Below are 72,089 nucleotides of genomic sequence, written 5' to 3'. Positions count from 1 at the left end.
TCACCATCATAAGAGATCTATTTATACAGCATGAGTTAAGAATTAAAAAGTGTGTGTGTGCATGAGTGTAAGAAGACTGTTACAGAGACATAGAGGTCACTGAGAAGGTTTTCAGAGAACAGTCAAAGAACAAAGTAAACAGAAGGGTTTACTGAGTTACTATATGGGTTACCAAGGTATTCTATAAGAAAGGTAACTTATTCTGAGCACATAGAATCTGCTATAACATTCCAGATGTAAAGTGGCAGATATTTGTAATGATTTTATTGTAATATTTTGAAGTTGTAAGAGAAACCTTTAACAGGGTAAAAGACTCTAATCAAGTTTATAAATTGTAAAGCCTCTAACCAGGTGCAGCATTTAGATGAAGTGTTGTGAAATCCTTTAGCAAGGTAGATCTAACAGATCTTGTTACTCCTAACAGGGTAAGCTATTAGAAATAGCTAAACATGTAGCTCTAACCGAGCACTCTTTATTATTGCAGTAGTGAAGTTGTGGGTGCCATCCCCACCGTAGTTTTTCTCTATAACCAAGAGTTTTTGTGTAACCAAAATATATGTGTTATGGAGTGAATCATGTATGATTGTTATCTATTTGTTTTAGCTTTATATTATGTTACTGCACTATTCGGTTTATGCATAACAATAAAGTTATTATTGAAGAAAAGTTTTGGAGTACTAGTTCACCCCTCCCCTCTCAGTACATTAGCTTTCCATATTGGGCCTAATAGATTCTCATTGGTGTGTGGACCCTTTGAAACTGGATTTTACATTTATGTCGCCCTCATTTCCTGCACACATTTCTGGTGCCCACCATGGGTCTCGACCCCATAAATCATATCATTTTTAATGCAAGATCAAGATTACAAGCATGCAGGAATTCTGTTTTAGTGTGTCAAGACCTTTCATTAGCACATTCAGAGAAAACACTAGCGCTTTTGGTGCATTGTTTAGTGCATCAAACCCATTTCCAAGCGCATATAGACTTTTTGTTAGCGCATAACATTTTGTTTTTTATTCTGCATATTGGAACAACAACATAGCACATTCAGTAACTAGTGTAGTGCGTCAAGACCTTTCATTAGCACATAAGTAACTTTCTGTAGTGCATCTATGTCACAGTCTAGCACATGACTCTAACAGAGAAAAAGAAAAAAATTGTAACTAGAAGGAGAAAATATAGGCTTGTGTAAGCCCATTGTAGATTCTAGTTTTTCACTAACTTTCTTCTTGCGGGTAACCAGCCATTTTCTTGCAGGTTTGGAATAATTTAAAATTTTAATTTTAATTCTTTCTAACTTTTTAGTCAGATAAAATTATTCACTTTCTTTAAAATTGAACAAAATCTCACTTGTCTTTTGGGTTTAAAATTCACCACATCTTTCTTCGGGTTTTTAAAAAAGAACTTCATTGTTGGATAAAAAGAACAACAAAGCAAACTTTTCATTCTTGCAAGTTAAGCAAAACACTTCAAATTTGGGTTTAAAAAGAACAAGCAAATTTTCTTTTCAGTTTACAAAAGGTAAAAATAATTTCATCTTCCTTTGGTGCATAAAAAGAACTCATTTTTCATTTTGCAAAGGATAAAAAGAAACTCATCTTTATTTTATGCAAAAGCAAAGAAATTTTCACTTATCAACTCTACTTTTGTTGACCAATATCACAATTTCTTTTGTTGATCGGGATTTTCACTTTCTTAGATAGAAAATCATTTCTATGAAAAGTTAAAAAGAACACCATGCTTTTTGGAGCAAAATCTCCAAAGTAGAAGTTAGAAAATCATTGTTTTGAAGGATTAAAAAGAACACTTGTGTGCTTTGTCTTGAAAGTGGAAGGTATATACTCTCCCCTTAACTGGGTGACCAAAAATCCAAACCACTCTTATGCTTTTCATACTTCAATCAATTAAATCCTTTAGCAGGCTTGCCCTCCCGAGTTTCTCTTAGAGCGCCATTAATGGTCAGTGAGAGGGGAATGACCTAAGTGGAAAATAGCTTTATCGCCAAGTGTTCCAACCCACTATAATCAAATGTTTTGGATGACGAAAGTCCCCTTCAATGGTTTTTCTCAGTGATTAGACCTCCCCCAGTATCTTTAAGATACGTAAAGCCTTTGTTCTAAAGGTTGGGAAGCCTCCCGAGGGAGTTTATCACTAAAGATCAAACGGAAGCCTAATTACGAACCTTAGCATTAGAAACTTTGAGCCAAGTCAATATCCAAACATTTTCAACATCATAGTGCAAGGGTGGGGAAGAATCTTCCCCCAAGATCACTCACCATATATCTCCCAAGATAACTCCTCAATTATAAAGTAATTCACTTTGAGTTAATTTCTGGAAAAAGGCAAAAAAACACTCTAGGGGGTGACACAGCTATTTGAGCTGATGGAGTATCGAGACTAGTGGGCTATGATGTTGTTGATGACCTTTGAATAAAGAGTCTACATGATTTGTCCAGTGAAAACATCGGGGATGTGAACACATCCTCACAGAACATACACTATTTGTCTAGCATAGGCAAAATTTGTTATCTCTTTCATGTCATGTTTGCAATTTATTTTTTAGAAAATCATCCATCCAAAATACAAGTATGGAAAATCCAACAATAGCAGAACCAAAGAAATCAGGGCATCTTAGCACATAGGAGAAACTTCCTAGCATGTGTCAACCATTCTGTGGCACATTTCAATCAAAACATTGCGCTTTCAGCAATCATATTAGCGCATAACCAGTATCATACTGGCAAAACTTTTAGTAACACTTTTCGGCACTAGTATAGCGCATTAAAACATCAGCTTCGCATCCAAGACATATCATAGTTCTTTGAGCTCAAACAATAGCATGTAATCAGGACATATTAGCGTGTAGCTCATCCAACCAAGTCAGTTTCAAACATTTTAAGGTAGTGCATAGCAGAGGTAGCTTGGCGCATAGAGAACCTTTTGTGGTGCATATGGAACATTCATTAGTACATTGGGTCTCTTTCTTAGCGCATGATAAAAACCAAGAAAAATAGAGAGCAAATCGGGCCTTTCAGGAAAATTTCATCAACAATCTTGAGTACCCTTTTAGGTCTTTTGTCAAACTCAGCAATCAAAATATGAATCCTATCATCAGAGAAAATAATTCCAAAATCAACAAGGCATCTTTAGATAAAAATTTTTGAATCTTAAACTAGCTCGAGATAAGACTCCATCCAACAAAATCAGGCAGTATCATAACAATGATCAAGGTTCCACCATCTAACGGATTTCTATCAAAACAACATACCAAGTTTAAATCTTAAGTTGTCAAATCAAGTTTCCATATTAGGAAACTTTTATCCATATCATTTGACACACTTTTTCATGAAGGCGAATCTAACTAAACCTCTACTTGATAAAGTAAACTTGAGTTTTCAAACGAACTATCCAAATCCAACATCAACATCAAACCTTTGATCATTCGTGTATGACCACTCCTCATATTTTAAGAAGAACAAATATTCATCACAAAACTAAGTTGAAGAAGAGTCAACCTAGTTCTAAGGCACTTGCAAGATGGAATAAATTTCTCTATATCAATCGCCAACTATTTGCATCACATCACACATTCTTCCATCACATGCGATTGTATATCCAAGGAAAAACAAACGAGTTTGACAAGGAACCTTTGAGAAGTAGGGCTTACATTTAGAAAGTAGAATTCAACCAGTGCCTAAATCATGGAGGAAAGATCAACCCCACTTTATTCTCATAGTTTTGTATCACATATAATGAAGCTCAACCTGAACCACTAACACCACCTAGAACTTCCATAGAAGACAAAGAATTAATCACAGTGGAATTTACTAAATGCCTGTTGTCACTTGATCTCAGAGAAAAAAACAAAGAGAATCACAAATAGAATCAAGTATGGGTCGTAGATTATCAAACCCTTTTGATGAGTATGCTAATATGGGCAAAATAGAGATCATTGAAAAACTTCTCCAAGAGTGTTAAGAAAACCCATCATTCCAAAAACTCATGGAAAGACTTATTGAAGCAGACAAGGAAAAATATCTACTCATGCTAACTAGCAAAGGAATTAAATTTCTTGAAGATTTTGATACCAAAAACTTAAGGAATATGGACGAAAGAATTTGAAGAACAAGGTCTAGAAATTATGCCTATCAAGAACAACAAAGAGAAGAAGAAACACATGACTTTGAAAACATACACGAGAAAAACAATACCCATGAACACAACCATGCCCACTATCGGGATAATCTTAATGTGAGAGAGGAATCTCTCCCTCGAAGTAAAAATGCACCCATGGTCTCTTACACAACAAATCCAAATGATGCAAAGGCAAATGCAAGAAATGCAATAAGGAACCACAGTGCGATACTCCTTGGATGAGATCCATCCTTATCCTTTTGACAAGAGATTGAACATGGTACCTTTTCCCCCAAATTCAAATATACCAAAGTATGACATGTATGATGGTAAAAGTGATCCCCATGATAATGTTCGGGAATTTTGTACCATAAGCCTAGAGTTTTCTCACGATGACACTTGCTTAATGAGACTATTCCCAAGAAGTTTGGGAGGGAAAACAATGGAGTGGTTGTCTAAACTTACACCTCCTATTAGATCATTTGATGAGTTGGTAAACAAATTTATCATGAAATACTCCTATAACATTCAACACGCAATCACCATGTTGGATGTGTGCAACACCAAATAAAATAACAATGAAACATTCATGGTGTTTCTTCAGTAGTGGAGACACATGGTTTCGAGATATCCTCGAGATGTGCCTGAAAAAGAAAAGATGGAGATCTTTATCGATAATCTAAATAGTGAGATGAGTTATCAACTCAAGCTCCAATGCATACCATCTTTTGCCAAGTTGATAGAAAATGGAATCCAAGTGGAGGAAGCCTGCATCACGAAAGGAACATTGAAGTTCTTTAAGGAAGGAGTTAACTCGTCAAACACTAACTGTATTACCCTAAAAATGGCCATCTAAACCATGGGCCCCTAATCTCGACAACATCACCAAGGTCCTAGCCAAAGGCAATTAAATAAATCTTGAGCACACAATTAATTCCTAAAATCATCAAATGTCACATGGCAAATCAATCACTCAATATTAATTAAATATTTATTTAATTAATTAATCATTCCAAGTAAATCATTTTAAACTATTATCTTATTTATTTTAATTAAATATCCTAGCATATTTAATTAAATAAATCAAATTGCCATAAATCTTCAAAAAAGGAAACAAATCAAGAAAGAGGAATTAATTCAATTAAATAAATCAATTGAGCACAAATCTTCAAAAATGGAAATAAATCAAAAAAGGAATTAATTGACCAAGAAAGGAATTAATTGAGAAAAGAAATCAATTGGAAACAATCTTGGAAAAAATAAATTAAAAATTGATAAATAATCTCAAAGAAAGCAATTAAAATAATTAAATATTAAAATTGAATGAAATGGATAATAAATCAGTTTTTTCCTGATTTAATCTTAATTTTAGTTCAATTTCCTTTAAAACTGAGAAAAGCATCCAATCACATCAATTCACCTGGATTGTGCTTCCTCTTGGAAAATCTTGGCCGCTCATCATCATTTGATCTCAACCGTTGGTTTCTTTCTGAATTTTCTATAAATTCAAGCTCATCTCTCATTCAAAGAGAGGCTGGAGAATATATTATTATTAAACTATTTTTGCTCTAGGATTCATTGATATATTGAATATTAATTGTTTCATATTGATTAAATCATTTAGTTTAATATTGCAAAAATATTGTTAGATTAATATAGCATCCATCTAGCATTCATCATGTTCATATAGATAAAATCCTTCGTCTTGATGTTGTCTTGTCACTGGTATTGCTTATAATCTGAGAGCAATCTTATACTTGCATCTTTTAGAAGGTAATGGGTGATTTGTTATGGTTTATTATTCATTGATTATATCTGATTAACTATGCATGTAATGACTTGATTGAAGTGTTGTGTCTTGAAGATACAGATTCTTATTCCACTTTTCACACACACACTAACCCCTTTAACAATAAAAACAACAACAACACTTTAGACAAATCCAAAGTTTGAAAAAGGAATAAAAACATTGTTAATGATGGGGTAGTTGATGCTAATAATGTAAAGTCCAAACAACCAGTGTTGTCTTTATCAGGTAACCCACCATCTAACAAAAATCAAAAAGGTGTTAATCAAGGCTCTAACACTTATCCACAGAATACCAATCAAGGACCTTCGACTTCAAACAACAACAACACTAACAAAAATAACCAAGGCAACACCAATAACCAAGGCAAAAACACTAACCGAGGGAATAATGCAAACCAAAGAGGAAACACCAACACTTTCTCATATAGACACATCTACGCACTATTAGGGAAAACCTTAGAATCCGCATTTCGAGGACTTTTGATGAATAAGATCATAACATTGCTAGATGTGTGACAAAGGTTATAAATTCACCTTTGACTCAACCAGTTACCAAATAAAGAAAGATAGTACCAATAAATTTGTGGTAGAAGGAAAGAGAACTAATGGAAATGTTTATAATCTGAAGGAATGCTATGAGTCCCAATGTATGTTAGGACAAGTAGATGAAAGTTGGTTGTGGCACAGAAGATTGGGCCAAATAAATTTTGATAACTTAGTTGCAGTAAGAAAAAAGGGGTGTGTGAGGAATATTCCACCCATCATTAAGCCGGTAAACACATTTTGTGATGAATGTGTAAAAGGTAAGAAAACTAAAGTGAGTTTCAGGACAAAGGAGCACAACACCTCAAGGCCACTTGAAATTGTGCATACAAATTTGTATGGTCCAACTCGAACAAGAGAACTTGTCGATGAAAGATAATTTATGCTCTTCATTGATTACTACTAAAGAATGACATGGGTCACCTTTTTGCAAGATAAATCACAAGCATTTGAAAGATTCAACATCTTTCAGAAGATGGTGGAAAAGGAAAGTGGGTACAGATTAAAATGCCTAAGATCAGACAGGGGTGGAGAGTTCACATCAAATGAATGTGAAGATTATTGTGAAAAACATGGAATTAGAAGGCTATACTCTGCTCCTAGAACACCATAGCAAAATGGTGTGGTAGAAAGGAAGAACAGGACAGTCAAGGAGATGGCCAAAACCATGTTAAATGAGGCCAGTCTGTCAGACACATATTGGAAAGAAGTTTTTCATACTGCTGCATATACTTTGAATCAGGTTCAATTAAGAATAAATAGCAAAATGACACCTTATGAGTTATGGTATGACTGAAAGCCATCGGTCAAATACTTCAAAGTATTTGGAAGCAAGTGCTTTATCAAGCAAGATATGGATGGTCTAGGAAGTTTTGACTCCAGGAGTGATGAAGGAATCTTCCTTGGTTACTCATCTAATAGCAAGGCCTACAAATTCCTTGGTTACTCATCTAATAGCAAGGCCTACAAATGCTACAATAAAAGACTAAGAAGAGTTGTTAAGAGTGTGCTTGTAAAAATTGATGAAGACATGCACAAGGAGGTCAACCACAGATTAACCAATATGATGATTCTGATGATGAAGTTCAATCAGACACTGAACTAGAGTCAGTATCCAAGAAAGTCCCCAATTGGTATGTACAGCTAAACCACCTGGAAGAGCAAATTCTAGGAAATAAGAGTGATGGTCTGTAGACTAAAAGAAGACTTGCCTAGAATGAGGAACAAGTCAACCTATGCCTCATGACTGAAGTTGAACCCAAAACATTCAATAAGACCAACAAAAGACAAGAGTGGATGGATGCCATGGAAGAAGAACTGCAACAAATTGAAAAGAACAAGACTTGGGAATTAGTCCCTAGACCAGAAGACAAGAACATAATTGGCACAAAATGGGTATATAGGAATAAAATGAATGAAGAAGGTAAGATCGTTAGGCATAAAGCTATACTAGTGTGCAAAGGATACTCTCAGTTAGAGGGAATTGACTTTGAAAAAACATTTGCATCAGTAGCTATATTAGAAGCAATTAGAATGTTTCTAGCCTTCTCTGCCTACAAAGGTTATAAGGTGTACCAAATGGATGTAAAATCTGCCTTCCTAAATGCAAATTTGGAAGAAGAAGTGTATATGGAGCAACCGGAAGGGTTTCTGTTGCATGATGATGAGACATTTGTGTGAAGATTGAAGAAGGCCTTGTATGGTCTAAAGCAAGCTCCTCGAGCTTGGTATTCAAGATTAGATCAGTATCTAAAAGAATAGGGTTTCAAAAAGGAGAGTGCAGATAGCAATTTATACATAAAGAAAGATGGAAACCACATAATCATTGTAGTTGTCTATGTAGATGACATTATCTTTGGAGGCAACAAGGACACTCTCTGTAAAGAATTTGTTGATCAAATGCAGTCAGAATTTGAGATGTCAATGCTTAGTGAATTGACATACTTCCTTGGCTTGCAGATATTATAGCAAGATAAAGGAATCTTTATCTCACAAGTCAAATATACAAAGAATATATTGAAGAAATTTCAACTAGAAGATTGTAAATGGTAAGTACCCACATGGTGATCGGCAGCAGATTGAGCAAGAATGATGAATCACCGGTAGTGTATCAGGCTCTATACAGATCCATGATAGGTAGTCTATTGTATCTAACTGCTTCAAGACTGGATATAGTTCAAGTAGTATGCATGGTGGCCAGATTCCAAGCTGCACCAAAACAGTCACATATGAATGTTGTTAACAAAATTTTTAGTTACCTACAAGGAATGCTCAGCTATGGTTTGTGGTATCCTAAACAAGGAGATTTTATCTTGGAAGCACATACTGATACTGACTGGGTAGGGTGCACTGATGATCGAAAGAGCACAAGTGGTGGTGCTTTCTTTCTAGGTGATTAGTTGGTCTTATGGCATAGCAAGAAGTAGGACTCAGTCTCTCTATCTACTGCTGAAGCTGAGTACATTGTTGTTAATACATGATGCTCTCAGGTGCTTTGGATGAAGAAAACTCTCAAAGACATATAGGTGGACATCACTGATCCTATTCTCATTCGGTGTGACAATTCGAGTGCAATCAACATAGCAAAGAATCCAGGAATGCATTCCAGAATGAAGCACATTGCTATCAAGTATCACTTTCTCAGAGAGAAGGTTGAGGAACAAGAGGTAAGGATGGATTATGTTTCTACTAGTGAACAAGTAGTAGAAATTTTCACCAAACCATTACTGGTAAGAACTTTTGATTTCCTCCGACATAAGTTGGGAGTTGTCTCATCTGTCTAGGCAGGCTTTATGTGGCTCAGGGGGAGTTTGGTATGGATCAAAGGGGGAGCGCACAGTATCCTTTTTCATTGTGTCAAAGGGGGAGAAATGTACCGGCATGAAGTGAATCATGAGAAGTTGGCATCAATTCCAAAGGGGGAGATTATTGGCATTTTGGCACTAAGTTGTCATTGATGTCAACTAGCATGATGGATAATCACATAAGGGTGAGCATAAAGAATGAAGATCTACCAGTAAAGTACAAACCGGTCTGAAGGTTGGTTGTTTATTTATGATGAAGAGGTAGAATGTGAAAGTTGTGAGTCAAACCACTAAGGAGAAGATGTGCTACAGGAATAGTGTGCTCTACCAGTTAACAGAAGAAGAAACCTCGATCAACAAAGGGATGCATCAATATGTGTCTGTCGGACCGACTATGTGTTGGTGGGCCATGTCTTGATCATTGTGATGCCATGTGGAAAACGTGTTGTGGTTGGTGAAGCCTCATCGACAAGGTTGATAAAACAGATAATCACCATTAATGAAGGAGCCACAAATCATGGGATTGTATCTGATCAATTGCGGCTCAAGAAAGAAGGAATGATAGAGGAAAATTAGGGAGTAGTTGGCGCCTGAATCAATAGAAAGAAAAATCCAATTCAGGAAATCCTCTACAAAGGAAACAGCTTAAGTGTCTTTATGTATCGACGGATTTCTAGATAGGAGATCTTGTTTGAGATTGCTAATTTTAGCAGATCTGAATTACATAATGCTAACCATGTACAAATTCATCTCTGAAGGACAAGTGATCGATCCAAGACAGGTTGGATTGGATCAAATTTAAGATCTTTTCAGAAAGAGGAAACCCTAACCACTCTGAAGTTTGAATTGCATTCTGGCGGGAAATCATTGTATAAGAAATGAGAGCTCAAGATAGAAGGAGAGGATGCTAGAAAGAAGGTGAAGAGAGGAGAGATTAAGCAAGGGGAAGGATTACTAGTCATAGAAAGAGTTCTAAGAAAGTGGCAGTGTGTGTGAGCAAGCATACTGGTGAGAGGATTCTACCGACAGAACTATAGTCTTGCAGTTGAGCCTAACTGTCAAGGTGTGGCACAACAAGCAGCATTCAAGTGTGACACAATGTGTTGAGAGAATGTGTGAAAGAGGGAGAGTAAGGTAATAGAGGTGAAGAATCAAAGACAAAAATATCACCACCGGCAGTGTGAGATTCAGTGGAGGAGAAAATACTATCAACCAACAAAGAGTTATTTGATCAAAGAGTTGGAGAATTTATTTGCAACAAGAAGCCTTAATTGCATTCAAATTGTATTTCAATATACATCACCAAGTTAAATCTTGGTGCAGGGGTTGATGCTTCTTGGGTCGGTTCCCTAAAAGTGAAGGGGTTGGTGCTCCTTGAGTTGGTGTCCTAAATCTTTGTAAGTCGGTGTTTTACCTGTGAGGCTGGATTGGAGCAGTAGTCTCCAACAACTTTTCTCATCGAGGTTTTTCCCATATTGGTTTTTCCTCGTAAATCTGGTGTTGTGAGTTACTTTTGTTTGAATGATCTCTTTGGCCTTCCTTCTTGTATTACCAGTATGACTGTTTAGTGGTTAAGTGAATAAATGATATACTGAAGTGAGATTAGAAAAAGTAAAAGCTTAGGAACCACTGATTCACCACCCTCTCAGTGGTATTCTATGTTCAACAATTGGTATTAGAGCCTAGGTTCTCGGTTATCTTTAAACCTTGGGTAGTTTCTAGACTTTGAACATAATGGCAAGAATTGAGTCTGATTCCTCAAAAGCCCCCATGTTTGATGGATTCAACTATGCCTTCTAGAGCAGAAGAATGGAAACCTATATTTCCTCTCTTTTCTTTGATGTATGGATGTTGGTCAAGAATGGGTATGTTGTTCCTAATGGTCCTCCCATTGATCTGGATGAAAAAAGGGAGTATGAGAATAATGCAAAGGCAAAACATGCAATCTTGAGTGGAATGTCCAATAATGAATTTGTCAAAGTCATGCACTATGTTTCAACAAAGGAGACATGGGACAAATTGCAGAGGTTGTTTGAAGGAGATGCAAAAGTCAAAGAAGCCAAGCTACAAACACCAAGGGGCCAACTTGAAAGCATAAAATTGAAGGATGATGAAAAGATTGTAGACTATCTTCACAGATTTGATGAAACTATGAATACTATTAGAGGACTTGGAGAAGAGATTGCAAATGAGATTCTTGTCAAGAAGATACTTAGATCTCTCACTCCCAAATATGATACTAAGGTGTCATCCATAGAAGAAGCCAAGGTTCTGAAGATGTTTACAATGGATGAGCTATTTGTCTCACTGACAACCTATGAGATGAGAACAACTGGTGATACTTCCTCAAGGAAAGAATCGGCATTCAACATCACTAAAAAGGGCAAAGAAGTTGTTACTCATAAAGAATCCAATAAAGACTCTGATGCAGAAGTAGAAAACTTTGTCAAGAAGATCAAAAGAGGATATGGTCGGTACAAATGAAAGCTACCACTTAAATGCTTCAACTAGGGAAGATATGACACTTCTCTGGAAATTGTCCTCATAAAGAAACTAGTGGAGATGAGTCAAGAGAGTTTACAAGATCTGCTAGCAAAGACAGAGAAATGAATGACTACTAGTAGGGAAGGAGAGGCTATCAGAACCAAAACAATCTATATATCATTGAGGATGACATAACAGATGATGAAAATGCATCAGAAGATGATTACTATGAGAATGATAGAAAAGTCAATCTCTTCATGGTACTTGATAGACCAGCTGATGAAGATGAGGGAGAAGACAATATTGAAGCTCAAGTGGATCTAGAGAGTGAACATATCAGTGTTCTTGAAGAATTGAGTAAAACAAGAAGAGAACTCAAGGGGGTTAATGGTGCAGGAGCACCTAGGACTTAGGCTTATAGTCCTTTCACAATTTTGGCTTGTACTGACCTTAGCCAAGCTAGGTTACTAATAAGGACTCTAGGAGGGTCCAAGGAGTGTGTGTGATGTTTGTTTTGAGTCAAGTGTAGGCCTAGTTGAGTTGGTTTTCTTCCTAGGTTTGCACTTTGTGAGTAGGTGATAGTTTGAGTAGTTGAAATGACCTTCTTGATGGTCAAAAGTGGCATAACTTGGTGTGAGAATTAGAGAGGTTTAGAATGGTCTTATGAATGCTTAAAAATTATTGTGTAATTACTTGTAATAGGTTGTTTAGGTTGGCAAAGAAAAAAGTGGAAAGTTGTAAAAGTTGTCATGACAACTTTTGTCCTAAAGGAGCTTAGCTGTGGAGTTAGGGATGGAAAAATACCCTATAATTACTCCACATGTGGGGAAGACTATTTAAACCTCCTCTTGCATGGTTACCAAGTTTGGAAGTTTGATTTTGTAAGATTAACAATCTGAAACTACTCATTTTCAGACTTTTATCACTGTTTTGGTCTTATTTTGCATAAAATGTGAATGATAATGGATTGAATCCATTGATCTAGTTGTGGATTGAAGTTATTTATTGTTTTCCAATGTCCCTTATTTCATTTCATGCTTTGTAGCTAGGGTGTGTTAGTGTTTTCATTGTTTTGTTTCCAATCAGCCAGTTTTGGCTTATAAATAGCAATTTCATGTAAAATGGTTGCCCCATAAAATCCCTTTGTGCTACCATAACAGCCTATTGGGAAATGGAAGTAAACCCCTTGTATAGTGTATATATGTGGGGAGGATTTCTAGAAGAGAATATTGATATGGTTACCACCTTATTCTAGGCGAGTCCAAGAGCAATCCAGCTAGAGAAGACGGGGTGAAATTTGAGAGCATAGTGCAGAGGTGGACACAAAACCTTAGCCTAATCATTTGGAGAGTTTCAAAAGGTCCATAAAGAGTTGTAACTATGATGATAATCCTTAACAAGACCTTTAGATACCCATTCCTCAAATTTGAACTGTCATTGCCGGTTAAGAGGCCTAGAAACCCTTGCAAACCCTCATTTTTGTGTTAGGACATTGTACGGAAAGTTGGGAAACCAAAACCACCAAAATATCTTGGGGATAGGTGAATGCTTGAAGAAAAATAAAAATATTTGCAAATTCTTTTGGACCATTTTCCGCAAAACCCTTGAAAATCAGATTTTGGAGGCCTAATAGGGGCTCATTCCTTGTAGCCCTATTTCTAGGCAAAATGGTGAAATCGATAGGAAAGATAATGAATGCAAACCACAAATGGACCCAAATGGAATTCATTCCATGTTAAATTCCACCTCCATGACACTGCAATGACTCACAACAATATGGGGGTGAATCTAACAAGTTGTTAATGGTTGGGTTCCTAGTTTAAACACTTGTTGCAAACACCTTGAGATTAACAAGGAGAAAGCCCTAGAAGAGATTGAGAAGGACTTGGAGGTCTTGGAGCATAGCTAGACCTAGAGAGGTTGGTGGAATTGTGCAACACCAACTAGGTGAAGTGTGAGCAAGCTAGGTATACCCCTATCAAATTGGTATCAGAGCCTATAAGATTTGGGCTAGGTGAGTAGATGTCCTTAGTGGAATCTGTAGGAGACAACACCATGGTGACCAATGCAGAGTTGGAAAAGAAAGTGGATGATCAGGAGGAAGAGAATAGACTCCTTAAGGAAAAGTTGATTGAATTGGAAAGTAAGATTGGTGAGATTGAAACCAAGGCAAATTAAGTGTTGGTAAAGGTTGAAGGAGTAGAAGGGAAGGGTAAAGAGGTGTCAGATATAGACAAAGTACCTAAACTTGATCCTGTCTTAGAAAAAGAACCTTTCCTAAAGGCATTGAAGGCCTTAAGTGGTAAATCAATAGAATGATTTCCATTGTTTACTGGTAAGATGGAAGTAGAAGTGGTTCTAGAATGGATAGAGGGCATGGAGAACCATTTTGAGTGTGAATGCATAACTGAAGCCCAAAGAGTTAAAGTGGCCAAGTCTAGGAAGAGAAGAGTTGCTCTCACATGGTGGAAATTTGTGCAAGATGAGAGGAATAAAATGGGCAAAACACCCATCTCTTCTTGGAAAGGGATGTTAGTCAAAGTCAAAGAAGTCTATCTCCCTGATGACTATGAAGTGTAGATTCATAGGAAGAGACAAAACCTAAGACAAAAAGACCTTGATGTAAGTGGCTATACGGAGGACTTTCACAAACTTAGCCTTAGATCTCATGCGGTGGAAGAAGAAAGTCTCAAAGTTGCTAGGTACCTAAATGGACTACGATGGAACATCCAAGAGGAAATCAGTCTAATGAGCCCAAAGACAATTCATCAAAGCTATCAACTTGCCCTTAAAGTGGAAGAAAAACTAAAAAGAAAACATGACTCAAGTAGTAATAGGGGCAGGGGTAGAGGAAAAGAAAATAGGGGCCATAGGGGAGGCTTTCGAGGAAGAAGTTCAGAAAAAAGAACACAAGGTGAGTCCAAACTCACTGAGCAGCAAGAAAGTGGCACTGGTAAAGGAGGATTCAATAGAGGAAGGGGGTCAAATAGTGGTTTTAGAGGAAGGTCTAGTGGACAACGTAGAGGTTCCTCATATTTTGCATCAATGAAGTGTTACCATTGCAACCAACTTGGTCATCCAGCATATAGGTGTCCAAAGAAGGGATCATCATCACAGAGTACTAAAAGGAGAGTGAACTATCCTCAAGAAGAGACTTCAAGCAGCAAGAATTCAGAGGTTTCCTTAGAATCAGAGGCAGGTGACAACTTGATGATAAGAATAACTTTGATAAAATAACCTGTCAGAGAAGAGCCTAGCCAAAGGAGGTCATTATTTAGGATCAAATGCAAGATTATGGACAAATTTTGTAAAATGATCATTGATTAAGGGTCAATAGACAACATTGTGTCAAAAGAGGCAGTGAGTAAGCTTAAATTGCAAAGGATACCTCACAACAACCCATATAGAGTCACTTGGTTGAACAAAGGCCAACATGTCCTAGTCAGTGAGCAAGCATGGGTGGATTTCACCATTGGGAGGTATAAGGACAAAGTGTTATGTGATGTGCTACCCATGGATGCATTCCATCTTCTCCTAGGAAGACCATGGCAATTTGATAGACAAGCTATTCATGATAGAGCCAAGATTGCATACTCATTCAAGAAACATGGAGTCACATTCAAGATCCAATCTATCCTTGAGGAAGGTGAAAAGAGGACAGCAGGTCCTAATGTCCTTTTAGTGACTGAAAAATAGTTCTTGAAGACACTTGAGGAAAATGAAGGTATAGGGTTTGCATTAGTAATGAAGCCTAAAGAGGAAGACAAGAAAGAGCAGCCATATTTGCCAATAGAGGTTCAAGACCTATTGAAGAAGTTCAAAGGAATAGTGAGTGATGGATAGCCAGCCACCTTACCTCCTAAAAGAGCCATAACCCATCAAATAGACTTTATTCTAAGAGCATCCTTACCTAACAAGGCAGCTTACAAAATGACTCCCCAACAAAATGTTGAGATTGCCAAACAAATCCGAGAGCTCTTAGACCAAGGCCTAGTTAGGAAAAGCATTAGCCCTTGTGTTGTACCTACCATTTTAGCCCCAAAGAAAGGTGTTACTTGGAGATTGTGCACTAACTCTAGAGCTATAAATAGGATCACTATTAGATATAGTTTTCCAATTCCTAGAATAGAAGACCTAATGGATTGTTTAGGGGAAGCCAAATACTTTACCAAGATTGACCTTAAAAGTAGATACCACCAAATTAGGAATAAGGAGGGTGATGAATGGAAAATAGCATTCAAGACAATAGAGGGTCTTTATGTGTTGGTATTTTGGTATGGTTTTGTCATTGATGTCAACACCTACTAAGACATTAGCACTTTGGAGATCCAGCAGCATTCACCAGCAAGCAACTATTGCACAGTTACTGGTATATGGTTCACCGGTAGGATATAATGATCACCGGCACTTGGAATGATATGGAAGACACTTGGTAATGTCAAAGACATCATGTGGACACTTTGTTTTGAAGAATTAATCATTGGTATAATCATATTTGCATATTTGCTTTTACCAACAAATAGGTCCAAGGTTACCTAGGGTTACACCGGTAGGTTTATCTTTTCCAGATCAGCATGGCACGCTATGGAGATGATTTATTATTGTTGTAAATGCATTAAGCCGACATGTTTAATTTGTTATTGCATTGGATATTATATTGTTTGTAAAAAAAAATTGTTGTAATATCTTGTAGAGTCGACCTACTAAAATTGGTCTTAGGTTATGGTATAAATGTAAGATCTTATTTCTAAGATCGAATGTGGAATGTGAAAAAGAATTGTAAGAAGGTATATGCGAGATTAAGCAGAGTTATACATGAAGACATCATTTGAAGGTGAAGCTAGGTTTTTGTGGAAGCATATCAGCATTACACCGGTACTAAATCTAGCATATTTATTTTGTGCAGTACATTCTTATTGGATTTAACCATCCAACTGTAGTCAGTGTGACTCCCTTTTTGTGATTGAGTAGTGAGCTCTAGGCTGTTGGCCTTTCTGCATGTGCAGACCCCATTTATGTACACTTACTATCTGCAGTAGTATCATCTAATTGTGGGTAAGGTTTCCCACCATGGTTTTTCCCCTTACAGGGTTTCCACGTACAAATATTGGTGTTATGTGTTGTGGATGACTTTATGTTTATGTTTCATGCATTAATCTTTATCGATATAGCAATTAATTGTTAACACTATCTACCGGCATACTTAACTGGTTTACCAGTATTAAGCATTAAGTTGGTTAAGTTGTTTTTGGTTTGAATTTATTTGACAACTGATTCACCCCCCCCCCCCCTCTCAGTTGTCTCCGGGACCTAACAATTGGTATCAAAGCTTAGTCCTCTTTTGCAGAAGTTTAACAACTTGAGGAGATCCAATGACTACTAATTATTTCAAGAAGGACAGTCCTAAACTTGATGGAACCAACTATGGGATATGGAAGATCAGAATGGAGACACATCTAAATTGCATCGGTAAAGACATCTGGGAAGTTACAAAGAATGGTTATACTACTGTTGTAGCTGGTTAGACTACTCCAACTACCTTACCTAAAGATGAGGAGAATGACTGCAAAGCAAGAGAAGCACTTTTGAGTGCTTTATCAATTCAACAAATCATGGGATTATCAGATAGGTCTACTGCTAAAGCTATTTGCGATCATTTGGAAACACTGAATGAAGGAGATTCCACAGTCAAGATTGCAAAACTTGAAAGCTTCTGAATCAGGTATGAACATCTGAAAATGGAAGAAGATGAAAGGATTTTTGCTTTTATGGAAAGAGTAAATGAAATTGTTTTGGGTATTAAATGTTGTGGAGGAACCTTGAGTGAGGATGAAATTGTTTCAAAAATCTTAAGAGGATTGCCACCGACATATAAAATGAAGGTTACTGCTATAAATGAGTTGAGAACAATGCCTAATACATCAGTAACTAGGGATACATTGATTGGAAAACTTTCAGCTTTTGAAATTGAGGAATTTGGTCCTGTTGCTACTATAAAGACATATTTGGCCTTTAAAGCATCAACATCATCTGCTCCATCATTTGACAAATCAGATTGGAAAGCCTTTTATGCAAGAGAACTTGAAGAAACTAGGAAGGAGAATGAAGAACTTGAAGCACTATTTGCAAGGAAAATGCCTAAAGGTCCTGTTGGAAGTAAGTATGAAGGTAAAGCACCCTTTAAATGTTTTAACTGCAATAAGATTGGTCATATGGCTTCGAGATGCTTTGATAGACATGCTAGACTAACAGAAGAAGCTAGAAGAACATACAAGCCTAATCCTGAATATCAGAGATACAGATTTAAGAAGAACAAAGACAAATCTTGTTACATTGCTGATGAAGGTGTGACTGATGATTCTGATGAGGATCCAGCAGACAATGGATGGGTTTTTGTTGCTATAACAGAAGATCAACTGGCACCTACTGCTCAGACAGTAGAACAAGCCCTAGTAGCTAAAGTTGAAGTAAAGGATGAATGGATCATTGACTCAAGATGCTCACATCATATGATAGGAGACAAAGGTAAATTCTTGAACTTTCAAGAATACAATGGAGGTATAGTAAGATTCGGAGATGATGAACCATGTTCAATCAAAGGTAAGGGTACAATATCTCTTGATGGTAAGTATAACACTGACAATGTCTACTATGTTGAAGGATTAAAGCATAATCTTTTAAGTGTTGGTCAATTAGTTGAGAAAGGATTTCAGTTACAATTTAAAAATGGAAAATGTAAAATCATGAATAGAACTGGTTTAGAAATTGCAACTGGTAATCAGACTAGAGGTAATATCTTTCATTTGAATAATAGTGAAAATGCATGCTTGATTGCACATATATATGAAAGTTTGTTATGGCATAAGAGACTATGTCATCTAAACCTTGATTGCATGGTAAAGATCAGTACTTTTAAGGCAGTTAGAGATCTACCTAGAATTGTGAAACCTCAAAATACAATATGTAAGGAATGTCAAATTGGAAAACAAGTTAGAGCTAGTTTCAAAAGTATTCCAGAAAAATCCAATAATGCTCTTGATTTGATTCACACTGATTTATGTGGTCCAGCTAGAACTAAAAGCTTACAAGGTGATAGATATTTCATGCTAATTATTGATGATTATTCTAGAATGTGTTGGGTTACTTTTCTCAGAGAAAAATCAGAAGCACTTGGAAAGTTCAAACTGTTCAAAGCAATGGTTGAAAATGAAACTGGTAAGAAAATCAAATGTTTAAGATCAGATCAAGGAGGTGAATTCACATCTAAGGACATTAATACATTCTATGAAGTGAATGGAATCAGAAGACAGTTATCAGCACCTCGGACACCACAGCAAAATGGAGTTGTTGACAGAAAAAATAGAACTATATTGGATGCAGCAAGAAGTATGTTATCTGAAGCAAATTTACAACATGTATATTGGAGAGAAGTAGTTAGCACAGCGGTCTATACATTCAACAAAGTTCACATCAAAGGTGAAACTGTTAAGACCCCTCATGAACTATGGTTTGGTAATACTCCTACTCTTAAGTATTTCAAAAAAATTTGGAAGTAAATGTTATATTAGAAGAGATGAGTATATTTGCAAATTTGATCCTAGAAGTGATGAAGGAATATTTCTTGGTTATTCATCTAAGAGAAAGGCATATAGATGTTTTAATAAGAGATTATAGAAAATTGTTGAGAATACAAATGTAAAGATTGATGAACAATTCAGAGGAACTTCAAGGTATATAGACTCTGAACGAGCAACAGAAATTGTGACAAATGAACTTACACTAAATCCACCAGTATAGAATGTAGATCCAGTTACCCCGATACCATCAGAGGATTCCACGGTAATTGAAGAACAATAGCAAACAAAGACACCCTGGTATGTAAAATTGAATCATTCTGAAGATCAAATAATTGGAAGTAAATTTAAAGGAGTTATGACAAGAGGAAGATTGGCAAATGAAGAGGTATGTCTTATTTCTCAAATTGAACCATCATCTGTTAATGAGGCATGTGAAGATAAATTTTGGATTAAAGCTATGGAAGAAGAATTAGAACAAATTGAGAAAAATAATACTTGGACATTAGTTCCTCGGCCTAAAGATAAAAATGTAATTGGAACCAAATGGGTATTTAGAAACAAACTTAATGAAGATGGTAAGGTTATCAGAAATAAAGCAAGACTAGTGTGTAAGGGATATTCTCAGAAAGAAGGAGTTGATTACAATGAAACCTTTGCACTGCTAGCTAGAATTGAGGCAGTCAGATTATTCTTGGCTTTTGCAGCTCACAAGAACTACCAAGTTTATCAAATGGATATTAAATGTGCATTCTTGAATGGAGATCTTGAAGAGGAAGTCTATATTGAACAACCTGATGGATTTTCTTTGACAGATGACAATAATATGGTTTGCAGGTTAAGAAAAGCTCTGTATGGAATGAAACAAGCCCCAAGAGCTTGGTATGCAAGATTGGATAAGTATCTTTTAAAGATTGGCTTTACTTAAGGAAATGCAAACAGCAATTTATATTACAAAATAACTAATGATGATATCTTGATTATAGAAGTATTCGTTGATGATATAATCTTTGGAGGAGAAGATGGATTATGTAAAGAATTTTCTATTAAAATGCAGCAAGAATTTGAAATGTCTATGATTGGAGAAATAAAATTCTTTTTAGGATTGCAGATTTCATAGACTGACAAAGGTATATTTTTGAGTCAATCCAAGTACTTCAAAGAGTTACTAAAGAAATTTGGGATGGAGAACTCTAAACCAGTAAGCCCACCTATGACTACAAATGACAAATTATCTCAAAGAGATGAATCTACACCTATTAATCCAACTAGATACAAATCTATGATAGGAGGTTTACTGTATTTGACACAAACCAGACCTGATATTATGAATGCAGTATGTATTGTTTCTAGATTTCAAAGTAATCCTAGAGAAAATCATGAATCAGCAGTAAAAATGATTTTCTGGTACTTACAAGGCACTGCAAATCTTGGATTATGGTATCCTAGAGATGAAAATTTTGATCTATGTGCATACACAGATGCAAATTGGGCAGGAGATGTGAATTATAGAAAAAGTACCACTAGCGGAGCATTCTTTCTTGGTTGAGTAAGAAACAAAGTTGTACATATTTATCAACAACAGAATTAGAATATGTTGCAGCAACAACTAACTGTACACAGGTACTATGGCTTAAGCAAATGTTGAAAGACATAAAGGTAAAATGTAAGGAACCTATTACTATATATTGTGATAACACTGCAGCAATTGATATATCTAAGAATCTGGTATTACATTCTAAAACAAAACATGTTTCTATCAAATTGAATTTTCTAAGGGAAAAAGTTGAAGAAAAGGAGATAAAACTGGTTTATGTGAATACTAAAGAATAGCTTGTAGATATTTTCACAAAACCTTTGCCTAAGGAGACTTTTGAATATCTCAGAGATCAGCTTGGAATCATACCATCATCGGTAGAGACTTAGACAGTTGATGATTATCATCAACTGGTAGAATTAAAAGACTAATCTTTTACTCCGGTCTTTGATGAGGAAGCTACTTCTCAGGGGGAGTAGTTGGTATATTGAATTGATTGGTATTTTGTATATGAACTTGGTTTTATTATTATAAATTTGGCATTTGATGTCAAAGGGGGAGAAATATCTATGGAAAAACACATTATCTTTTAAGAGAACTTTGAATAACACATGTTGCTCTCAGGGGGAGAGATTGTTGTTTGAGAGAAACTATTACTCTCTGTATTCTGGTTATGATCTTTTTGGAGAGATTGTTGGTTTTTGGTTTTTGGCATTTATGTTTTGGCACTTTGATGTTTTTTCCATCTTGTGTTTCCATCAATGCCAAAGGGGGAGATTGTTGGTATTTTGGTATGGTTTTGTCATTGATGTCAACACCTACTAAAACATTAGCACTTTGGAGATCCAGCAGCATTCACCGGCAAGTAAGTAACTATTGCACAGTTACTGGTATATGGTTCACTGGTAGGATATAATGATCATCGGCACTTGGAATGATATGGAAGACACTTGGTAATGTCGAAGACATCATGTGGACACTTTGTTTTGAAGAATTAATCATTGGTATAATCATATTTGCATATTTTCTTTTTCCAGGGTTACCTAGGGTTACACTGGCAGGTTTATCTTTTCCAGATCAGCATGGCACGGTATGGAAATGATTTATTATTGTTGTAAATGCATTAAGCTAACATGTTTAATTAGTTATTGCATCGGATATTATATTATTTGTAAAATGTTTTTATTGTAATATCTTGTAGAGCTGACCTACTAAAATTGGTCTTAGGTTATGGTATAAATGTAAGATCTTATTTGTAAGATCAAATATGGAATGTGAAAAAGAATTGTGAGAAGGTATATGTGAGATTAAGCAGAGTTATACACGAAGACATCATTTGAAGGTGAAGCTAGGTTTTTGTGGAAGCATATCAACATTACACTAGTACTGAATCCAGCATATGAAGATGCTATTTTGTGTAGTACATTCTTATTGGATTTAACCATCCAACTGTAGTCAGTGTGACTCCCTTTTTGTGATTGAGTAGTGAGCTCTAGGCTGTTGGCCTTTCTACATGTGCAGACCCCATTTATGTACACTTACTATCTGCAGTAGTATCATCTGATTGTGGGTAAGGTTTCCCACCGTGGTTTTTCCCCTTACAGGGTTTCCACGTACAAATATTGGTGTTATGTGTTGTGGATGACTTTATGTTTATGTTTCATGCATTAATCTTTACCGGTATAGCAATTAACTATTAACACTGTCTACCGGCATACTTAACTAGTTTACCGGTATTAAGCATTAAGTTGGTTAAGTTGTTTTTGGTTTGAATTTATTTGACAACTGATTCACCCCCCCCCCCTCTCAATTGTCTCCGGGACCTAATGCCATTTGGCTTATCCAATGCTCCAATCACCTTCATGAGACACATGAATGAGGTGATGAAGGCCTTCATAGGTAAATTTGTGGTGGTATACTTAGATGTTATTCTCATTTTCAGTAAGAATAGGGCAGATTATATTAATCATTGGCAAAATGCGATACAAAGATTGTATGAAGAGAAGTTAACCATGAACTTGGACAAGTGTGAATTTGTTAAGAAGGATTTGGTTTACCTTGGGTTTGTGTTGTCTCAAAGAAACCTCAAGATGGATCCCAACAAGGTTGAAGCCATAGTAAATAGGCCTACTCCTAAGTTAGCAACAGAGGTGACAAGCTTCCATGGACTAGCTCAGTATTTCAGGAAGTTCATTAGGCAAATCAATGCTATATGTGCACCAATGTTGGACACCATTAGAGGTGGAATGAAGGAAAAGTTTTAGTGGAATGATCAAGAAAATATAGGATTTGAAACCTTGAAAGAGAAGATAGCTACTCAACCAGTGTTAGTGTTGCCTAGTTTTGAGAAGCTCTTCACAGTGGAATGTGATGCAAGCAATGTTGTAGTAGGTGTTGTCCTAAGCCAAAAAGAAAGACCATTAGCTTTCCATAGTGAGAAGCTAAGTGATGCAAAGAGGAAATACTCCTCATATGACTTCAAATTGTATGCTTTAGTGCAAGCTTTGAGGAAGTGGAGACACTATCTCCTTCCTAAGGAATTTGTGGTCTATATAGACAACCAAGCTTTGAGCTTTCTAAACTCACAAAACAAGATCAGTCACAAACACATGAAGTTGGTGGAGTATATGAAAGCCTACACATTCACAATCAAGCACAAAAAAGGTCAATTAAACTGGGTTGTTGATGCATTGAGCTGAAGACTTTTGACAGTCCAAGAAATTCAGTTAAGGAGCATACGTGTTGACAGTTTTAGAGACCTATACCCAGATGATGAAGACTTCTCAAATGCCTACAAGGTGTGTAACGAGTATCAAAATCATTTTCATAGTGTGCATTCAGATTTTACCTTGCAATATGGGTTATTATTTAGAGGAGGACAACTTTGTGTGCCTAGAGGGTCAATGAGAGAAAATCTCATACAAGAGAAGCATAATAGCAGCCTTAGTAGTCATTTTGGAGTCAACAAGACTCAAGAGTTGGTTCAGAGGTATAACTATTGGCCTAGGATAAATCAAGATATGAAAAAGTATGTGGAGACTTGTATTGTTTATCAAAAGGCCAAGGGTACTTCTTCAAATGTCGGTTTATACCAACCTCTTCCCATACCAAATAGACATTGGGAGTGCATTAGTATGGACTTTGTAGTAGGTTTACCAAGGACAAAGCAAGGATTTGACAGTATTTATGTCATTGTGGATAGATTTCGTAAGATGGCCCACTTTGTACCTTGCAAGACTACTCATGATGCATGTCATATAGCTCATTTGTTCTTTGAGGAAGTGATAAGGATACATGGTCTACCCATGAGCATTGTTTTAGATAGGGACTCAAAGTTCATGAGTCATTTTTGGAAGACACTTTGGTGAAATCTTGGCACCAACCTCTCTTTTGGATCATCCTACCATCCACAAACAGATGGGTAGACCGAAGTGGTAAATAGGAGCTTGGGAAAATTATTGAGGTGCCTTACCAAAGAGTATGGGCAGACATGGGATCAAGTGCTACCACAAGTTGAATATGCTTACAATGACACAGCAAATAGAACCACCGGCAAGAGTCCTTTTGAGGTGGTCTATGGTCTTCACCCAAGGGGTATATTGGAGCTAAGGGATTTAGGAAATGAAGCTACAAGGAGTGGATATGTAGAAGACTTTGCTCAATCAATGAAGGAGATACATGAATCAGTCAAGCAAGCATTGAAGGAGAACACAAGTAAGATCTAGCAAAAAGTTGATGAGAAAAGGAAGAACTTACAATTCCAAGTAGGAGATCTTGTCATGGTGCATCTAAAAAAAGAAAGGCTATAGCAAGGAGTACCTAATAAGTTGCAAATGAGAAGGTTGTGTCCATGTGCCATTCTAGCCATGTATGGAGAAAATACATACAAGGTGGACCTACCTAGTGACATGGGATTGTCACCGGTTTTCAACATAGCAGACTTAGTTGCTTACAAAGGACCAATTCAAGGTTCATATTACACTCACTCAGAGGTATCAGATGATGTAAATAACCTTCAAATACCAACAAGATCAAATCCAAAGGTTGAAAAGGTATTGAGTTCAAGGATCACTAAGAAGATAAGACACCAAATCTATTGGGAGCACCTAATCAAGTGGTGGGGTATGGATGATGCTGAAACTACATGGGTGCTTGAGACAGAGTTTAAGAAGTTAGGCATTGATTGGAATCTAATCCCCAAGGAGTTGACTTAGTTTTCTTTTGTTTGGGAGAATGGTGCAGGAGCACCTAGGACTTAGGCTTATAGTCCTTTCACAATTTTGGCCTGTACTAACCTTAGCCAAGTCAATTTCCTAATAAGGACTCTAGGAGGTTCCAAGGAGTGTGTGTGATGTTTTTTTTGAGTCAAGTGTAGGCCTAGTTGAGTTGGTTTTCTTCCTAGGTTTGCACTTTGTGAGTAGGTGATAGTTTGAGTAGTTGAAATAACCTTCTTGATGGTCAAAAGTTGCATAACTTGGTGTGATAATTAGAGAGGTTTAGAATGGTCTAAGTAATGCTTAAAAATTATTGTGTAATGACTTGTAATAGTTTGTTTAGGTTGGCAAAGCAAAAAGTGGAAAGTTGTAAAAGTTGTCATGACAACTTTTGTCCTAAAGGAGCTTAGCGGTGGAGTTAGGGATGGAACAATGCTCTAGAATTCCTCCACACATGGGGAAGACTATTTAAACCTCCTTTTTCATGGTTACCAAGGTTGGAAGTTTGATTTTGTAAGATTAACAATCTGAAACTACTCATTTTCAGACTGTTATCACTGTTTTGGTCTTATTTTGCATAAAATGTGAATGATAATGGATTGAATCCATTGATCCAATTGTGGATTAAATTTATTTGTTGTGTTCCAATGTCATTTGTTTCATTTCATTCTTTGTAGATAGGGTGTGTTAGTGTTTTTATTTTTTTGTTTCCAATCAGCCAATTTTGGCTTGTAAATAGCAATTTCATGTAAAATGGTTGCCCCATAAAATCCCTCTATGCTACCATAACAAACTATTTGGACATGGAAGGAAACCCCTTTTATAGTGTATATATGCAGGGAGGAGTTTTGGAAGAGAATATTGATATGGTTACCACCCTATTCTGGGCGAGTCCAGGAGCAACCCGACTAGAGAAGACAGGGTGAAATTTGAGAGCATATTGCAAAGGTGGACACAAAACCTTAGCCTAATCATTTGGAGAGTTTAAAAAGGTCCATATAGAGTTTCCACTATGAGGATAAGCCTTAACAATATCTTTAGATACCCATTCCTCAAATTTAAATAGTCACTGTCGGTTAAGAGGCCTAGAAAGCCTTGCAAACCCTCATTTTTGGGTTAGGGGATTGTACAGAAAGTTTGGAAACCAAAACCACCAAAATCTCTTGGAGATAGGTGAATTATTGAATAAAAAATAAAACTCTTTGCAAGGTCTTTTGGACCGTTTTCCTCAAAACCCTTGAAAACTGGATTTTGGAGGCCCAATAGGGGCTCATTCCTTGTAGCCCTATTTCTAGGCAAAATGGTGAAATCGGTAGGAAAGATAATGAGTGCAAACCAAAAATTGACCCAAATGGAATTCATTCCATGATAAATTCCACCTCCACTCCTCTTTAATGACTCAAAAAAGTATGGGGGTGAATCTGACAAGTTGTTGTCAAGATAGCACAATTGAGCATATGGAAGTCACTTGGTAATGGTTGGGTTCCTATTTAAACACTTGTTGAAAACACCTTTAGATTGGAAAGGAGAAAGCCCTAGAAGAGATTGAGAAGGACTTGGAGGTCTTGGAGTATAGCTAGTGTAAAGCGGAAAAATGATCGAACCCTAGTTGCTCTCCCCTCTTCCAACTCCAAGGAGAGAGAAGGGAGGTCGCTAGGGTTGATGGTTTTCACTTAGGGGAGACTTTACATTCAAAAGAGGGGTTGAAACCCACAAGATCCAATCCCACACAATGCAAGGCTACCCTCTTTTGTAAAGAATGTGCATAGAATGATCAAGCTAGGAATGCATAGAAAGTGAGAAAGATTCGCTTATAAACTGAGATAGGGATATAGGATGAAGCTGTGGACCTGGAATTAGCAGTAAAATGTTGATACAACACTGTCCTGCAAATTTGAGCAAAAGTTGATGGGACGATGGCGCCCGGCGTGCACACGGTCCTCCGAAAAATCCGCGAAACGAAGGGGGATCTGTTCGTCTTTGCACAAGGATTCCAGATCTTCAATTTCAGCCGCGTACCTGCAACCTACACACAGAAAAGAGAAGACGATTGGGGGGTTAGGGATTAGGGGTTTGCCCTTAGGTCAAACCCCAGTTTTGGAATTAACCAAGAAATGAGAAATGCTGTAAATGTAAATGTTTGTAATGTAAAACAAGTACTAGTACCTTGTTGTAAGGATGTTTGTATCCTTATGTGCGAAGGTATAGATGTTGTTGTATGTTGTATGTTGTAGTAGTATGTAGTAAGTGATCTCCTCTTCAATGGTTGAATCCTTGTATTGAATGCAACACCTAGCCTTGAATGGAGACTTGGAATGATCAATTGCTTGAAGGAATGTTTGAATGCTTGAATGCTTGAATGTTTGAGTATCGTTTCCACGCTTTTTTTTCATCCTTGTCAAATGAGAGAGAAAAATGTAGTTTATATACTTGCCAATTAGGGTTAATAGACTGATTTTTCCGACCTTAGGTCGACCAGGAAATGTTATTTTCCAAATTGCAAACAAAAAGACCCGAAGTCCCAAAGGAGATCGGGCCCAAAATAGGGCCAGGGACCAGGGCGCTGGGAACCATGGTCCTGGGGGACCAGGGCGCTGGGCACCATGGTCCTGGGGGACCAGGGCGCTAGGCACCCTGGTCCTGAAGGACCAGGGCGCTGGGCGCTCTGGTCCCACCTCCCGGGACAGCAGGGTGCAAAGGAGGATCAAGCCAGGGTGCAAGAAAATGCAGTTTTTGGTGTCGTGGACAAGTTTCGGGGTCTCCATTCAGGTTCCGTGTTGCGTCGCAATCGTGAAGACCGAAATGCAGTCGAAATTGCAATTGTCACAATTTTAGGACGCTACATTTAGCCCACTTTAGCGGGAGTATGTATGCTCATACTTCCGGTAAAGTACAAGGAAACAACATTGAAAGACTTTCACCACATCAAGGAGTCAAGATACACCAAGCCCCCAGTGGACTAAGGATCTTATGACTTCGATTGACAAAGTAAAAGGGAAGATCATGAGGGAGAACCATGACTGTCAGTAGTAAAGTTCCCTCACTATGAGCCATGCAAGAAAAATACCAAAAATTTTCAAGGCAAAGCTAAGTTTTGTCAAGAAATTTTCAAGTATCTTGAAGGGATAGACGGGGTGTATGCCCCCCCTACGTTAAAGCGATCGCACATGCCTCAACGGGGGTGATTGCTTTAAGGTAGTGATACACATAAGAAATGAGAAAGGAAAGGAGCACGTTATCACAAAGATTTAGCCCCCAAGTGTGAGATAAACCCAAGGATAATAGACATAAAACACAAAGCACGAGGTGACTTTGCTTTCCTCAGGGTCAGTATGCTATATGATAATTCATGTATATATCATATGTATGTATGCATAATTGTTCTTCATTCCCCAATCAAGGAAGGTCACCTAGAAGAAGCGAACACATGTGTCTTTTGAGTCAACATGAGAGAGACCAAAAGAGATCTCAATGCTTTGCATCGTCCTCAAGTAGACAACACTAAGGACAATGAATAGAAGAATGAGAATAACACATATAGAAGAAGTAACAAAAGAGAGGAGGAGAGAATCTGCTATGCTAATGAAACTAATCTAGCACGTCATCTACCCCCCGATCTTGCTGATCAATGTTTCGGGAAGGTAGGGAACACGCTAGAGGAGGAACATCCAACACAGCAGATGGAGCTATCACAAGATCCAAACAAGGGCTATGTTCATGTTCCAAGCCACGTTGTTCTTATCTAGGAGCTAGGATAAGTGCTTTAGAAAATTTGTTAGATAAATGGTTATCAATATCAACAAGTTCATATTCACTATCAGAAGCAAGAGGAGTAACAACATTTTCATCTATATCATTATCAAGATTTATAAAAATAGGATCTTTAACTCGCACAGGATCAAGATCATCATGCATCTTATGTTTAGGAGATTTTGCAGGAAATGGAATAATGCTTGTTGAAGGTGTTTTTGGAGATTGCAAAGTTTGAGAAGCAGCTGCTTGAGCTCTAAGATGACGCTTTCATCGGCGTTCACGTGCAGAATGATTTCATCTAGTCTTAGTAGGAAGTGGAGAAGATTGAGGAGGAGGAATGTTCTCATCCTTATCACTTCGGTGTTTAGGTTGTGGTCTCTTAGGTTGGATAATAGGAGAAGAGGAAGCTCTCTTCTCTCTATAAAAGGAAGGAGGAGGAACTGCTCCATATAAAGGAGGAATATTTGGTTTAGGAAGGAGACCAAGTCCATCATGACGAGGAGGTATAGGTCTACTTTTAGAAAGTTTATTCGGCATAGACATAGTCACATCCATAGGAACGGGTTGGGAATCTTCTTGAGGAAAGACATTAGTTTTATCTTTCAAAGGAAGAACTTCCTTCTCAAGAATGATAGGAATATCAAGTTTGGGTGTTCTAGGTTCACTTAGAGATAGGATCATATCTGTTTTCCACTTTTGATAAGATTTGAAAAGATGATCACTTCGCGAAGGAAGAGATTGGAATTGTTTAGGTCAAAAATAATCAATAGGAACGCTAGAAGTTCTTTCAGCTGGTTTAAAGAGACTATCATTGACAGTAACAACTTCACCATTATGGGGAAATTTCAAACACTTATGAATAGGAGAAGCAATAGCTTTCATGGAAGATAGCCAAGGATAGCCAAGCTTCACACGAAATTGTTTGGATGAAGGAATAATAGCAAAGTTCACATCAAGGGATTTGTTATGGACCTCAATAGGTAATGTAATAGAACCAATTGCAGGAGAAGAAAATGCATCAAATAATTTCACAATCACATCTGTTTTGTCATAGATCACTTGATTCAATTGCAAAGTAAAAAGAAATTCTTCAGTAATAACATTAACCATGCACGAAGGATCAATAAGCACTCCACGGCAAGGTGTATTCTTGACTTTTACAACTATGTATAAAGGACCATCAGGTGCCCTGATAGTTTCACTAGAATCAAATGTGATGGAAGGTTCTTTAGGGTTTTCTTGCTGCTCTACAAAGTTAATCACATTCGGAGTCATAGACACAAGACCATCAGATGAGAGAGAGGAATCATTAGTCTCAATCGCATTAGAGGTATGGGAAGGTAATGGATCAGTAAAAATCTAAAGATTTTGGTTAGGAGGAGCTACAGATGTGTTGCCTTTATCATTCACTCCAGAAAAAGAGATAGTATTATTATCAATCAAATCTTGAATTTTACCCTTTAAAGAAAAACATTTTTCAGTATCATGCCTAGGCTGACGATGAAATTGACAAAAAGATTTGTTATCAAAATAAGGTGAAGTAATCTTTGTAGGATCAATTTTCCTTATAGGAGGAAGAGTAAGCACATTCTGTTCCAATAACTTATTCATAATACTATGCAATAATTCATTCAAAGGAGTATACTTTCTTTCTTTCTTAAAAAACTTAGAAATAGGAGGCACACCTGATGCTGCATTCACATTGTTGTTGATGATGTTTTCATTGAATTTGATGGAATCTCTGTTCGGTTTAAACATCCCAAATGGTTGTTGACTGCTCTCACCCTTATCACTCAGAGCCATAGGATGTGATTGTTCCATTTGACTCACAGTCAGTTGATAATTGTGAAGAGTGGCACACAACTGTTGGAAAGAAGTAAACTCAGAAAACAGAAGTTTGTCTCGAATATCTTTTTGTAAATTAGAAATAAAGACTCTTTGAATATCATTGTCAGGCACTGGAAAAGAAATTTGAGCATACAAATGCTTATATCTACCAATGAAATCAGTCACTTTTTCTTTAACACCTTGTTTACAATGCATTAAATCAATCAAAGTAACTTTAGGACTTATATTGTTTTGAAATTGTTGAATGAAAGCATTTGCAAGTTGTTCGAAAGAAGTAATAGAATAAGAAGGCAACGAGCAATACCATTGTAGGGCTTTGTCTCTTAATGTTCTAGTAAATAGTTTTGCAAGCAACCTTTGGTCATAAGCAAAATCAGTACATATTGTTTGAAAAGTCTTAACATGTGTTAGAGGATCACCTTTACCATTATAAAGCTCCAAATGCGGGATTTCAACATGTTTAGGAGGGATAGCTCGAACAATGTCAAGAGAAAGTGGGCTCGCAACATCAAATGTGGGCACACTAAACTTAGATTGATTCATAGAGGCAATTTGTTGCTGTAAAGAAGAGACAGTTTGTGCAAGATTGTTAATGGTCGCTTCAGTCGAAGAATTCATATTAGATGTGTTAGATTGAGATGGAGGTGTTATGTTATTGAAAGAAGGTAAAGAGTAAGGTGGTGGGACACTATGATAGTTAGTCATAGGAGATGATTGGACAGGAGGAACACTACAAGGAGGAATGGAATGGTTAAATGAATTGCCCCCCTACGTCATGTTCATTTGTTTAGATGTAATAGGAACACTCATTGAAGGAATGAATGAAGAAGTCGGATTAAATGAAGGAAGAGGGTTAATTGAAGAGGAAGGATTGCCCCCATGACTAGTGATCATAGGAGGAATGTCTTGTACTGAATTAGCAATTATGTTTGATGTAAAGGTAGGTATGCTAGCAATAGAAGTTGTCAAAGGAATAGAATGATTGACTTGAGTAGGAGGTTGTGTATAACCTAAAGTTTCGGCACAACTCTTCATAGGCATCACATTTGAATCCACAATGTGTGCAATACCATGTAAAATATCAATTCCATTCTTATCACTTTGAAGCATATGTTTTAGACCCTCAATTAAAGGAAGAGCTTGACTATCGGGGTATTCTTGAGACATCCATTGTCGAAAATCATCAAATTGGTTATCCAATTTCACAAGTTATTCTACAGAAACCTCATGGAGAGCTTCTTCATCATTAGGAGGATTAGAGGAATTACCCATGTCCTCATTAAAAAGGCTATTCAAATTAGGTTCCATCTCCTCAGTAATTACACCTCGGAAAGACTTAATTCTACGGCTTCGTCTAACGGGAATAGTGTAAGTAGGGCTTATTGTTATAAAACTCATGCACTAGAGAGGGAGAGAAGATTTTGAATTTAGAGGTAGCAATTTTCAGTAAAATCAGCCAATCTTCTAGATTTAAGCTATTAAATGCAATCACGACAATCTCCCGAAATTTCAGAAAAAATGTCAGGGACCGTGGCGCTCGGAGTGCACACGGTCCTCGCAACTTTTTTCGAAATTTGCAGGGATGAAAGGTATGATGATTTTAGCGCTAATCTGAAAAAATTGAGTGATTTTACGATCTGTAGATAGGTCAAATTAAAGTTGCAATCTCAAAATTGAACCCTACCCAGATTGTCGAAAAATGCAAAATTTGAATTTTGAAAAAGAGAGGGAAACTGAAATTTTGAATTTTATGATTTTAGAGGGAATGTCAAAAGCAATGCAAGTTTTGAAAATTAAAAATTGACTCAATTTCACGCAAAATTCAATTTTGAAAGCAGAAATCAAAGTTGTTGTAATTAAGCACTTAATTTCAAAAGTCACAAATTGCAAGAATTTGAATAAAGCACTGAAATTTCGAATGAATGCAAACACACTTTTCAGATTTAGGATAGTAAGAACACAATTTTGACACAAAATTTCAATTTCAACAATTTTTGAATGATTAGAAGCCCTAAACCAAGCAATCACAAGACCAACTTTGACTGTAATTTTGAAAGTGTTAGATTTGATAAAATCAGCCAAAATTCTGGATTTTAGCAGGAAAATACAGTAAGATCTTGCTCCCGAAATTTCAGAAAAAATGTCGGGGACGATGGCGCTCGGAGTGCACACGGTCCTCGGAACTTTTTTCCAAATTTTCAGGGATGAAAGATATTGTGATTTTATTGCGGAATCCAAAGTTACAGCTGATTTGGAAATGTTTTGATCAGTGAAATTGTCAGACAAAAGTTGAATCAAGAGGGTTTCAAAAATTAGGGTTTTGACACTTAACCACTTAATTTTCAAAATTAAAGCACAGATATGAATTGATAATTTGTAATAGAAGGGTAGATCTGAAACAAGCATTAACAATTAAATATTTCACAAGTTCAATTACTAAAAAGAAATTTTAGGGTTTTTATGCAATCAACCTCTAAAATTTGCAAAAGATCAAACATGGAAATGTAATCAAGGAATCAAATTTTCAGATCTAACCATGAATAATCAGAAAGGATGTTCACGTCGGGTTCACCAAAATGTAAAGTGGAAAAATGATCGAACCCTAGTTGCTCTCCCCTCTTCCAACTCCAAGGAGAGAGAAGGGAGGTCGCTAGGGTTGATGGTTTTCACTTAGGGGAGACTTTACATTCAAAAGAGGGGTTGAAACCCACAAGATCCAATCCCACACAATGCAAGATTGGATTCTAAATGAGTTTCAAGGGTTAAGACAGCAAGGCTACCCTCTTTTGTAAAGAATGTGCATAGAATGATCAAGCTAGGAATGCATAGAAAGTGAGAAAGATTCGCTTATAAACTGAGATAGGGATATAGGATGAAGCTGCGGACCTAGAATTAGTAGTAAAATGTCGATACGGCACTGTCCTGCAAATTTGAGCAAAAGTTGATGGGACGATGGCGCCCGGCGTGCACACGGTCCTCCAAAAAATCCGCGAAACGAAGGGGGATCTGTTCGTCTCTGCACAAGGATTCCAGATCTTCAATTTCAGCCGCGTACCTGCAACCTACACACAGAAAAGTGAAGACTATTGGGGGGTTAGGGATTAGGGGTTTGCCCTTAGGTCAAACCCCGGTTTTGGAATTAACTAAGAAATGAGAAATGCTGTAAATGTTTGTAATGTAAAACAAGTACTAGTACCTTGTTGTAAGGATGTTTGTATCCTTATGTGCGAAGGTATAGATGTTGTTGTATGTTGTAGTAGTATGTAGTAAGTGATCTCCTCTTCAATGGTTGAATCCTTGTCTTGAATGCAACACCTAGCCTTGAATGGAGACTTGGAATGATCAATTGCTTGAAGGAATGTTTGAATGCTTGAATGCTTGAATGTTTGAGTATCGTTTCCATGCTTTTTTTTCATCCTCGTCAAATGAGAGAGAAAAATGTAGTTTATATACTTGCCAATTAGGGTTAATAGACTGATTTTCCCGACCTTAGGCCGACCAGGAAATGTTATTTTCCAAATTGCAAACAAAAAGACCCAAAGTCCCAAAGGAGACTGGGCCCAAAATAGGGCCAAGGACCAGGGCGCTGGGCGCTCTGGTCCCACCTCCCGGGACAGCAGGGTGCAAAGGAGGATCAGGCCAGGGTGCAAGAAAATGCAGTTTTTGGTGTCGTGGACAAGTTTTGAGGTCTCCATTCAGGTTCTGTGTTGCGTCGCCATCGTGAAGACCGAAATGTAGTCGAAATTGCAAGTGTCACAATTTTAGGACGCTACAGCTAGACCTAGAGAGGTTGGTGGAATTGTGCAACACCAACTAGGTGAAGTGTGAGCAAGCTAGGTATACCCCTATCAATTAAGTGTGTTGCAGTAGATGAAAAAGATCTCTTGAAGAAGTCTCAGGATGAGTCTGGTCAAATCATATCTGACCTAAAACTACAGCTAGAAGAAACTAAGAGGATTTGTGAAGCTATAGCCTCTGATCTGGCAAAGAAAAAAAAAGAGCATCAAGAGCTGCAAGCAGAAATAGTAAAGATAAGAAAGGAGCTTGAAGAGAGTAAGGAAGAAATAAAAATAAGGAGCAAGTATGAAGGCAGTACTGAGGCCTTGGACAAGATGTTGAGCAAACAAAAGCAATCCAAAGACATTGGTGTCTTAGGCTTTGAAGAAGGTCAAAGTTCAACTCACAAAGATAAGTCCCGCAAAGAAATAATGTTAACCTCTTCAATTAAAGGTGAAGAAAAGAAGATATTCACTATAGGCAAGGATATCAGCAAAAAGACATATGCAGATGTTGTTGGAAAGCACCTCTCAAATTGGTATACAGCAATGAACCAAAGGCCACACTTCTTGTACAAACTTGCAGACCCAAGGAGAAATGCAAGAATTGACCGTGAAGGATTCACAAGACTCAATAACATGAAGGGAAGACCCCCAGTGAGGTAGTTCCATTCAGGACCAAGACAACCTAACTGGTATATTTCAAATTTTCATGGTTATTATTACCAGTGTAACAAATTTGGGCACAGAATAGCTGATTGTAGATTAATCAATAAGCCATCTATGAGTTATGAAAATAATAATGCATTTAATTCACTCTGGGATATGAATGTTGTCTGCTATCAGTGCAATGGATATGGTCATAAGAGTTTTGATTGTAGGAGGAATAAACTAGTACCCTACAATAAATTTAAGGACGTCCCCTTAAATGAAAATGTAAAATGCTATAGCTGTCAAGAATTTGGACACATAGCAAAGTTATGCAAAAATAGAAAGACCAAGCAGATGAAGGGAAATCCAGATCAAGCGTTGCTAACTGAAACCTGAGCTCAATATAGAAGCCAACAAGAAGAAGGAAATCAAACCAGTTTGGGTTTAGAAAGAAAAGGAAAAGGCAGAATCAAGTTTCATAGTACAAACTACCTTGCATGCTGAAAGGAAAAATCTATGGGTGGTAGATAGTGGTTGTTCAAATCATATGATTGCTGACAAAAGGAAATTCATTAAACTTGAAGACTGGAATGGTGGATCAATAAGGTTTGGAGACAATTCCTCCATAAAAATAAAGGTAAAAGGATCGCTAAGCATTGATGAAAAAATGAAGGCACATGATGTATACTATGTGGAAGGCCTAAAGCATAATCTGCTGAGTGTGAGTCAGATGTGTGACAAAGGTTACAAATTCACCTTTGACTCAACCGGTTGCCAAATAAAGAAAGATAGTACCGGTAAAGTTGTGGCAGAAGGAAAGAGAACAGATTGAAATGTTTATAATCTGAAGGAATGCTATGAGTCCCAATGTATGTTAGGACAAGTAGATGAAAGTTAGCTGTGGCACAGAAGATTAGGCCACATAAATTTTGATAACTTAGTTGCAGTAAGAAAAAAAGGGTGTGTGAGGAATGTTCCACCCATCATTAAGCCGGTAAACATATTTTGTGATGAATGTGTAAAAGGTAAGCAAACTAAAGTGAGTTTCAGGACAAAGGAACACAACACCTCAAGGCCACTTGAAATTGTGCATACAGATTTGTGTGGTACAACTCAAACAAGAGCACTTGCCGATGAAAGATACTTTATACTCTTCATTGATGAATACTCAAGAATGACATGGGTCGCCTTTCTGCAAGATAAATCACAAGCATTTGAAAGATTCAAGATCTTTCGAAAGATGGTGGAAAAGAAAAGTGGGTACAAATTAAAATGCCTAAGATCAGACAAGAGTGGAGAGTTCACATCAAATGAATTTGAATATTATTGTGAAAAATACGAAATTAGAAGGCAATACTCTACTTCTAGAACACCAAAGCAAAATGGTGTGGTAGAAAGGAAGAACAAGACAGTCAAGGAGATGGACAGAACCATGTTAAATGAGGCCAGTCTATCAGACACATATTGGAAAGAAGTTGTTCATATTGTTGCATATACTTTGGATCGGGTTCAATTAAAAACAAACAACAAAATGACACCTTATGATTTATGGTATGACCAGAAGCCATCGGTCAAATACTTCAAAGTATTTGGAAGCAAGTGCTTTATCAAGAAAGATATGGATGCTCTAGGAAGTTTTGACTACAGGAGTGATGAAGGAATCTTCCTTGGTTACTCATCTAACAGCAAGACCTACAAATGCTACAATAAAAGACTAAGAAGAGTTGTAGAGAGTGTACATGTAAAAATTGATGAAGATATGCACAAAGCAGGTCAACCAGAGATTAATAGGTATCATCACTCTGATGATGAACATGGTGAAGTTAAATCAAACATTGAACCAGAAACAGTATCCAAGAAAGTCCCCAACCGGTATGTACAGCTGAACCACCCAGAAAAGAAAATTTTGGGAAATAAGAGTGATGGTGTGCAGACTAGAAGTAGACTCGCCCCAAATGAGGAACAAGTCAACTTATGCCTCATGACTGAAGTTGAACCCAAAACATTCAATGAGGCCAGCAAAAGACAAGAGTGGTGGATGCCATGGAAGAAGAACTGCAACAAATTGAAAAGAACAAGACTTGGGAATTATTCTGTAGATTGGAAGACAAGAACATCATTGGCACAAAATGGGTATATAGGAATAAAATGAATGAAGAAGGTAAGATTGCTAGGCATAAATCTATACTAGTGTGCAAAGGATACTCTCGGGTAGAGGGAATTGACTTTGAAGAAACATTTGCACTGGTAGCTATATTAGAAGCAATTAGAATGTTTCTAGCCTTCTCTGCCTACAAAGGTTATAAGGTGTACCAAATGGATGTAAAATATGCCTTCCTAAAAGGAAATTTGGAAGAAGAAGTGTATATGGAGCAACCAAAAGGGTTTATGTTGCATGATGATGAGACATTTGTGTGTAGATTGAAGAAGACCTTGAACGGTATAAAGCAAGCTCTGCGAGCTTAATATTCAAGATTACATCAGTATCTAAAGGATTAAGGATTCAAAAAGGGGAGTGCAGATAGCAATTTATACATAAAAGAACATGGAAACCACATGATAATATTGGTTGTGTATGTAGATGACATTATCTTTGGAGGCAAAAAGAACACACTCTATAAAGAATTTGCTGATCAAATGCAGTCAAAATTTGAGATGTCAATGCTTGGTGAATTGACATACTTCCTTGGCTTGCAAATATTACAGCAAGATAAAGGAATGTTTATCTCACAAGTCAAATATGCAAAGGAGATGTTGAAGAAATTTCAATTGGAAGATTGTAAACCGGTAAGTACCCCCATGGTGACCGGCAACAAACTGAGCAAGAATGATGAATCACAGGTAGTGGATCAAGCTCTATACAAATCCATGATAGGCAGTCTATTGTATCTGACTGCTTCAAGACCAAATATAGTTCAAGTAGTATGCATGGTGGCCAGATTCCAAGCTGCACCAAAACAATCACATATGAATGTTGTTAACAAAAATTTTAGGTACCTACAAGGAATGCTCAGCTATGGTTTGTGGTATCCTAAACAAGGAGATTTTATCTTGGAAGCACATATCGATGTTGACTGGGCAGGGTGCATTGATGATCGAAAGAGCACAAGTGGTGGTGCTTTCTTTCTAAGTGATCGGTTGGTCTCATGCAATAGCAAGAAGTAGGACTCGGTCTCTCTATCTACTCTTGAAGCTAAGTACATTGTTGTTGCTACATGTTGCTCTCAGGTGCTTTGGATGAAGCAGACTCTCAAAGACATACATGTGGACATCACTGATCCTATTCTCATCCAGTGTGACAATTTGAGTGCAATCAACATAGCAAAGAATGCAGTAATGTATTCTAGAACAAAGCACATTGCTACCAAGTATCACTTTCTCAGAGAGAAGGTTGAGGAACAAGAGGTAAGGATGGATTATGTTTCTACTCGTGAACAAGTACCAAACATTTTCACCAAACCATTACCGGTAAGCACTTTTGAGTTCCTCAGACACAAGTTGGGAGTTGTGTCATCTATCTAGGTAGGCTTTATGTGGCTCAAGGGGAGTTTGGTATGGATCAAAGGGGGAGCGCACAGTATCCTTTGTCATTGTGTCAAAGGAGGAGAAATGTACCGGCATGAAGTGAATCATGAGAAGTTGACATCAATGCCAAAGGGGGGGATTGTTGGTATTTTGGTACTAAGTTGTCATTGATGTCAACTGGCATGATGGATAATCACATAAGGGTGAGCATAAAGAATGAAGATCTACCGGTAAAGTACAAACCGGTCTGAAGGTTGGCTACTTGTTTATAATGAAGAGACAGAATGTGAAATTTGTGAGTCAAACCATTGAGGAGAAGATGTGCTACCAGTATAGTGTGCTCTACTGATTAACAGAAGAAGAAACCTTGATCAACAAAGGGTTGCACCGGTATGTGTCTCTCGGACTGACTGTGTGTTGGTGGGCCATGTCTTGGTCATTGTGATGCCATGTGGAGCAGAGGTGGCAAATGTATTGTGGTTGGTGAAGCCTCATCGACAGGGTCGATGAAATAGATAACCTGATGAATACGAAGAGGGGGGGTGAATTAATATACCAATAATTACTGAACTTAAACACTTAAATAGTTTAGCAGTAAACTGGTATAACAGTTTTACTAACAAACTAGTTAACACAAGTGCAAACCAAACAGAAAATAAGGCATTCACCCACAAAAGCACAATCACCATAACACAAGAGATTTTGACGTGGAAACCCAAATGGGAAAAATCACAGTGAGATGAAACTCACAAGTAACTATCTGTAGAATAGTAACCAGGCCGGTTAAGGTCATACAATGTTCTTTACTAGAACAGATCCTGTTAGGAATCTCAATCTCTATTAGGAGATAAGTCCGGTTAAAGACTACCTTGTGAGAGGATTTCAGATCCACGATTGTGAACCACCTTGTTAGAGGATTTACAAAGGCTTTGCTAGGCCTACCCGGTTAAGGGTTACAAACTTTTCAAAGATGTGAGTAATCAAAAGTGAGTGATCTAAATACTAGCACAGTATGCTTGGTTAGATCCTTGATAGCTCATTGTTAATGCATCTTAGCATTACTTCAGTCTTCAAAATCTTCACACTCTATTTCTTCACAAAGACCTAATCTTCTTCTGTGATCGCACATGCAAAAACCTCATCAACCACACAAAGCCCTAGCAACCTTTAAAACCCTAGACATGATGTCATTATAAAGGAATCCGATTTCATGTTGGTCCAATAGGATTACATTGCAAGTTCCTAGGTTCAATGCATCTAGACACATTTGGTAACATGGCACAAAATCACTGCCAAAGTGTCAGTGGATGATAATTCATCACAAAAATAATACTGGTTGGTAATGCATCACAGAGTAATACCGGTTCATACATTTACCTATTACCAGTTCACATATTTTACCGATTACCGGTTCACACATTTTACCAATTACCGGTTTGCCAAAATGAAGATTGGGAAAAATGATAATGACCACTTTGTTTCTTCGTACCACTTAGGGATCCTCGAACCGCTTGAGGTCTTCATACTGCTTGGGTCTTCATACCGCTTGGGATCAGTAAACACTTTCTGCAAAACACCGATAGTCTAAAGACTATAATACATAATACCGGTTGGAACAAATATTGGTTGAGCATAACTCATACATACAAAAAGTGATCTCAAAGCAAGTGTGTGTCCATCAATGACAATCACAACAACATCATCAAAAATGCCAACAATCTCCCCCTTTGGCATTGATGGCAACACTTAGGAAAAATTTGACATCTAAGTGTTTTACAACAAAAATATGCCATAATCAAAATTACTCCCCCTAAGCATATACACTACCCCTTTTGTAGAAAATACAATGTATACTACTCTGTTACAGAGATAAACATGAAAGTATACATAACATGCATCAAAATTTTAAATACAAAATACTACTCCCCCTTTGCCAACAATGACAAAGTACTGGAGAATAACCCCAGTTTCTCATTATCATTAAAATAATAAATGTTTATGACAATGAGTGAAACTTATCAAAAACTGATTTAAAATCCTGCATAAATGTCTTCATGGATAAGGCCCATGACTCAAGCAATGAGGTAGCAACCTCACTTTTCATTTGCATCTAGGATACCTATTCCTCCATGGTGTCCAAGGTACTCATCTCTTGAGTGACCGTTAAGGCATCCAGATTGAGATAGCACTTCTAAAGTATTTGCAATCATGGTAGTAGAACCAGTTGAAGTTCCTGCAAATCTCTGGTCTGATTGGTGATTTCCAACTCTATTCTGGCAATCTGGAGTTGAAACCGATGAACGGTTTGCCCAAATGTGGTGAAGGAATCATAGGGCATCTTGAAGGTGCTTATATATGCCTGCAAATCAGATTGTAGTTTGTCTTTCTGAGCAAGCACATCATCACAAAATAAATGGGGTTGGCTTATCTTACTGAGTAGTAATTTCCCCTCATCCATAGCATCTCTTATGTCTTTCTGTGCTTTCTAAAGTTCTGACCGGAGCTCGTTTAATTTATTCACTAAGGCAGTGTTCAGTGCCTTTTAATGCTTCTTTTGTGCATTGGCTTCAGTAACGTCTTCCAGGCATTGCACCTGCTCATCTATAACTATGCATAAAAGTTTCAGTTGGGCCAGAGAGGAATCGGTACTGGGGAGGTTGGTACCGGGTATCAAACTGGTAATAGTTTCTATCGCAGTTTGAATAACATCTTGTTCCTTCTTCCTCCTTAGCGCTTTCAAACGCTCTTGAGAAAGCTTAATTCTTTGTAGCAGCTCTGTTTCATTTGCAGATTGGAGGTCAATGGGACTGGTAATGTCAGCCGGTTCGCCTTGACTACCAGTTGCCTTAGGGGTCTCAAATTGTGTGCTCTTTGTCGCTTCCTCCTTCTCTTTAGCTCTTTTCTTTTCCTCTTCGGCCTTCTTATTCCTCTGCTTCTTTCTTTCTCTTTTCTTCTTCCTTCTTTCTATCTTCTTCTTTCCACTTGTCTTCTTCTTTCTTCTTCTCCTCTTCCTGTTTCCTCTTCTCCTCTTTCTTTTTCTTCTCATCCTCTTCTTGTTTCTTTTCTCCTCTTCCTTTTTCTTCTTCTCCTCTTCCTTTTTCTTCTTCTCGTCTTCCTCTTTCTTCTTCTCCTCTTCCTTTTTCTTCTTCTCCTCTTCCTTTTTCTTCTTTTCCTCTTCCTTTTGCTTCTTCTCCTCTTCCTTTTGCTTCTTTTCATCTTCCTCTTTCTTCTTTTCCTCTTCCTCTTTATTCTTTTTCTCCTCTTCCTTTTTCTTCTTTTCCTCTTCCTTTTGCTTCTTCTCCTCTTCCTTTTGCTTCTTTTCATCTTCCTCTTTCTTCTTTTCCTCTTCCTCTTTATTCTTTTTCTCTTTCTTCGCTTCCACTTTATCAGCCTTATCTTTGTCCTATTTTTCTTTTTCCACTCTCTCTTTGTCAGGCTTGTCCTTTGCAGCATCTGGAGTGACATTTTCACCATCCAAAGCATCAATGTCAATAGGGTCCATTTGTTCAGTGATTGGTTCTCCTTCACTGTCATACACCTCATCCGGTTTTCCAGTTTTTGGTTCTTGCTCAGCCTTCTTGTTGGCTTCAGACACTTGGTGCAACCTCAGAGTGGCTTTTGCATGAGAGTGGGTATCTTTTACCACTTCAGGGACTTTCCCTTCTAGCAACAAGAGTCTCCTTCTTCTCATGAAGAAGAGGCCTTTATACTTTTCCATAACTTCATAAAGTTCTGAATTAGACACATCAGGAAAATATTGTGCAAATATTTCTTCTCTTATTTCCTATTCCTTTTCTATGGCAATGCACCATTTGCTATCTAAATAATTATATAAAGAATCTGGTGTCATGGATCTGATTTCTGATGGTGACTGATCATTAATACATAAATATTGAATAACTTCCTGTTCAACTTCCTCCTTTTCATTGTCATTGAAATCATCAAAATGATCTATTAAATCCCTTAGCACCTTTCTCCTAATATTCTTTATAGTTCTTTGACAATGTATCAAAGGTTTGTAAGAGGAAATGTCTATATTTACTAGTGTTGATGATGTTGGTTCATTGCTAGTTGTCTTTATCTTCTTCCTCATTTGCCTAGTCTTTTTAGGATGTACCTCAGGTTCTGTATCCTCTGAGTCTGGTGAGGTGTTCTTAGTTTTTCAATTCCTTTCAAAGACCTTGGTAGGTGCAGCTTCTGGTTTCTTCTTTGCTGGTGACCACTTCGTCACTTTAGGACTTGCTGAAGTAATCGGTGCTGATACAAATGGTACAGCCTTTCCCTTCTTTACCGAAGGTTCTTCAACCGGTGTTACCCTCTCCAAATAGGTGTCAGTTCTCTTCTTCTTAGGATCAAGAGGTGAGGCAAGTAGGGTAGAGGCATACTCGTCTAGCATGTCATACATTACCTCATATCCCATGGGCTCCACTTCTTCTTTTCTAGGCTCAACTGCCTCCATTATGCACTCATCTACTCTAATGATAAAGCAGATGTCCTCTTCATACTTCCTGACAATGTCACCAGATATTCTCACCCTCTGGCTCATCTTGCATCTGAACTCATCAAAGTATTTCTTCAGAACTTCAGGCTAACTGGTTCTTACCACTTGCAGAGACTCTCTGATTTGCTTGGTAACCAGTTGGCTAGCAAACCATTGAATATCACCGACTCCTAGGAAATAGCCTTGGAAGTAGAAGAACAATCCGACCAATAGTTGTCCAAATTTAAACTTCAAGGCATTGTCCTGTTTAATTGACTTCAGATTCACCAGAATTTGCCTTTGCATACAGGTGCATAAATCAAATGAGGCATCTTCCATGATCATCCTGTAGGCAGCATTTACCACTGCAGCAGAGAGTTAATTTTGCTAGCATAGAATGTTCGGTAACCTATCACCATACAAGCATATTTAACCAGATCATCCTTGATGGTATTGATGGTTATTCCTCATTGGTCACTCATAGAACCGGTGAGCTTGGTCATTTCTATCTTAATGACTTTCCTTAGGGCTAGCACATCTCCAATGTTACAGAAACCAGTGACGGCATGAAAAGCTTTCGGTGTGATGTCATGTGTGCGCTCAAGATACATTTTGTCACCGTGCACTCTGCTTAGAATGATTCGAATGTGATCTTTTGTGAACTCTTCAATGAAATACATCACATTATGAAGCTTCTTCTTTTCCAAGATGCTATATTCCAGTTTGATCTTCTTGTCCTTCCCGCAGAATAAAGTTAATTGAGAATGGATCATTAGAGATCCTAGGTTTTCTATTTTGCAATCAATATAATTTGAAATACCTTCCTCAACTATAACACCAGCGGGTATTTGGGATAGGGCATTGTATTTCACTGTCCGTTGGATGAAATCTACTGAACCATCAGGTGCACTAGGACTGGAGTGCGATGCGGAAGCCATGATAAAAGGATAAACAAGAATTTTTGATAAATACCTTCAAAAATCCACAATTTAGGGTTTGCAACTTCAGCTTTGCCACACACTACTTCGGTTGCCGGATTATCACTTTGTGTTCTTCACCTAACTAATTGATATTATCTTGGGATTCTTCATTCAAAGTTTTGAAATCTCTCTGAATCGCAAGACAAATCACCTTTTGTCGCTCTGCACTTGAAAATTTCTTTGCTCACAAATGATAAGTGAAAATGACTTGAAAATCCCTTTTAAACGAATTCTTGACCTAACATAATAAATGCTCCACCATTAGGGCATAAACCCTAATTTGCCTTTTACCATTTTTGGTCTTCTTCCAATTAGCACGTATCACATACTGGTTAAGGTCTTTTACTGGTGTAAATCGGGGGTTAGAAACATTTCACCTTTTTGCTCCCCCTAAGCTTTTCTGAAGCGTAGTTTGTTGGTTCAGTGACTTCCACACTAGGTGCAGAAACCGGTTATTCTTGTGACACTTCTACTAGCTTCTTTTTCCAAGTTTTCTTCATATCCACTTGAACAGTTTCAACATCAATTTTTCCTTCCGGAGTGACTAGTATATCATCTGATATATTCTTTCTCGTTCTACAGAATCTTGTTGTGTGACCCGATTTGTTGCAATGATAGAAAACCATTCCAGGTGCTCTCCAAGGTCCATTATTCATGTTTCCATTCTTCCTTCTGCATGATGCAGTAGTGTGACCATTACCATAACAAATCAAATAGGTTGCTCTCCATTTGATTGCCGCTTGATAGCCACTGCTACCTGACTGATGATTATAGGTATTAAACCGGTTTGGATTCTGGTTCCCAAAGGTTTTAGGAAAAACTCCTTGACTCATTTGAGGATACCTTCTGGTGTTGTGCATGATAGACCTACATTCAAATGCTCTATGCCCAAACTTGTTGCATGCATAACAATTTCCATTAAATCTATTGGATCTAGGCTTATTGTTTAGAAAGTAAGGAAAGTTATTGCAAGCCTTGTTTCTACATACATTAGTAGTATGTCCTTCCTTGAGACAATTAAAGAAAACAAGTTTGAACTTTTTCTTACCTTTATCCTTTGATGTCAGTTTCTTCTTTGAAGCTACATCTTTTGCTCCAGAGGTCTCACCTTCCTCATATTCAAAGAAACCAAGTCCATTAGTATTCTTTACCAATTTAGCTGATTCAAGCTTTTGCTCTAGCTTAACAGTGCTCTTATTGAATTTGGCAAGTATTTCCTTTGACTCAGTGAGTTATTTGGAAATAGTAGCATTGGATTCCTTCAAAGTTGCATTCTTAGAAATAGCCATGTTTAGTTCACCTTGCATTTCCTCTTTTTCCAATTTTCTTTCTTGGAGATGAGCGGTAAGTGCACTAATTTCTTGCTTCAGCTTGGAGATCTCATGATCTTTGTCTTGTACTAGATCTTCAGCTTTTCTCTAGTTCTCAAGCTCTTGACACATCCTGATAGTCAGTCCTTCAAGTTCCCTTCTTAGGTTGGCATTAGACTCATTCAGTTTTTCAACTTCTTCAATTAGGGATTCCATGTCTACTTCATCAAAGAAACTATTTTCAGTTAGTTCCATTAGTTTCTCAGCATTCTCTCTTCTTTTTACCAAAGAGGCCTTATATTTGACTTTGAGTTCATCGTAGGCTTTCTCAGTCTGAGTGAGCCAATGAGTAAGTTCCCTCATAGTGTATTCCCCCATATCTCTTTCCAAGTGGTTAAACTTATAAAAAGGTTGGCTCTGATACCAATTGATGAATACTAAGAGGGGGGGTGAATTAGTATACCAATAATTACTGAACTTAAACACTTAAACAGTTTAGCAGTAAACCGGTATAACAGTTTTACTAACAAACTGGCTAACACAAATGCAAACCAAATAGCAAATAATGCATTCACCCATAAAAGCACAATCGTCATAACACAAGAGATTTTGACATGGAAACCCAAATGGGAAAGACCACGGTGAGATGAAACTCACAAGTAACTATCTGCAGAATAGTAACCAGACCGGTTAAGGTCATACAATGTTCTTTACCAGAACAGATCCTGTTAAGAATCTCAATCTCTGTTAGGAGATAAGTCTGGTTAAAGACTACCTAGTGAGAGGATTTCAGATCCACAGTTGTGAACCACTTTGTTAGAGGATTGACAAAGGCTTTGCTAGGCCTACCCAGTTAAGGGTTACAAACTTGTCAAAAATGTGAGTAATCAACAAGTGAGTGATCTAAATACTAGCACAGTATGCTTGGTTAGATCCTTGATAGCTCATTGTTAATGCATCATAGCATTACTTCAGTCTTCAAAATCTTCACACTCTATGTCTTCACACAAACCTAATCTTCTTCTGTGATCGCACATGCAAAAACCTCATCAACCACACAAAACCCTAACAACCTTTAAAACCCTAGACATGATGTCCTTATAAAGGAATCTGATTTCATGTTGGTCCAATAGGATTACATTGCAAGTTCCTAGGTTTAGTGCATCTAGACACATTTGGTAACACGGCACAGAATCACCACCAAAGTGTCGGTGGATGATAACTCATCACAAGAATAATACCGGTTGGTAATGCATCACAGAGTAATATCGATTCATATATTTACCTATTACCGGTTCACATATTTTACCGATTACTGATTCACACATTTTACCAATTACCGATTTGCCAAAATGAAGACTAGGAAAAATGATAACAACCGCTTTGTTCCTTCATACCGCTTAGGGATCCTTGAACCGCTTGAGGTCTTCATACCACTTGGGTCTTCATACTGCTTGGGATCAGTAAACGCTTTCTGCAAAACACCGATAGTCTAAAGACTATAATACATAATACCGGTTGGAACAAATACCGGTTGAGCATAACTCATACATACAAAAAGTGATCTCAAAGCAAGTGTGTGTACATCAATGACAATCACAACAACATCATCAAAAAATGCCAACATAACCACCATTAATGAAGGAGACACAAATCACGAGATTGTGTCTGACCGATTTCAGCTCGAGAAAAAAGGAATGACAAGAAGATCAAGGCGTAGTTGGTGCTTGAATCAATACAAAGAAAACCCGATTTAGGAAATCCTCTACAAAGGAAACAGCTTAAGTGTCTTTATGTGTCGACAGATTTCTAGGCAGAAGATCTTGCTCGAGATTGGTAATTTCAGCAAATATGCATTGGATAATGCAAACCGTGTACAAATGAATCTCTGAAGGATAGGTGATCAATCGAAGACAAGCTGGATTGGATCAAATTTAAGATCTTGTCAGAAAGAGGAAACCCTAATCACTCTGAAGTTTGAATTGCATTCTGGCAGGAAATTACTGTATAAGAAATGAGAGCTCAAGAAAAAAGGAGAGAATGTTGGAAAGAAGGTTAAGAGAGGAGAGACTAAGAAAGGGGAAGGATTACTATTCATAGAAAGAGTTCTAAGAAAGTGGCAGTGTGTTTTAGAAAGCATACTGGTGAGAGGATTCTACCAGCAAAACTATAGTCTTGCAGTTAAGCCTAACTATCAAGGTGTGGCACAGCAGGCAGTATCCAAGTGTGACATAGTGTGTTGAGAGACTGTGCTAAAGAGGGAGAATAAGGTAAAAAAGGAAGAGAATCAAAGATAGAAATCTCACAACCGACAGTGTGAGATTCAGTGGAGGAGAAAAGACTGTCAACCGGTAGAGAGTTATTTGATCAAAGAGTTGTAGAATTCATTTGCAACAAGAAGCCTTAATTGCATTCAAATTGTATTTCAATATACATCGCCAAGTTAAATCTTGGTGCAGGGGTTGGTGCTCCTTGGATCAATGCCCTAAAAGTGTAGGGGTTGGTGCCCTAAATCTTTGTAAGTCAGTGTTTTACCTATGAGGCTGGATTGGAGTAGTAGTCTCCAGTAGCTTTTCTCACCGAGGTTTTTCTCATACTGGGTTTTCCTCGTAAATCTGGTGTTGTGAGTTACTTTTGTGTGAATGATCTCTTTGGCCTTCCTTCTTGTATCACCAGTATGACTATTTAGTGGCTAAGTAAATAACTGATATACTAAAGTGAGATCAGAAAAAGTAAAAGCTTAGGAACCATTGATTCACCCCCCTCTCAATGGTATTTTGTGTTCAACATATACAAGGATGAAGAAGAAGTCAAAGATGCTACCCTAGAGGTGGCCATATCGACACAACAATATGGAAAATGATTTTGGATATGTAACAGATGGGATACAACGGAAAAGGACCTATAGGCAAGCGTCAAGAAGGCATTACAGAACTCTACAACTTCCTTCACAATTTTCACGAGACAAAATAGGACTGGGATATGGACAACATGTATTGCATAGGCAAAAGCACAATAAGTATCTGAAACCTCAGTGGAGAACAAAGAAGAAATATAATGAAACCTCATGGCAAGAGGAACTACACCAAGCAGCAGAAATGATAAGGAAAGAGAAAGAAAATGATAAACGACAAGAGGAACTGGCCATTCAAAGGGAAGAAGCATCTTATAAGAAAGTGCATCATGTGCAAGAACCTATTCAAACCAATGTAGAGCCACCACCAGAAGAAATTCCTACTCCCCAAGGAGAAACAATGTATGAACAAATGCAAAGGGTACAAGAAGGCTCTGATTATTAATCAGAAAAAGATACAAAATGGGTATCAATTGTGAGAGATCTTTTCTCACCTTACAACGTACCAATTAGAAGTAGTGAGAGACTCTGAGACAATTTTTCTAAAACCAATTATAATGAATATGAATGGGGTAGTTTTTCAGATGTTACTGAAGATATTGAAGTAGATACCATCCATTTATACACACCTCTTTCTCAGGAGGGACAAGGTGCAGAATCTCGACCACTTGAATTTTGACCACAACATATCTACGAGGCTAATGAGAAATAGCAGCAACAATATGAACAAGGATACATCAAAGACGATGCCATCAAAGACCTTGAAAATATCATTAACCTAATCAGTATCCCAAACAACTATAATGATGCCTATATCATGACACTTACCGCAGCTGATCTCAACCCCCCAAATGACTCCTTACCGCTCATATTTCCTGATCTCATAGACTAGGAAGAACCTAAACACCATGATATACCAATTTTCCCAGATGATGAATCCATTGTCCAGTATCTATGTACAGTCAACCTAGAAACATGCTCTACCAATGAACAAAATAATGATATCTACTATAAGGGGAGTGCCAAGTCTCTCAATCACAAAAATGAAAGAAACAAAGGGTCTAATACTGAAAACCAGTCAATGGCAATATTAGATAACAAAAAAAGTAAAAATAAAGGACACATCTGCAAGTGAAAACCTTTTTGAGGCACCTAAAGATGGGAGACTTGAGACTCTTCCTAAATATTATCAAGAAAGGTCACCCCTATCGATTGAGCCAACTCAATCAATCAACATTGGTACTGAAGCAAAAGCCAAAACCATACACCTAGCAGAATCACTGACAGAAGAAGAGCAACCAAATTTTATCAAATTCTCCAGAGAAAAGCAAATCATTTTTTCTCAGTCCTATGTTGATATGCCTAGAATAGATCTGAACCTAATCATGCATCATTTATCTATCACTCCAGGAGCTAAGTCAGTCAAACAAAAATTAAGAAACATGAATCCACATGTGGCATTGTTGGTCAAAGTAGAATTAAAGAAGTTATTAGACGTCAGATTTATTCAACCTATAGACTATGCTAAATGGATTTCAAACATTGTACCAGTTTTAAAGCTTGACGAAAACTTTAGAATATGCACATATTTTAGAGATGTCAACAAAGCATGCCCAAAGGAAGACTTTCATTTACCAAGCATTGACATAATTATGGATCTAATAGCAGGCCATGTGATTTTATCATTAATGGATGGTTTCTCCGGCTATAATCAAATCAAAATTTCCCTAGAGGATCAAGATAAAATTGTGTTCACCTGTCCATGGGGAATGTATTGTTGGAACGTCATACCTTTTGGCTTGAAGAATGCTAGGGCAACTTATCAAAGAGCCATGATGACAATCTTCCACGATATGATGCATACCTTCATGGAGGACTATGTGGTTGATTTACTGGCTAAATCATTCACCCAAGTAGAACATCTGGGCATATTAGATAAAATCTTTTAAATATTGGAAAAGTTCAAGGTCAAACTAAACCCTAAGAAGTGTGTCTTCGGGGTCACATCAAGCAAACTATTAGGCTACATTGTGTCAGAAAAGGGCATTGAAGTAGATCCAGCAAAGGTACAAGCCATCATGGAGATGTCACCTCCCTGGAACATTAGCCAACTCAAATCTCTACAAGGATGGCTACAATCCATCAGGTGACTCATCACTCAACTAGCAGATAAATGTCTCCCTTTTAATCATCTGCTACACAAAAACATACCTATCAGATGGGAAGACAAGTGTGCGGAATCATTTCACCAGCTCAAGCAATATCTGATGAATAGTTTTGGTACCACCAATAGCAGGCAAGCCACTCATTCTCTATATATCAACAACTAAAGTATCATTGGGGGCATTGCTAGCACAAGAATATTCGGAAGGCAAGGAATGACCTATATATTACATCAGCAGAACTTTAAACGGATATGAGCTAAATTATACATTCATTGAGAAGGCTTGCTTGGTCGTGGTGTTCACCTCTCAAAAGTTCTGCCACTACATGCTAGCTCACACAATCAAGTTGGTAGCAAAAATTGATCCTCTCAAGTATTTACTCAGCAAAGAAGATCTTACAGGATGATTGGCTAAGTGGGTCATGATTCTCGGTGAGTTTGATATCTAATACATAGAACGTCAGGCTATTAAAGGATAGGTCATTGCAGATCAACTAGCTGAAGCACTGCTACCAAATAAACAACCAATGCAGGTGGAATTTTCAGACATGGATGTCCTCGTTGTCACATCCAAACAATGGACCCTGTACTTTGATAGATCCTATACACAACATGGATCAGGTGTCGGCATCTTGTTCATCACTCTAGAAGGGCACATAATTCCATGATCTTATAGACTAATGTTTCCATGCACCAACAACATCGTTGAATATGAAGCTGTGGTCACATGAATCAAAATGGTTGTGGAATGGATAATCATGGAATTGAGAGTCTATGGAGATTCTCAATTAGTCATCAATCAAATCAATGATGAATATCAGACAAAGGATGACAAACTAATGCCCTATAAGAGAATGGTGGATGATTTCAAACAGTACTTTGTACACATCACATTTGAGAAAATACCAAGGTTGGAGAATAGAGCGGTTGATGCAATGGCCACTATCGCTTCACTGCTGCAAATTCTAGAGAAACAAAGTCGTTATGAGTTCCCGGTAGAGCAATTGTTTTCCCCAACTTCTGATAATTTCGCATCCCAAGTCATTTATGCCCTAACTGGTTCGGACTCCCCTTTATATGGAATAATCTATGAATATCTTAAGAACAATACCCTACCACTCGACCTATCTCGTAACTAAAAATGTAGCTTCATCCGGCAAGACACCCGCTATACCTTAACCACTGACACTCTTTACCATCGAGGTCTAGATGGTACTCTTCTTCGATGCCTCAATCGTAATGAATCTAACTCTACCTTACACAAGCTTCATGAGGGTATCTATGGTACACATTCAAGTGGTCCTACTCTCACCAAGAAATTTAAGAGAATGGGATATTACTGACCGACAATGGAGAAAGACTCTTATCAATTTGCAAAGAAATGTCCAAAATGCCAAATGCATGACAATCTTATACATGCACCAGCACACGAGTTGCAGCCGTTTACCACATCTTGGCCTGTCTGTCAATGGGGACTCTATTTGGTAGGGAAAATCCATCCTTCTTCTTCAAATAGACATAAGTTCATTATCATTGCAATAGAGTATTTCACAAAGTGGATTGAAGCAGTCTCCATGACCACAGTAACTAGAAACCAAATCACCTCATTTATTCTCAATTATCTCGTTTGCGGATATGGCATTCCAAGTTCCATCATCACAGATAATGGGCATCCTTTCAAAAATCAAGATGTATGAGAGCTATGTGAAAGATTCAAAATCCAACATCACTTCTCTACACCTTACTACCCATAGGGGAATGGTCAAGAAGAAGCATCAAATAAAAAAATTATGAAAATCCTCAAGAAAACAGTAAATGATGCATGTAAGGATTGGCATGTATAACTCAATCTGGCACTTTGGGCATATAGGACTAGTATCTAGACACCTACAGGGGCTACACCATATTCATTGGTGTACGGATCAGAAGCAATTCTGCCTCCTGAGGTAGAAATTCCATCTCTCAAAGTATCTTTGAAGGGCCTCATACTAGATGAGGAATATCGCGTAAATAGGTTGCATGAACTAGAGCTTCTGGATGAAAAATGACAACATTCCTATGATCATCTCAAGGCATACCAGTAGCGAATGTGCAGGAGCTACAACCATAGAGTCATCCTTAGGGCTTTCAAAGTTGGTGATCTTGTACTAAAAGAAACTCCCATAAATCAACAAGATTGAGAAAAGAAGGGGAAGTTTGAACCTAACTGGTTGGGTCCTTTGTCATCCTATCAACCTACGAATCAAGTGCCTATTAGTTAACAACCTTAGAAGGGGATGTACTTGATGAAAAAACAAATAGTATCCATCTAAATAAATTCTACACTTGAGTTGCCCAATGCACAGAAAAAGCAAAAAAATACAAAAAAAGCAAAAAATCAGAAAATACAAAAAAATCAAAAGCAAAGCAAAAAACTGCAATAAACCAATTAGTGAAAACTTGGTAGCAGGCACTATTTGTGAGACACTAGCTCCTCTATCTATCAGTACTCATATCTTTGAACCATCCAAGTCAAGGCTAATGGCCATCGCCCAACACTTATTCATGCAGCATTATCCTGGACATACTTAGCGTAATCATTGTCCTTGATTATCCAAAAAGCTTATCCATATCATACCCCACCATGGCTTGGTGATTAACATATATATCCACACTGATAGATATTTGTGACTAAGGGCCACATTACTTTCACTTTAAGCATTTTCGACAACAAACAACAAGGATTGCAACATGCTAAGGAAACAATGTTAACAATTGATCATCAGGCTAGAAAACAAGACCATTATCCAACTACAACTTTAACACACATGTCATGGATGATTTTCTAAATTATAATTTGTTTACATCTAGTATGAAGTTTTGACTATTTAGAATCTTAAATTTTAAATCATTAGATCTCCTAAGCTACTCGGGGATGCATCAAGCTAGAGAAAGCAACGATGGAATCTGATTTTTATTTTTTTTTGTCTGTGAGGTGATCATTCATATGGTGCAAATTTGTCTCGAGACATGATTGAAAACATATCATTGAAGACATTTTCCACTTTGCACATAAAAATGGTTAACTCTTGTTTGTTTACACAAGCAACACTCAAGTCATCTTGGTTCAATTATACCTCGACGCTTGTGTCATCTTGCAATATCAAACATCCATGTAAGTTTTACTCAGGTCATTATGGTTCAAATATACAATTATTCTTGTACAAACTTTCAATATATCAAAAGCTCAATGATGACAAAAAAAAATAGAGCACAAACAAGTGACTAAACAGGAATGACAATGACAAAATTAAAGTGACCATTTAGCTGCATCCATTCTTAATCTTGCATTTAGTTGCATATCATTTTAAATCTTGCATTTAGCTGCATATCATTTTAATCTTACATTTAGTCGCATACCATCTTAATTATGCATTAGTCTCACATCATTATCATTATCATTATCATACATCTCATTTTCAAGATACATCTCATAAATCAAAGTAATCAATGCAAATAAATCATCACATTCACATCATTATCATAAATCATACATCATCATCAAAATCAAGAACATTATTATCTAAGAATCACATCATCATCATAGAATCATCATATCAATGCATATAATCAATCATCATCAATAACACATGTGGATCAGAGTAAATCAGTGCCATATATATATATATATATATATATATATATATCTCAAAAATGGTCAAAATGTACGAGGGATATCATGTCTATCAAAATACAACAAAATGATAAAACTACAACAAAGATTGATCTCTCAGGTATGACTATCTCCTGAGGCTGACGGTCTCGCAATAGATGTCTTATCCCCTAGATCTCCATTAGGTGGATCACGTCAGTCAGGCCCTATAACACCTCTACTCTTTTTCCTTGTATGACTGCGATCGGATCGACGGGCTGCATAGCTAAGAGCTATGTGATCTCTAGGGACCACCTCCTTGTATAAATGCATGTAATACTCAGCCTCCTTGGCCATGTACCATATCTCTCTCAGTGTGTCTTGCATCGGGGCACCAATCATCACTCTCTCCAATCTCTCAACAAGATCATTTTCTCATCCTCGGTGCTCTCTCTTTGTATCCGGCTCTACCATAATCTACATAATTTGGCATTGTTGTGCTAACACCTATGCTTGCAGCTCCTGCACTATGACTTGTAGCACTCTAATATGTGAATCTTGTTGATGGGTGGGTACCCTAATCTAAACAGGTACTTATGTCATGGTCCCACCTATACCTATCCATTTCTAAGGCATCAGTGGAGGTAGAACATTAGATCTCCTCCTCTGGGTGGGTCGCCTAACATCCTCTATACCACCCACTGCCGCTAGCACTACACCTACCCTACCAACCCTACCAGCACCAAGAATGAGCCCTCCTCCTCTCCCTCTATCTCCCCCTCTCCCTCTATCTAATCCACCTTGACCACCTCCTCTACCACCTCCTCCATCATCTCCACCTCCATCTCCTACCTCCCCTCCCTCCTCATCTCTATGTCTGGCTCCCCCTCACCTCTGTGGCTGCTCATCCTCATCATCATCAAAGGAAGGTATCATCTCTATCAGATCAGATATCTATGCCACAACAGGTACCACAAAGTATGCTGCAAACTCCTCTGTCATCCCTGCATCCACGACCCCAGCTCCATAATCCTAGATCTATTATGCCAGTGTCATATACTCCGCTACCGTTGCTATGCTATCTAAAGTAGGTCCCGACTCTAGCACATCCCTTCTCTGATGAGCATATAAGCAAGCTCCCTGTGGCATCCCCTATTGTCTACCATATTGTCGTTGAACACGTATGTGCAAGAATCGCTCGATTATAAAGGGCATCCACCCAATCAGATACTTCAACATATAAACATAGGGCATCTCTATCTTGTCCTTAGCCCACACCTCACAATCCATATATGGTCTCCAAATGATCATATCGATATCATCCAGTGCTCTAGTTTTCCCATCTTATGTTGGATAACTACACCTGTATAACCATAAACATAAGCCCGACCAACTAGCCTATCCCTATCTGCAAGTGGTCTCGACATAGGAATGTGCTCCCAAGCCCGCGCCTGTAGTAATGTCACCCCAACTGATAAACTCGTGTATCATAGATACACCACCTAGTGAAGCTCTTTGAAAAGGTAGGCTAACATATAGGACCCCCATGCAAACCTGTGTCCCTATGTGACCATATCCTCCAGCACCAATCCCCATCCCACAACTAGTCCCTTCAACCTATGGTCGAGACATAGAAATCCACCAATGAACCCTGCTAATATAGATGGCAACAGAGCATAGCCAAAATCCAGAAACTCCTGCCATGGGATCTCATACCCGCTGATGTGATCATCTTGGAAGATGCGACAGAGATCCTTTGTCCCACCCTCCTTAGTCTACTCATGCAGCAACAAGGCCCCAACTATAGGAATCTGCAGAATCTAATAACAATCCTCTAGTGTGATTGTTATCTCACCCGTTGCAACTGGAAGGTGTTTGAGTCACTATGCCACCTCTCTGCCAAAGCTATCAACAAACCTTAGTTAATGATATATCGAGGCATGTCTAGTAATGAGGACAACCCACATCTCTCAATCACCTCTCTATCATTCTATGATAGGTGAGAAATTAATGACCATGGTCTCAGAAACCGCTCTCACGACTAAAGCACACCAAGCTCTGCCTGCAAAACAGTGAGTGTCCATCATCAATTCCCAAATCTATCCCATATATCCAATCAAAGAAAAATCAACTTGAAACAACGTAGCATCTCAAGAACACAACATCAATCAAAGACCCATATCACAAGCAACATATCGAAAGAAGCATCAAAAATCCACAACACAAGCATCAAATCATGACCCATATCCAAAATCTAACCCATATTGAAAATCAAAGACCCATATCACAAGCAACTCAAGACCCATAATGCAAGCAACTCAAGACCCATAATGCAAGCAACTCAAGATCCACAATGTAAGAAATCAAATCAAGACTCATAACGCAAGCATCAAATCAAGACTCGTATTGAAAGAACAACCAAGACCCATATCACAAGCATCAAATCAGAAATCATATCGAAAATCAAGAAATCGGGACTCATATTGGACATCAAATTCATATCGCAAGGCAAAAATCAAAGATCCACATCAAACTCAAAATTAGGATCCTCATCAAAACAATCAATCAACTTGGCACTCCATATCGAAAGAAATTTCAAACAACTCCAAATCATCATATCAAAATCAGAAACCATCACAGCAGGCAAAACATTGGCTCAAGACCCATCTCAAAACAATCAGCAGGCACCTATCAACACTTAAGCCATTTCTCTCATCTATTTCAACTCACGACACATTCTTCCAAACCTTCTTTACCTATTTTGGACCCTACACGCTAAGATAGGGCTCCTACGTGCGAAGCTGCTACTTATGTGCTATCCTTTTCCTCTAAAGTGCTAGAAACTTTACTCAACACGCTAAACCCCGCTATACGCTAACTGGTCACTCAACTGCACTACCTTGTCAACCCTATGTGCTAAAACCCTTGATGCGCTACTCTATCTACCCTATGCACCCTCTTACGGACCCTATGCACTAAAACACATAGTGCGCTAAGCTAACCTACTAACGCACTGTAGAAAGATACTCATACACTAACCTACCTAGGTTTATCCTACACGCTAACTTGTCTATCGTATGCACTATAGAAATCAATCTACGCGCTAAACCAAAAAAAAAAAAAATGTGATCAAAATAGGCAAAATAAATCAAAAATGTGGAGATATTTCGATCACTTATAGGTGGGCCATAGACGGTGTGCCTCTGGTATCGCCTAGCGTGCTCAAATCGATGTGAACCATATGGAATCAGCATCTTCGTCAGAGCTCAAATGTCACAATCACAAAGAGCCAAGTTGCAAATGATTTTTCAAAGTCACTTTTTACCTTTTTATAGGGTAAAATCAACAAGGTTAATAAGTGGGGCATGTATTTTCCTCACTTTTTCATTTTCAACCTTATCAACATCATTTTCGATAGATGAATCAATAAAATGCATTCAACATAGTCAAAATTTTCAAAATGCATTTAATCCAAAAACGCTCATCAAATCGACAATTTTTTCAAAATCCTTGATTCATCTCCCGAGGGGGCATCATCAATATCATTCATCAAATCTGGGGCATCATATCGACATCTCAACACACAGCATCATATCGATCAAATTTTGATAGCATATCCGACAATTTTCTTTGAATCAACATGTGCACACACGTCACTTCAAAGAGGGGCAAAATGTAGACATATAAATCTGACCACTTTCTTGAGTGAAAATTTAATATTCATTTTAACCTCATTCCTCTATTTAATTAATTTATTTATATTCATCTATTTGATTAAATGAGTTACTCAGTTTATTTAATTAAGTTCACCTAAGCCTTTTCTAACCTTTAATTAAATAAATCACTTTCTTTAATTAATTCCCCTTTCCCCCTTTTAAATTAAATTTACATTTAATTAAATTAATCCTTGCAAATAAATAAACATAATTTATTTATTTAAATCTCCCACTTGTATTTATGCGAGTTGCATCTATTTGATTGAAATAAAGTAATTTTATTTTAATTAAATTCCTTTTTCCTCCACTTGCATTTTCCTACATCTCCTACTTGCCTCCTTAACCCCCTTTTAGATTCTTCTAATCACTTCCAATTTAGCCTAATCCATCTCCTAAATATTGTCACAATCCTAAGCAAAGAGAAGTCACTTCTCAAAACCTTCATTACACAACCATTAATGGTTAACTCAACCTCCTTGCATGATTATAGACTTTCTCTCTAACTCAACCCTCATCTAACCCAAGGGTCTCATCAAGCATTCATGGCTTTAACCTTGGTTATCCCTTTAACCCTTGCACAAGAGTTTGCCCCTTGGGTAAAAGCTTTATCCAATGGATAACCCTAACCTAACCTTAACCTTACCTCCTAAGGTAACCTTCATGTCTTCTCAAGCATTAAATGTTTCTTTCATCTCCTCTCAAGCAACCTCTTGTTGATAATTGTCACCATTTCATTGGTGAGAATTGTGAACATGGATTGATTAACTTTCAATCCTAGCCCTTGTTAATATTATTCAATCTTGAGCATCCATTGCCCTATTTTCCCTATAAATAGAGCTCTCATTATCTCATTTTGATATAGAAGTTTCATGCATCAAACTTGTAGTTATTTTGCTAATCAATAATCTTTCATGCATATAGTCTAATTACTAAGCATTTTAGCCTCTCTTTGATAAATCACCTTAATAGCATTTAGAAGCATCTTAAAATCATATAATATTCATGTTAGACTAGTATATCATTGCTAGGATAATTATCTAATCTTATCATCATCTTTATGCTAGATTAATCATCATAGTTTCAATATCATATACACGTTAGGAATACATTCATGCTTATAATCAAACATCACTCGTTCTTGGAGTTGTCATTCCTAAGTCACTTTGCTCAGTGATCTGAGAGGAAAGGCATTGATTTTATGGATCTTGTGAGATAGAGAACAATGGGACACCCCTTGGGAAGTTGATCTATTCAATATAGTTCCTATAACTTGCACCAAGAGTCTCATTGGTGTGTGGACCCTTTGAAACTGGATTTTATGTTTCTGTCGCCCTCATTTCCTACACACAGTTTCATTACAACAGTAAAACAAGGGATGAATTTATTGGGGGATACTATGAAAATACAAGATTTGTTGCTTTCAAAATGGTGTTGAATACATCATGAGGAGCACTTAGAGATGTCATTTATCCCATGTCAGAATGAGATTACAAATTTGATGAGCCCAATCCCATGCGAGGATGTTGATCATGTCATCAACATGGAAGAAATTCAAAATCCAAGTTGCAAGGGAGTAATACCCCAAACAATGGATCTTGTAAAAGACACTTCCAATTCGGGACAATGAAACAAAGAGATCTTCATGGTTGAGGTTGGTAAACAAGAGGATGAGGATATCCCACCTAAGCAGGAGAATGAAGAAACCCAATCTAAAGCACAACCTCTAGTGGAATAGACCAATCCTGACACACTTGAGGTATTCTTCCAATCGATAATTGAACAACCTTAGGCATTGCAAGACCTTGAACCCAAGAGATAGCAATCACCTCCAGAAACTAATCTGGTCACTGACCCCAAAGTGCAGAATGTAAAGAAACTGAAAGATGAGATATAGTTTTTAAAGTTTGATGGATCAAGATCCAAGCAAGGCAGTGGAGCAGGCATAGAGTTAACAAGTCCAAAAGGGAAAACATTTCTGGCCTCCTACCAACTCCAATTCCCTTGCACTAATAATATGATGGAGTATGAGGCCCTAATTAGAGGACTACTCTTCACTCATAAGAAGGGAACCAAATGCTTAAGAGTGGAGGGAGATTTTGAATTGGTGATTAAACAAGTAAGAAGCCAATATGCATGTCATGATAAAAGGTTAGCAGCATATAGGAATATATTATGGGGGTTGGTTGAGGATTTTGATGCTTTCAATATTCAGCTGGTACCCATTAAAGTAAATGGGATATCGGATGCATTAACGTAGCAGCAAGTACACTAGAACCAGTGAGCCAATCTCCTTTGAAGAATTTTTTCGTAGAGTTGGTCTCCACACCTGTTGTGTCTGATAATATCAAACACTTTCAAGTTTTCTAGGATGATACCCACATACTAGCCTTTCTTGCCAATTCAGGGGCTTTTGAAGAACAAATCATTAACGAGAAGGATAGATTAGATGATCTTGATGAAGGGGGTGACGAAGAAATTATGAATTTACCAACAAATGCTATTCCCAAAGGTATGGTCATCGTAGAAAGGCTTTTTGATTTTGATCCCAGGGTAAAAGAGAGATTAACAATAGATTCAGATGTCGGGAAATACGAATCACATAATATTGGTCCAAAAGGCCAAGAAAAGATAGTGTATATTGGGAAGATTTATACTCAAAGTGAAAGAGATAAAATTCTACAAATCTTAAAATAATTCATTGATCTAATAGCATGGGGATACGAAGATCTGAAAACTTTTGATACATCAATCATCACTCATGTTATACCCTTAAAACCCAATATAAAATCATTCAAACAGAAACAACGACTGATTAATTCACTGATAGAACCCTTGATTTTCAAGGAAGTACAAAAGTTGCTCTCTGTTAGGATTATTTTCCTGGTACATCACTCTACTTGGGTTGCCAATTTGGTGCTAGTAAGGAAAAAGAATGGGGAAATTTGGCTTTGTGTGGATTTTTGCAACCTCAATAAGGCATCTAAAAAAGATAATTACCCACTTCCTTCATTGGATGAGGTACTACAAATTGTTTATGGTTCACAAATGATGTCATTCTTAGATGGTTATTCTAGATATAACCAAGTTCCGGTGAACCACGAAGACTATATGAAAATAGTGTTTGCGACAAAGTGGGGGACATATGTGTACCAAAGGATGCCATTTGGGTTAATTAATGTTGGAGTGACATTCCAAAGGGCAATAGATATGACTTTTAAATATCTGATTGGAAAATGTATTATTATATATATGGATGACTTGACTATATTTTCCAAGGTCAGAGAAGATCACCCAAACCACATTTGAAAAGTTATGGAGAGATGCCAAAGATATGGGATTTCCCTTAACCCCAAGAAGTGTGTATTTGGTGTGGCTGTAGGAAAGCTCCTAGGTCATGTAATCTCTAAAAGGGGGATATCTATAGACCCAGATAGAGTAGAAGCATTGCTGAAATTACAAATACTTGGCAATAAAAAAGAGATGAGATCTTTCTTTGGGAAGATCAATTTTGTTAGAAAAATTATCACCGAGTTTGTAGAGATAGTCAAGCCATTAAGTGAAATGATGAAGAAGGATGCTAAGATCGAATGGACTACTGAAGCAAAAGAGGATTTCACCCAAATTAAGAAATCCATCGTTGAGGCTCCCATATTAATTAGTCCTGACTATACTTTGTCATTTTATATATATTGTTTTGCTTCATTACACTTAGGAGAAGCTATCTTGATGCAAAGGCAAGCAGGGGATGAGAAACCCATCACATTTATGAGCTCCCCTTTCAAGAGTGTTGAGGTGAAATATTTTTCTCTTGAAAAATAGGCTTTTGCTTTGGTAAGAGCAGTCAAGAAATTCAGGCATTATATCCTGAGGAGTAAAATCTACGTGATTGTAGTTGATCAAGCGGTGAAGTTGTTAGACACAATGTACCACTAAGAGGGGGGTGAATCAATGGTTCTCAAATTTTTCCCTCTAATGACCTAGGTGTGTATACCGGTTAGTGGGGAGACTAACACAAATTAAATCACACAAGGGAACATCACATAACACCAGCATATACGAGGAAAACCCAAGATGGGAAAAACCTCGATGAGCAATGATGTTGGAGTCTACTACTCCAATCCAGCCTCACAATGAAAAATTTGTTACAATGTTTAGGGCACCAACCCAAGGAGCACCAACCCGTAACTAGTTTATGGGCTACAACCCCTGCACCGAGCTACAACTTAGTGATCACAATGAAAACATCATTTACAAAAGTAGTTATCTTGTTACAAGTGAATCTTGCAACCATTTCATATACCTTACTCTGTGGGTGAGATACCTTCTCTGCTACACTGACTCACTCTTTTGTTGCTCTCATTTGTTGCTTAACTATTAGTAAGCTCTACCGGTACACCTCTCCTCTTCTTCTGCTCTATTGGATCTCCACCTTACTCTATGCCCTTTATCGGTACAATACTTTGCCGATTTTCTATCTACCTTCTCTGCAGCTTCCTTCACTTCTACTCTGTCAGTATGGATACTATCGGTTCTGCTCTGCTACTGGTTGAACACTTCAACCTGATTCTCCCTCACTCTCACTCTCTTCTCAGATACTCATTGAGCACTTGGCTAATTTTCTCTTACATGTAGAAGTAAAACTCACTCACTTCGTAGTAGCACACTCTTCTTCCATTTAGCAGCACCCTTCAATGAATTAGGCTTCATTATTTATAGCCTATTTTTCCCGCCAAAAAGCAATTCAAAAACATGGGTGGTTAGGGTTTCCTCATCAACCTCAAGGAAAACCAAATCCAATCAGATCTTACCTGATCTAATCACCCAGATAGCCAATTGTACAACTCTGCCATTAATGCGCCTTCTTGATTACGTCTTCCATCTTTAGCAATCTTCTTTTTCCCTTATCGGCTAATTTCTTGGTCAAACACCAAGATCAGTCTTGATGTTTCTTTCATCTACCTCGACCTCCTCAATCACTCTTAGCTAGCTCTAAGTTGTCCTCCAGACCTCGAGCTGCAAACCTCTGCAACACATCCCATGATTTGTGGGATCTTCCATTAATGTCAACCAACTCTGCAACTACCCCATCGGTGTACATTCCTTCCTCATCCAAGTGCAAGTCCACCACCTTGACTCCATGTGGCATCCATGTCAACCAACTGCCAACTTGACTTCTTCATGTCAGTCTAAATAGGATCACCGACCAAACACTCTACCAATTCTGCTTTCCTGTCGATTTACTGACCCTGCCAGTATCTCACACTTTATCGGTTCACTCCTCATGTCTGCACTTTGTTAAACTGTCGATGGAACACCTAAATTGGTCTTCAGACATTTCTATCCAAATCATGTGCATTCCCACACAAAGGGAAGTCTTCTGTATCTGCACTATGTCCATATTACCGATGGGCTTACATACTGGTAGACACTCTTGATTACACCATGTCATCAACCTTCAATGAACTCCATCTTCAATCCAACCCTTCTACTCTAATCAGCTCAGACCATATCTCAGCTGGTTTGTCAAGTTGACAAACCCATCACTCTTCTTCTATACCGATATCTCAATATGCCTTCTTACTTGGTCTAGTGCATAACCATGATTCCATGCACTTGAGGCATTCCTTTGTTTCACCAGTAGGTCCAGTGTAAGCCTTTAAGCACTTTCCTTTGCCTCTTCTTCCTTATCTCATAGAACTATGATGCACATAATGCATAATAGAAGATAAGTTCCACTTACCGGTGGAGTGACACCTTGTCATCTGCTTCCTAAAATGTACTCATGCGGCTTCCTTGTTTGTGCAGCATATCTTTAAACAAGCACATGTGATCCGATGTGGGAACTTTTACTGTCAGTCATTGCTTCTCATGATGACTACATCTTCATCAGGTGGGAGTCCTATTGTTCTGCAACTTCACAGCATACCTGTGATCTGTTCATTCTTCTCTTGTTGTGTTGATGTGATTTAGGTAACACTCTGCCTCTTCATCACAAACAACATCCAAGCACCTTGCTCATCCTACTTGTCCACTAGTCATGACCTTTGCAGGCCGACAACCACTCACTCGGTTGATCTGACTTCCCCATGTCAACACATCACTTACTAGTTGACATCCTTTTCTTACCAGTGATACATTGTACCGATACCGATCACCTTACCATCTCATCCATACAAGTCAGGCACTAACTTGTGTATCGGTGATTCCAATGGTCATTCATCCTTTCCTTACTAGTGTCCTACAACACAAGGTGATATCAATGATATCTCAACCTGTACTCCTCTTTGATAGTATTGCACATACATCTCTCATACTAGTAGTCATCCCATACCAGTTCACATCAATGACAACACAATGCCAATAGAAGTCACTACTTATGCAGTCAGAGCTGGGAGAACATCGAGGAAAATGGATGGCAATTTTACAAGAGTTTGATCTGGAGATGCATCCAATGAAGTTAGTCAGAGGCCAAGGTTTGTCTCAAGCTATGGTGACTGACATCCCTCAAATCTAGTGCCAATAGTATACGTTGCATCCATTCACTCAGGACCCGTGGTACACGGATTCGGTTTTTATATTGTTGAATAACAAGTGTCCTGAAGGGTATTTTTAAGGATACTCATAAGCATGTTTGTCACTATCATACATGCCAAACTGCAGCTTCTAAAGAGAGGAATCCTGCTATGCCTCTCCAACTAGTGTTTGAGGTAAGACCTTTCGCCCAATGGGCACTAGATTTTGTGGGTGTTATTAATCCTAATTTGTTTGCAGGACATAAGTTCATTCTTACAGCAATGGATTACTGTGCCCGATGGTCAAAGGCCATAGCATGTCGAAATGCTATTGCAAAGGTTGTCTTAAAATTTTTTGAAGAGTACATCGTCACCAGGTTTGGTATGTTATTCACTCTGGTATGTGACAACGGCCTTTCTTTTACTTCCGTACAGTTGATGCAATGGTCATATGAATATAAGGTGATACTAAAATTATCATCCAATTAATATCTACAAGGTAATGGGGTAGCTGAATCCATGGACAAGAACATCATAGATGTCATTAAAAAGCTACTCTAGAAGAATCCCAGGGATTGGCATAATCAACTGAGATATGCCTTATGGGTTGATCAAACCAGAGTTAAAGTCTCCCTGGGAACTTCTCTGTGTTGGCATTATGTGAACCGGTATGAGGACATAATGATATTGTATGTTGTCATTGATGTCAATATGTGTGAAGAGAAGAAAGAACTGACACATGTGTGAACCGGTGTATATGTAAAAGTGAACTGGCATGATGAAAAGTAAACTAGCATGATGATATGAGAATTGGTTATGTGAAATTGAAGCAGTATGTTTGTTGAAGATGAACCGGCATATGGGAACCGGTTCATGGAACCCTTGTGTGACTACCGGTTGGTAATGTCAGGGTTTCTGGTTGGAGTGCCTCAAGCCTGAGTGACTCAATCAGTGATCTTTGTGTGATGAGTTAGTATGGTAATGGATAACTGATCATGTTGCCATGTATGCCCTGTGCACATGAAGAAGGCTATCCCTATCTACCTCAAGAATGTGCGAAGTTTGTTAAAATGGTGATAACACGTGATGGGTTATCAGTCGCCAAGAAATCGGTGGATAATGGATGATGGAGACTATCTTGAGATTGATTCAAGATTATTGCATTTAATATAGTATGATTCAATGGTTAGGATTGAACCGTTTGAATTGCTTAACCTAATAGGTTTAGGGTTTAGGGTTTTTGCTACCGACCTATCTGTTTCCTATAAGGTCGATGTTGTGTTTCTTTTAGAGTTGTTGGCAAAAGTTGTATGTGTGTATCCAAGGGAAGTGATACATGATTCTTGCCAGACCAAAGGAGAGAAGAGATACCTGCAAAGTGAATGTGTAAAAGGTGAAGAGGAGCCAAAATGGATCTGCATTAGCATTGAGTGCTATTACCATATCATTGTAATTCTTGTTGATCTTTAACCACTTCAACAGTTGTAAAATCCCTTAACAGGCTTGATACAAATCCCCTAATAGGGTAGTCTTAACCGGCTTGATTCAAATCCCTTAACAGGGTAACTCGAAGTTAATGAGTTTTGGGAAGCTATAGAGCTCTAGAGATCCTTTAGCTATTAAGTTCTTGAAATCCTCTAACAAGGTAACCCCAACTAGGTTTAACCCTTAACTGGGTATTGTAGCCATCTCTTAACCAGGTGATCCCTAACAGGATCGGTTCCTAGCAGAACCTATTGTAAAGTCTTTAACCGGACAAGGCTCCTAACAGAGTGAACTTCTAAAGAGTTCAAAAGAAAGCTTGTTGGTATTCATCCCCACCATGGTTTTTCCCAATTGGGTTTCCACGTGAAAAATATGTGTGTCATATGTGATGCTTTTATCTTGTGATGCTTTGTTATTACCTGTCAAGAATATGATGGTTCTGTGTTTTATGCATGTCTATAAAACATATTGAGCTAATTGTTGTGAAGATTAGATGATAGTTTACCTATTCATGCATGAGGGTGTAATGGTACTATAGTATTGAGCTGAGAGGAAATCTTAGTGAGTGACCGATTTATGATTGTTTTAGTTATTATGGGTCTTACCGATTGCACTCTGTTTCAACTAGTATCACTGCTTGTCAGTCATTTGGAGTATTTGTTGTCAAACCAGTTTTGGATTGTATTTTTGTTTGTACTGATTCACCCCCCCCCTCTCAGTACTAGTTTGGTACTATTGGTTCATCATTGAGTTAACAATTGGTATCAGAGTGTCCTCCAGGTCCTCTATGTTGTAAGTCTAACCGCTTGAGGGAAAGATTTTGTTGTAATGATGAAGAGGGAAGGTCCAAAGTTTAACAGAGATAATTTTAGTATATGGAAAGATGGAATGAAGATATACATCAGAAGTATGGGTGCTCAACACTGGAGCTATGTTGAGAATCCCTATGTTGCCCCTACCGGTGCTCTCACCGATGACCAAAAGAGAGAAATACAGGAGAATGGGCAAGTCATGGAAGCCCTAATCAGTAGTTTATTTGACATTGAGTTCATTGATGTCCAAGATAAGGTAAATCCCAAAGAGGCATGGGATGCTCTTGAAAATATTTATGGAGGTGACGAGCATGTAAAACAAGCTAAGGAAGAAAGCCTTAGAGGGAAGTTTGAAGATATGCAAATGATTGAAGGTGAAACCATTCAACGGTATGGCATTAGAATCAAAACTATTGTCAGAGATATCAAAAGTGCAGGTGCTAAAATGGAAGATGCCACTGTGGTAAGCAAATTCTTGAGATCCCTATTGCCGGTCTATGCAATAAGGGTTGCTGCTATTCAGGAGCTGAGATCAACTGACAAGACAAAGGTATCCCTGGACTCCATCATTGCAAAGTTGACAGCCTATGAGCTGAATAGTTTTGATGGTAGTGTTCAAAAGACAGAGTCAGCTTTTAAAGCCTCTGCTATATCATCCAAAAAAGGAAAAGAAGTAATCACTAGTGATGAAACAAGACAAGGCAGAACAATGGATGATGAGGAGTTTCTGATGGAATTTGAAGCTCTTCTTGCCAGAAAATTTCCAAAAGGAATCGGTAAATACAAAGGTAAGCTCCCTTTGAAATTGTTTTCTTGTAACTGGATAGGACATATTGCTATTAACTATCCTAATAGTGACAACAAGGATAAACTGGAAAGGTTCAAGAAATTCAAAGGAGGAAACCGGAGAAACTATTTTGTTGCAGTTGATGAAGGTGTCACAGATGAGGAATCAGAAGATGAAGAGAATGAAGACATTGTGTTTGTTGTTGTAAAGGAAGACGTGTCAAACAAAAAGGCTCTTGTCTCCTGCTTTGATAATGTTAATGAGTGGATTATTGACAGTGGCTGTTCTCACCATATGACCGGTGACTGGAGCAAGTTTTTATCTCTGGAAGAATATGATGGTGGTGTGGTTCATTTTGGTAATGATGCACCATGCATGGTTAAAGGGAGAGGGTCCATCTCTCTAAATGGAAAGAGTAGTGCTGAAAATTTGTATTGGGTTGATGGTCTCAGACACAACCTCTTGACTGTTGCCCAGCTAAATGATAGTGGTCTCACTCTAGAATTCAAGAATGGAGTATGCAGAATAAAAGGAAAGAATGATGAACTGGTGGCCACAGGCATGCAGACCAAAGGTAACCTATTTTAGTTGAATGCAAATGTAAGTACATGCTTGATGGCTAAATGCGATGATAGCTGGATATGGCATAGGAGACTGCCATATAAACTTTGATAACATTGTAAAGGCTAGTAAGATCAAGGCAGTTAGAGGATTATCAGTGCTTAACAAATCGGAAAATACCTTGTGCAAAGAATCTCAATTGGGGAAAATGTCTTCCTCAACCTTTAAAGGTAAATCTTTCACTGCTGACAACTTGCTTGATCTTGTGCATACTGATTTGTGTGGTCCTATGAAAACTAGAAGTGTGCAGGGTGATAGGTACTTCATGATCCTCACTGATGACTGGTCAAGAATGATGTGGGTCACATTCTTGAAAGATAAGTCTAAAGCCTTTGTGAAGTTCAAAGCTTTCAAAGCATTAGTGGAGAAGGAAAGCGGTAAAAGGATCAAGTGGCTCAGAACTTATCAAGGAGCGGAATTCACTTCTGGTGAATTCAACAAGTATTGTGAAGAATTTGGCATCAAGAGGCAACTGTCTACCCCCCAGACTCCATAGTAGAATGGCCTAGCAGAAAGGAACAACTGGACAATGGTTGAAGTAGCAAGGACAATGTTGATTCAAGGAAAGGTAGCTCACACCTTTTGGAGAGAAGCGATGAGCACCACAGTCTACACAATGAACCGGATACTCATCAAGAAAGGTAAGGATAAAACTCCTTATGAGTATTGGACCGGTAAGACACCTGTGGTTAGCTACTTTAAGGTTTTTGGTAGTAAATTTTACATCAAGAGGAGTGAACATCAGGGCAAGTTCGAAGCTAAATGTGATGAGGGGATATTCCTAGGATATTCCACCAAGAGTAAAGCTCTGAAGTGTTACAACAATAGGACTCAGAGAATTATGGAGAGCATCAATGTGAGAATTGATGAAACCTCTGAGAAAACTAAGGAAACTGGCAGTGAGCAAGCAGTAAATGAACCAGCTATTACCTTCTGGGAACCGGTTGCCAGTCAACCAAATACCAGTAAATGTGTTCCCACATCGACAGATGTAGATATTGATACTGATGGAGAAGAAGATGAAGGAGAAAAGCAAGAGGAATATGTCAAGACCATTCCTCGGTATGTAAAGCTAAACCATGATCCTAAGTAGATCATAGGGGATAAGGATGCAAGAATCCTTACAAGAAGGAAAATTAGAGAAAACTCATGTATGATCTCTAAATTTGAGCCTAAATCATTCAAAGAGGCACATAAAGATGAAGACTGGATCAAGGCAATGGAAGAAGAACTTGACCAGATAGAGAAAAATGGTACATGGTCCTTGGTACCCAGACTGGAGCATAAAAATGTTACTAGTACCAAATGGGTTTTCAGAAACAAGCTGAATGAGGATGGCACAGTGATTAGAAACAAAGCCAGATTGGTGTGCAAAGGATATGCTCAAGAAGAAGTAGAAGACTATGGAGAAACCTTTGCTCCTGTAGCCAGATTGGAAGGAGTTCATATGCTTCTTGCATATGCAGCCTTTAAAGGATTCAAGTTATATCAAATGGATGTAAAATCTGCATTCCTAAATGGTGTACTTGAAGAGGAGGTGTATATAGAGCAACCAGATGGGTTTTCCCTATCTGAAGACAGTGATATGGTATACAGGCTACATAAAGCCTTATATGGTCTAAAGCAGGCACCTAGAGCATGGTATGAACGTCTACATTCCCATCTTGTGAAGATTGGATTTGAGAGAACAAGTGAAGATAGCAATATCTACTTGAAGTCTGAAGGAGATCAGATCCTGATCTGTGAGGTTTTTGTTGATGATATTATCTTTTGTGGAGATGACAAGATGAGTCATGAGTTTGCTGATGAGATGAAGAAAGAGTTTGAGATGTCACTCATAGGGGAGATTAAGTTCTTCATTGGACTGTAGATCCAGCAGATAAAAGATGAAATCTTTATCACTCAGTCCAAATATGTCAAAGAGGTGTTGAATACTTTTGGCATGGAAGATAGCAAACCGGTTGGTACACCGATGGTGACCGGTTACAAACTGTCAAAAGAGGATGATTCCGCACTAGTGATGAGAAGGAATACCAATCAATGATTGGTAAGTTACATTATGTAGTGTATAGCAGACCGGATATTGCACATGCAGTTGGTATTACTACAAGGTTCTAGAAAAGTCCAAGAGAATCCCACTTGATTGCAGTCAAGCGGATTCTTAGGTATCTGAAGAGAACAGTTGACTATGGATTGTGGTACCCATATAGCAATGATTTCAATCTAAAAGTGTTCACAGATGCTGATTGGGCACGTAATGTGGATGACCAGAAAAGCACAACTGGTGGTGCATTCTTTCTTGGTGGCAGACTAGTCTCATGGATGAGTAAGAAGTAGAGTTGTATCTCTCAGTCTACAGTGGAAGAAGAGTATGTTGCAGCTTTCATGAACTGCACTCAGACAATCTGGATGAAGCATGTATTAGATGACTTCAAAATTCCTGTATTTGAACCGGTAAGTATATTCTGTGATAACACAAGTGCTATCAATATTTCAAAGAACCTAGTTTTACATTCTAGAACCAAGCATTTTGAGCTTAAGTATCATTTCTTAAGGGAAAAGGTTAAGAATAAAGAGATTGCACTGGAACATGTTTCCAGTAAGGAGCTGTTAGTAGACATATTCACCAAGCCTCTCCCAAAGACTACATTTGTGCACTTAAGAGGTGAATTGGGGGTACTACCCCTTCAGGAGGTGAACTAAAATTATTTGTTCCACATCAATCAAGTATTGCATAAATCAATTTTTTGTTGATTGATGTGTTGAAGGATGCTACTCCTCAGGGGGAGCAGCATAGTTAAATAGGGTTGCTCATGCCTCCACTTTGGCATTGTTGTCAAAGGGGGAGAAGAAGTGAAATGAAGAAGATATGTGCAGAAATTGGGGGAGAAGATGTGAAGCAGAAAAACATATCTGCAGAAATTGGGGGAGAAGATGTGAAGTGGAAAGATATCTTTGTATATTGCCATCAATGCCAAAGGGGGAGATTGTTGGCATTATGTGAACCGGTATGAGGACATAATGATATTGTATGTTGTCATTAATGTCAATATGTGTGGAGAGAAGAAAGAACCGGCACATGTGTGAACCGGTGTATATGAAAAAGTGAACCAGCATGATGAAAAGTAAACCGGCATGATGATATGAGAATTGGTTATGTGAAATTGAAGTGGTATGTTTGTTGAAGATGAACCGGCATATGGGAACCAGTTCATGGAACCCCTGTGTGACTACAGGTTAGTAATGTCAGGGTTTTCGGTTGGAGTGCCTCAAGCCTGAGTGACTCAATCGGTGATCTTTGTGTGATGAGTTAGTATGGTAATGGATAACTGATCATGTTGCCACGTAAGCCCTGTGCGCATGAAGGATCTTGCATGAAGAAAGCTATCCCTATCTACCTCGGGAATGTGCGAAGTTTGTTAAAATGGTGATAATGCGTGATGGGTTATCAGCCGCCAAGAAATCGGTGGATAATAGACGATGGAGACTATCTTGAGATTGATTCAAGATTATTGCATTTAATATAGTATGATTCAACGGTTAGGATTGAACCGTTTGAATTGCTTAACCTAACAAGTTTAGGGTTTAGGGTTTTTGCTACCGACCTGTCTGTTTCCTATAAGGTCGATGTTGTGTTTCTTTCAGAGTTGTTGGCAAAAGTTGTATGTGTGTATCCAAGGGAAGTGATACATGATTCTTGCCAGACCAAAGGAGAGAAGAGATACCTGCAAAGTGAATGTGTAGAAGGTGAAGAGGATCCAAAACGGATTTGCATTAGCATTGAGTGTTGTTACCAGATCATTGTAATTCCTATTGAGCTTTAACCACTTCAACAATATTGAAATCCCTTAACAGGGTAACCTTAACAGGCTTGATACAAATCCCCTAATAGGGTAGTCTTAACCGGCTTGATTCAAATCCCTTAATAGGGTAACTCGAAGTTAATGAGTTTTGGGAAGCTATAGAGCTCTGGAGATCCTTTAGCTATTAATTTCTTGAAATCCTCTAACAAGGTAACCCCAACCGGGTTTAACCCTTAACCAGGTATTGTAGCCATCCCTTAAATGGGTGATCCCTAACAGGAT

This window comes from Cryptomeria japonica, chromosome 1 (genome assembly GCF_030272615.1).
Source record: "Cryptomeria japonica chromosome 1, Sugi_1.0, whole genome shotgun sequence".
In the NCBI taxonomy this organism is placed as follows: Eukaryota; Viridiplantae; Streptophyta; class Pinopsida; order Cupressales; family Cupressaceae; genus Cryptomeria; species Cryptomeria japonica.
Note: the sequence above shows the minus strand (reverse complement) of the source record.